This window comes from Oncorhynchus nerka, linkage group LG10, assembly GCF_034236695.1.
Source record: "Oncorhynchus nerka isolate Pitt River linkage group LG10, Oner_Uvic_2.0, whole genome shotgun sequence".
Taxonomy (NCBI): domain Eukaryota; kingdom Metazoa; phylum Chordata; class Actinopteri; order Salmoniformes; family Salmonidae; genus Oncorhynchus; species Oncorhynchus nerka.
This window is the reverse complement of record NC_088405.1, coordinates 66,096,170-66,158,700: the sequence shown is the minus strand read 5'-3', so window position 1 is coordinate 66,158,700 and position 62,531 is coordinate 66,096,170. Positions and strand designations below refer to the sequence as shown.

General features: G+C 43.3%; 1 protein-coding gene and 1 long non-coding RNA gene across 4 annotated transcripts; both read left to right on the top strand.

Moving 5' to 3' along the window:
* Positions 1–28,808: 28,808 nt before the first annotated feature.
* LOC115135870 (transmembrane protease serine 2-like) lies at positions 28,809–47,427 on the top strand. 3 transcript variants are annotated; one of them, XM_029671025.2, is made up of 14 exons: positions 28,809–28,989; positions 29,114–29,186; positions 29,424–29,619; positions 29,857–29,949; positions 30,247–30,363; positions 34,175–34,304; positions 37,413–37,526; positions 37,680–37,720; positions 38,986–39,154; positions 39,484–39,656; positions 40,084–40,179; positions 40,346–40,488; positions 46,981–47,133; positions 47,339–47,427. In XM_029671025.2, the coding sequence occupies exons 2-14, from the start codon at positions 29,172–29,174 to the stop codon at positions 47,345–47,347; spliced, it is 1,449 nt and encodes a 482-aa protein (XP_029526885.1). In that variant the 5' UTR covers positions 28,809–28,989; positions 29,114–29,171; the 3' UTR covers positions 47,348–47,427. The 3 variants fall into 3 exon arrangements, with proteins under 3 accessions (XP_029526885.1, XP_029526884.1, XP_029526886.1); XM_029671024.2 differs by having other exon boundaries at positions 28,810–28,989; positions 29,136–29,186; XM_029671026.2 differs by lacking the exons at positions 34,175–34,304; positions 37,413–37,526; positions 37,680–37,720 and having other exon boundaries at positions 28,815–28,989; positions 29,136–29,186.
* Positions 47,428–49,186: 1,759 nt separating this feature from the next.
* On the top strand, positions 49,187–52,769 carry LOC115136475 (uncharacterized). The gene is made up of 2 exons (XR_003864631.2): positions 49,187–50,639; positions 51,067–52,769. It is a non-coding gene; the product is annotated as an uncharacterized LOC115136475 (long non-coding RNA).
* The last annotated feature ends 9,762 nt before the right edge of the window (positions 52,770–62,531 follow it).

The window sequence follows — 62,531 nt, the reverse complement described above, 5'->3', positions numbered from 1 at the left end:
ATACCCTATAATGGCAAAGCAAAAACAAGCTTACACATTTTTGCAAATGTACTAAATATAAACGATCACATTTACATAAGTATTCAGACCCTTTAATCAGTACTTTGTTGATTCATCTTTGGCAGCGATTTCAGCCTTGATTCTTCTTGGGGATGACGCAACAATCTTAGCACACCTGTATTTTGGGAGTTTCTCCCATTCTTTGCAGATCCTCTCAAGCTCTGTCAGGTTGGATGTAGAGCATCACTGCACAGTTATTTTCGGGTCTCTCCAGAGATGTTCTAGGTTGGGCCTCTCAAGGACATTCAGAGACTTGTCCCGAAGCCACACATGCGTTGTCTTGTGCTTAGGGTTGTCCTGTTGGAAGGTGAACCGTTGCCCCAGTCTGAGGTCCTGAGTGCTCTGCAGCTGATTGGTGGAGTGCTGCAGAGATGGTTGTCCTTCTGGAAGGTTTTCCCCATCTCCACAGAGGAGCTCTGACAGTCACCATCGGGTTCTTGGTCACCTCCCTCCCTTCTCTCCCGATTGCTCAGTTTAACTGGGTGGCCAGCTCTAGGAAGAGTCTTGGTTCCAAACGTCTTCCATTTAAGAATGATGGGGGCCACTGTTCTTGGAGACATTCAATGCTGCAGGAAGTTTTTGGTACCCTTCCCCAGATCTGCGCTTTTACACAATCCTCTCTCGGTGCTCTATTGATAATTCCTTTGACCTCATGGCTTGGTTTTTGCTCTGACACGCACTGTCAACTGTGGGACATTATATAGACAGGTGTGTGCCTTTCCAAATCATGTTTAATTCAATCGAATTTACCACAGGTGGACTCCAATCAAGTCTGTAAATAGTCTGTTTGGTTTTAAAAAATATATATTTTAATTTCACATTCCATCTACGAACTAAATATTACTTCCTGCAACCAATGTGATACGGATATGCTTTTTTTTAATATACCTTATAACTGGAAACTCCATCAGAAGCTAGCCAGCAAACTAGCTACTAGGTCATTGTTTGCCACTACTAGTGGTCTTCACCTTTTAGCTTGGACACTAGCTAGCTTTAGCTCGGACAATTACCTGCCAGTCTGCACAGCATGATATCTACTCAGAGCATATCAGACTGCTTTTCTCCACCACATCACCGGATTCCTGCCGCAAGCTCTGGACCATTACACCGGATCATTGCAGCTAGCTAGCTGCAACCGAGTGGCTACTGTTGGCTAACGCCTCTGTCCCGAAGCAAGCACCAGTTAGCCTTGAGCTAGCCTCGAGCTAGGCCCGTCTCCCGGCCGGCCGACGGAGTATACCAGCTAATTCTTGGGCTACAATACCTCTTTTGCCAATTGGCCTGGAACCTTTATTGTTGGCACGGAGCCCCGCTGATCCATCATGACTGGTCTGCAGATGTAATTGTCCAATGCGGTTTCAACAGGCCTTTCTGTTGCGATGTCGCCAAAGACCCATCTGCTAGCCCCGGCCCATTAGCTTTCTGAACGCCGTGACTCCCGCTCGCCCAGCACAGTAGCGACTACCGAACAGCTCCCTGACTCACCTATTGCTGCTCATTGGACCCTATGATCACTCGGCTACACAGCTGATGCCTGCTGGTCTGTTCATTAACGCTGTACCTCATTTTGTTTATCTGTCTGCCCCAGCCTCAAACTCAGGTCCTGTATGTACCTAACTGACCCTCTCTGCCAATTCATCGCCATTTACGAGTTGTTGTCTTAGCTCTCCCGACCAACACCCATGATTTGCTTTATGCCTATTTCTAATGTTGATATGCCTTGTCTACTGCTGTTTTGGTTAGTTGTTTTATTTCACTGTAGATCCCCCAGTCCTGCTCAACATGCCCACCCCCCACGCATGCGGAGACCTCACCTGGCTTAATTGGTGCCTCCAGAGACGTAACCTCTCTTCGTCACTCAATGCCTAGATTTACCTCCACTGTACTTACATCCTACCATACCCTTGTCTGTACATTATGCCCTGAATCTATTCTACCACGCCCAGAAATCGGCTCCTTTTATTCTCTGTTCCCAATGCGCTAGACGACCAGTTCTTAACCCAGGCCCTGTAGCCCCCAGTTCTACACCTATTCCCCAGGCGCTCTCATTTGTTGACTTCTGTAACCGTAAAAGCCTTGGTTTCATGCATGTTAACATCAGAAGCTTCATCCCTATGTTTGTTTTATTCACTGCTTTAGCACACTCCACCAACCCTGATGTCCTAGCCTTGTCTGAATCCTGGCTTAGGAAGGCCACCAGAAATGCTGAAATTTCCATCCCCAACTACAACATTTTCCGTCAAGATAGAACTGCCAAAGGGGCGGTGTTGCAATCCACGGCAGAGCGAGCCTGCAGAGTTCTGTCTTTACTATCCAGGTCTGTGCCCAAACAGTTAGAGCTTCTACTTTTTAAAAACCTTTCCAGAAATAAGTCTCACTGTTGCCGCTTGTTATAGACCCCCTCAGCCCTCAGCTGTGCCCTGGACACCAAATGTGAATTGATTGCCCCCCATCTATCTTCAGAGTTTGTACTGTTAGGTGACCTAAACTAGGACATACTTAACACCCTATTGACCTCATCCCGTCAGTAGAGGTTTCCTGGTTGTTCTTTAAAAGTGCTTTCCTCACCATATTTGGGGCGGCAGGGTAGCCTAGTGGTTAGAGCGTTGGACTAGTAACCGAAAGGTTGCAAGTTCATATCCCCGAGCTGACAAATCTGTCGTTCTGCCCCTGAACAGGCAGTTAACCCACTGTTCCTAGGCAGTCATTGAAAATAAGAATTTGTTCTTAACTGACTTGCCTAGTTAAATAAGGGTTTAAAAATAATCTTAAATAAGCAAGCCCCTTTCAAAAAATGTTGAACTAAGAACAGATGTAGCCCCTGGTTCACTCCTGACTTGACTGCCCTTGACCAGCTCAAAAACATCCTGTGGCATACTGCATTAGCATTGAATAGCCCCTGAGATATGCCACTCTTCAGGGAAGTGAGGAACCAGTATACACAGTCGGTTAGGAAAGCAAAGGCTAGCTTTTTCAAACAAATGTTCATCCTTTAGCACTAATTCCAAAAACTTCTGGCACACTGTAAAGTCCAAGTCCATTTCCAGCTGCCTACTGCATTGAGGCTAGGAAACACTGTCACCACCGATAAATCTACGATAATCGAATTTCAATAAGCATTTTTCTGCAGCCGGCCATGCTTTCCACCTGGCTATCCCTTCCCTGGCCACCAGCTCTGCACCCCTTGCAGCAACTGGCCCAAGCGCCTCTCCCTGCTTCTCCTTCACCCAAATCCAGATAGCAGGTGTTCTGAAAGAGCTGCAAAATCTGGACCCCTACAAATCAGCTGGGCTAGACAATCTGGACCCTCTCTTTCTAAAATGATCTGCCGCAATTGTTGAAACCCCTATTACTAGCATGCTCAACCCCTCTTTCGTATCTGAGATCCCTAAAGATTGGAAAGCTGCCGCGGTCATCCCCCTCTTCAAAGGAGGAGATACTCTAGACCCAAACTGCTTTAGACCTACAGTGCCTTGCGAAAGTATTCGGCCCCCTTGAACTTTGCGACCTTTTGCCACATTTCAGGCTTCAAACATAAAGATATAAAACTGTATTTTTTTTGTGAAGAATCAACAACAAGTGGGACACAATCATGAAGTGGAAGGACATTTATTGGATATTTCAAACTTTTTTAACAAATCAAAAACTGAAAAATTGGGCGTGCAAAATTATTCAGCCCCCTTAAGTTAATACTTTGTAGCGCCACCTTTTGCTGCGATTACAGCTGTATGTCGCTTGGGGTATGTCTCTATCAGTTTTGCACATCGAGAGACTGAATTTTTTTCCCATTCCTCCTTGCAAAACAGCTCGAGCTCAGTGAGGTTGGATGGAGAGCATTTGTGAACAGCAGTTTTCAGTTCTTTCCACAGATTCTCGATTGGATTCACGTCTGGACTTTGACTTGGCCATTCTAACACCTGGATATGTTTATTTTTGAACCATTCCATTGTAGATTTTGCTTTATGTTTTGGATCATTGTCTTGTTGGAAGACAAATCTCCATCCCAGTCTCAGGTCTTTTGCTGACTCCATCAGGTTTTCTTCCAGAATGGTCCTGTATTTGGCTCCATCCATCTTCCCATCAATTTTAACCATCTTCCCTGTCCCTGCTGAAGAAAAGCAGGCCCAAACCATGATGCTGCCACCACCATGTTTGACAGTGGGGATGGTGTGTTCAGGGTGATGAGCTGTGTTGCTTTTACGCCAAACATAACATTTTGCATTGTTGCCAAAAAGTTCAATTTTGGTTTCATCTGACCAGAGCACCTTCTTCCACATGTTTGGTGTGGCTTGTGGCAAACTTTAAACAACACTTTTTATGGATATCTTTAAGAAATGGCTTTCTTCTTGCCACTCTTCCATAAAGGCCAGATTTGTGCAATATATGACTGATTGTTGTCCTATGGACAGAGTCTCCCACCTCAGCTGTAGATCTCTGCAGTTCATCCAGAGTGATCATGGGCCTCTTGGCTGCATCTCTGATCAGTCTTCTCCTTGTATGAGCTGAAAGTTTAGAGGGACGGCCAGGTCTTGGTAGATTTGCAGTGGTCTGATACTCCTTCCATTTCAATATTATCGCTTGCACAGTGCTCCTTGGGATGTTTAAAGCTTGGGAAATCTTTTTGTATCCAAATCCGGCTTTAAACTTCTTCACAACAGTATCTCGGACCTGCCTGGTGTGTTCCTTGTTCTTCATGATGCTCTCTGCGCTTTTAACGGACCTCTGAGACTATCACAGTGCAGGTGCATTTATACGGAGACTTGATTACACACAGGTGGATTGTATTTATCATCATTAGTCATTTAGGTCAACATTGGATCATTCAGAGATCCTCACTGAACTTCTGGAGAGAGTTTGCTGCACTGAAAGTAAAGGGGCTGAATAAGTTTGCACGCCCAATTTTTCAGTTTTTGATTTGTTAAAAAAGTTTGAAATATCCAATAAATGTCGTTCCACTTCATGATTGTGTCCCACTTGTTGTTGATTCTTCACAAAAAAATACAGTTTTATATCTTTATGTTTGAAGCCTGAAATGTGGCAAAAGGTTTCAAAGTTCAAGGGGGCCGAATACTTTCGCAAGGCACTGTATATCCATCCTTTCCCTGCCTTTCTAAACTCTTCAAAAGCCAAGTTAACAAACAGATCACCGACCATTTTGAATCGCAACGTACCTTCTCCGCTGTGCAATCTGGTTTCTGAGCTGATCATGGGTGCACCACAGCCACGCTCAAGGTCCTAAACGATATCCTAACCGCCATCAATAAAAGACAGTACTGTTCAGCCGTCTTCATCGACCTGACCACAGCTTTCGAATCTGTCAATCACAGCATTCTTATCGACAGACTCAACAGCCTTGGTTTCTCAAATGACTGCCTCGCATGGTTCACCAACTACTTCTCCGACAGAGTTCAGTGTGTCAAATCGGCAGTCCCAAACCTCTGGCAGTCTCTATGGGCGTGCCACAAGGTTCAATTCTCGGGCTGACTCTTTTCTCTGTATATATCAATGATGTCACTCTTGCTGCTGGTGATTCTCTGATCCACCACTATGCAGACGACAGCATTCTGTATACCTCTGGCCCTTCTTTGGACACTGTGTTAACAAACCTCCAAATGAGCTTCAATGCCATACAACACTCCTTCCATGGCCTCCAACTGCTCTTTAAATGCTAATAAAACTAAATGCATGCTCTTCAACCGAACGCTGTCCTCACCTGCCCACCCAACTAGCATCACTACTCTGGACGGTTCTGACTTAGAATATGTGGACAACTACAAATACTTAGGTGTCTGGTTAGACTGTAAACTCTCCTTCTAGACTCACAATAACCAGTTAGAGCTAGGCAGAATACTGCCCCCTTTGGAGGAATTGCGTGCCCATAGTAAACAGAAAAAAAATCTGTCCAAAATTGCTAATATATGCATATAATAATTATTATTGAATAGAAAACACTCTAAAGCGTCTAAAACCGTTCAAATTATGTCTGTATGTAAAGCAGAACTCTCAGGGCAGCCATTCTCCCAAACTCTCTCTGTCAGCAGTGAAGTTGGGCCAACTTTGACGTCATCGCCCCCACCCTTCCCAACCAGCTACGGATGTGGGAACAGTTTGTATGTCTTCAGCGAGGTGTCTCCTTTCAATAGGGCATTTCATTGTGAAAATCGCGCGCTCTCTCACCCTTTGGCGGGCTAAAACATTCGGGTCACGCGAAAATACATGCACTCTCATGCGCACGTCGCGTCTGGAGATCCCTTTGTTCCAGGAATCGTTACACGAGGTGAGTTTTTCTGTTCGAGTTGAGAATTGTTTTGCACGTTTAGAACATCCTAAAGCTTGATTCTGCACTTAGTTTGACCAGTTTAGTCAACATATAATATGTAATTTTGAAGTTTTGATGCGCAACTCCTGGAATTTTGGCTACATTTCAGCCGGAATTTGTCGCGTTTGATAACCCAAAGACGCAGACTTGAAAGCCAAACGCTGTTTTTGGTAAGTATGACTCCTTGCACGACTTCTGATCGAAGACCATCAAAGGTAAGGGAATATTTATGTGGTAATTTTGTGTTTCTGTTGACTCCAACATAGCGGAGAAATATTGCTAATGTCTGAGCGCCATCTCAGATTATTGCCTAGTGAACGAATTCTGTAACTTTAAAAATAAATGTAACACAGCGGTTGCATTAAGAAGCAGTGTATCTTTCTAACTATATGTAGAACATGTATATTTAGTCAAAGTTTATGATGTGTATTGCTGTTATCTGGTGGAGTTATCATAATTTCTCCGGACATTTTAGTAGCATTTTTTGAACATGTCGTCATTGTAAACAGATTTATGGATATAAATGGCATATTATTGAAAAAAACATAAATGTACTGTGTAACATGTCCTATTACTGTCATCTGATGAAGATTTTCAAAAGGTTAGTGAATTATTTTTTCTTTTAATCCTGCGTTTGTGATTACATATTTTGTTCGACAAAATGGCTATTTAAATTAGCTGTGTCTTTGGTGGTGGTTTGACATAAATATGTGCTATGTTTTCGCCGTAAAACATTTTAGAAATCTGACTTGCTGGGTAGATGAACAAGGTGTTTATCTTTCATTTGAGCTATTGGACTTGTTAATATGTGGAGGTTAAATATTTCTAAGAATATTTTTGCATTCTGTGCGCCACCTTTTGAGTTGAGTGTGGGGGGGGTGCCCTTGGGGAACGTGGTAGCGTGATATCGCTAAGCATCTCCAATCCAAGATTAAATCTAGAATCGGCTTCCTATTTTGCAACAAAGCCTCCTTCACTCATGCCGTCAAACATACCCTCGTAAAACTGACTATCCCACCGATCCTTGACTTCGGCGACGTCATTTACTGTTAGAGGAATTTAACTACTATATGTTCATTAACCAATTCAATTAAAACACTGTCCGTTTCTAAGAATTTGTAAGATACTTATTTGCATAAAATGGACAGAGACCAGTCTCAAAATGAATCAGTAGCGTTTATTTTCCGAGAGCTCTCCCATAATAACATGTACATTAGTTTATATACCTCATATTTCATCATAAATGTCTCTCCTCCTCTCAGATACAATGGCAGTATATTTCACAAGCCTTCCCACATTGTCTGTCACCTGTTAAACAATCTACTACTAGCCCAAGGTCTCTCCCCTCCCTGGGTAGAGACAGAATGTCCTGTAAGGAGCACAGCATTCCAGCCGGTCTGGTCTGGCGATTGCTCCATTCGTTTCTAACAAGGAACAGCAAGTCCTTGTTCTAATTCTTAACGAAAACTACACACATTACATTCAGTATTATGATTATAATAAGATTCATACATCCATACAGTAACATAGTAGTATTCTGTTAAGTTATAATTCTAATTGAAATGTATACATCATTTAGTCATTATTCATAAAAATCCCCTAACATATCCACTTTATGACTAAATCTTATACATCCAATCACACCTCTATTTTTATTAGAATATTAAAAAGCACACATCTATCTTTATTCGAAATATTTCTTGTTATCCAAATACAACCTAATAGAAATCAATACATGCATTTACACTGACTTTTCTAGGCCTACATCAGAATCATAACTCTTCTTATCAGGATTTTCGTTAAAATCTTCAAAGAAACAGTTTAACATCAAAACAAGAAACAACCTAAAATCTCTAAACATCAAAAATGGTCTCATCTAACATAGGCTCCTCGTATGTGAAGGATCCGGATTAATTTACTAGGTCTGGGGCCATGTATTCATCATTCCATCGATTTCTCCAGAGTCCTGTAAATGAGTCCTCGTACGCACAGAATCAGACAACAGCCGCACAAAACTAACACAGCCACACAGGTGAAGGTAGCCCACAATACAGTGATCATGACATTTTTCCATTTTCCAAACATACTGTCAACCCAATTAGTCAGAGAAGTATCCACCCCAGAGTTTTCTGCCAACACGTGAGCTAGGGTGGTTAAACCAGCCAGGGCTTTGGTCACTGATCCACCTGGAGCAGTGTTATTTGGGATGTATGTACAGCACATTGTCCCGAATAGCATGTAGACCCCTCCCTTTTCTGCCAATAACATATCTAATACGATTCTATTCTGCCAAGCCATCAGGCTGGTCGCTTCGGTCTGTTCTGCCAATCCTTTTATTACATCTCTGGTATAATTGATGAAGCGCTGTTGATTATAATAAATATAATTGATCCAGTCCACATTCTTATTGAGAGTGGACCACCAGAAAATACCTGACTCCAATCCTGCTAGGATCTGATTTCTTGCTTTGAACTCGTCTGGTACCCCCCGTGGAACCCCCATGTTATCAATATATACTCTCTCGTCAAAAGACCCAGATGGAGTACTTATTTTCTCCCGTTTGGCCAACTCCATGGCATGGTGTTGAATGAGTGCGAAAGGCATTCGTAAATGCACGAGAGCGCATCGGCCTGTCCAATCCGTAGGTAAATTTGGCCATAACATCATTCCCCCACACAACCACCAGATGTCAGCCCTGGGCCACATTATCTTACTGAAATGTATGTGTGTGTATACCCACGCTACGTCATTTCCGGTCACAACTTGCAGGCTTGTTTTCGAGTTGCTGTGCGTTTTGTTGCCAACCTATTTTGCTACCTGACAACTTTACGGTTTTCACTTTTTAATTACCGTTCATATATTTATTTATTTTTTCCTCAACTTTTTCACTCCGGATGCTTTATCTGGACATGATTCGTCAGGACCTCCAACAGCCGAAGCTAAGTAGTAACATTAACATGATGCCTTCTAATTGCAGCCGCTGTGCTCGCCTTACGGCGAGGATAGCTGTACTGCAAGCCCAGCTTCAGACGCAATCGTTAGGCAAGGGTAATTTCAGTGTAGGAAAGGATGAAACAGCGTCTGTGCCACCAGTAAGTACAGATAGTAGTATAAATCCCCTGGCACAATCCCCGCAGCCGGACAATTTTCTCACGGTTTCTGGAAGGAAATGCTGTAGGAACGCTCAACCGGTGTCGCTCATTCAGCCGACAGAAACTTTCAACCGGTTTTCCCCATTAAGCAGCAGGTCGGTGTCACGGGGTCTGAGACTCCGAAGCTTCCCACCATTAGCTCTGACAAATTGAAAACTCTAGTCATTGGCGACTCCATTACCCGCAGTATTAGACTTAAAGCGAATCATCCAGCGATCATACACTGTTTACCCGGGGGCAGGGCTACCGACGTTAAGGCTAATCTGAAGATGGTGCTGGCTAAAGCTAAAACTGGCGAGTGTAGAGAGTATAGAGATATTGTTATCCACGTCGGCACCAACGATGTTAGGATGAAACAGTCAGAGATCACCAAGCGCAACATAGCTTCTGCGTGCATATCAGCTAGAAAGATGTGTCGGCATCGAGTAATTGTCTCTGGCCCCCTCCCAGTTAGGGGGAGTGATGAGCTCTACAGCAGTCTCACAACTCAATCGCTGGTTGAAAACTGTTTTCTGCCCCTCCCAAAAGATAGAATTTGTAGATAATTGGCCCTCTTTCTGGGACTCACCCACAAACAGGACCAAGCCTGACCTGCTGAGGAGTGACGGACTCCATCCTAGCTGGAGGGGTGCTCTCATCTTATCTACCAACATAGACAGGGCTCTAACTCCTCTTTCTCCACAATGAAATAGGGTGCAGGCCAGGCAGCAGGCTATTAGCCAGCCTGCCAGTATAGTGGAGTCTGCCACTAGCATAGTCAGTGTAGTCAGCTCAGCTATCACCATTGAGACCGTGTCTGTGCCTCGACCTAGGTTGGGCAAAACTAAACATGTCGGTGTTCGCCTTAGCAATCTCACTAGGATAAAGACCACCTCCATTCCTGTCATTACTGAAAGAGATCATGATACCTCACATCTCAAAATAGGGCTACTTAATGTTAGATCCCTTACTTCAAAGGCAATTATAGTCAATGAACTAATCACTGATCATAATCTTGATGTGATTGGCCTGACTGAAACATGGCTTAAGCCTGATGAATTTACTGTGTTAAATGAGGCCTCACCTCCTGGCTACACTAGTGACCATATCCCCCGTGCATCCCGCAAAGGCGGAGGTGTTGCTAACATTTACGATAGCAAATTTCAATTTACAAAAAAAAAAAAAAAAAAATACGTTTTCGTCTTTTGAGCTTCTAGTCATGAAATCTATGCAGCCTACTCAATCACTTTTTATAGCTACTGTTTACAGGCCTCCTGGGCCATATACAGCGTTTCTCACTGAGTTCCCTGAATTCCTATCGGACCTTGTAGTCATTGCAGATAATATTCTAATCTTTGGTGACTATAATATTCACATGGAAAAGTCCACAGACCCACTCCAAAAGGCTTTCGGAGCCATCATCGACTCAGTGGGTTTTGTCCAACATGTCTCTGGACCCACTCACTGTCACAGTCATACGCTGGACCTAGTTTTGTCCCATGGAATAAATGTTGTGGATCTTAATTTTTTCCTCATAATCCTGGACTATCGGACCACCATTTTATTACGTTTGCAATTGCAACAAATAATCTGCTCAGACCCCAACCAAGGAACATCAAAAGTCGTGCTATAAATTCACAGACAACACAAAGATTCCTTGATGCCCTTCCAGACTCCCTCTGCCTACCCAAGGACGCCAGAGGACAAAAATCCGTTAACCACCTAACTGAGGATCTCATTTTAACCTTGCGCAATACCCTAGATGCAGTTGCACCCCTAAAAACTAAAAAAATGTCTCATAAGAAACTAGCTCCCTGGTACACAGAAAATACCCGAGCTCTGAAGCAAGCTTCCAGAAAATTGGAACGGAAATGGCGCCACACCAAACTGGAAGTCTTCCGACTAGCTTGGAAGGACGGTACCGTGCAGTACCGAAGAGCCCTTACTGCTGCTCGATCATCCTATTTTTCTAACTTAATTGAGGAAAATAAGAACAATCCGAAATTCCTTTTTGATACTGTCGCAAAGCTAACTAAAAAGCAGCATTCCCCAAGAGAGGATGACTTTCACTTTAGCAGTGATAAATTCATGAACTTCTTTGAGGAAAAGATTATGATTATTAGAAAGCAAATTACGGACTCCTCTTTAAACCTGCGTATTCCTCCAAACCTCAGTTGTCCTGAGTCTGCACAACTCTGCCAGGACCTAGGATCAAGAGAGACGCTCAAGTCTTTTAGTACTATATCTCTTGACACAATGATGAAAATAATCATGGCCTCTAAACCTTCAAGCTGCATACTGGACCCTATTCCAACTAAACTACTGAAAGAGCTGCTTCCTGTGCTTGGCCCTCCTATGTTGAACATAATAAACGGCTCTCTATCCACTGGATGTGTACCAAACTCACTAAAAGTGGCAGTAATAAAGCCTCTCTTGAAAAAGCCAAACCTTGACCCAGAAAATATAAAAACTATCGGCCTATATCGAATCTTCCATTCCTCTCAAAATTTTAGAGAAGGCTGTTGCGCAGCAACTCAATGCCTTCCTGAAGACAAACAATGTATACGAAATGCTTCAGTCTGGTTTTAGACCCCATCATAGCACTGAGACGGCACTTGTGAAGGTGGTAAATGACATTTTAATGGCATCGGACCGAGGCTCTGCATCTGTCCTCGTGCTCCTAGACCTTAGTGCTGCTTTTGATACCATCGATCACCACATTCTTTTGGAGAGATTGGAAACCCAAATTGGTCTACACGGACATGTTCTGGCCTGGTTTAGATCTTATCTGTCGGAAAGATATCAGTTTGTCTCTGTGAATGGTTTGTCCTCTGACAAATCAACTGTAAATTTCGGTGTTCCTCAAGGTTCTGTTTTAGGACCACTATTGTTTTCACTATATATTTTACCTCTTGGGGATGTTATTCGAAAACATAATGTAAACTTTCACTGCTATGCGGATGACACACAGCTGTACATTTCAATGAAACATGGTGAAGCCCCAAAATTGCCCTCGCTAGAAGCATGTGTTTCAGACATAAGGAAGTGGATGGCTGCAAACTTTCTACTATTAAACTCGGACAAAACAGAGATGCTTGTTCTAGGTCCCAAGAAACAAAGAGATCTTCTGTTGAATCTGACAATTAATCTTAATGGTTGTACAGTCGTCTCAAATAAAACTGTGAAGGACCTCGGCATTACTCTGGACCCTGATCTCTCTTTTGAAGAACATATCAAGACCATTTCGAGGACAGCTTTTTTCCCATCTACGTAACATTGCAAAAATCAGAAACTTTCTGTCCAAAAATGATGCAGAAAAATTAATCCATGCTTTTGTCTCTTCTAGGTTAGACTACTGCAATGCTCTATTTTCCGGCTACCCGGATAAAGCACTAAATAAACTTCAGTTAGTGCTAAATACGGCTGCTAGAATCCTGACTAGAACCAAAAAATTTGATCATATTACTCCAGTGCTAGCCTCTCTACACTGGCTTCCTGTCAAAGCAAGGGCTGATTTCAAGGTTTTACTACTAACCTACAAAGCATTACATGGGCTTGCTCTTACCTATCTCTCTGATTTGGTCCTGCCGTACATACCTACACGTACGCTACGGTCACAAGACGCAGGCCTCATAATTGTCCCTAGAATTTCTAAGCAAACAGCTGGAGGCAGGGCTTTCTCCTATAGAGCTCCATTTTTATGGAACGGTCTGCCTACCCATGTCAGAGACGCAAACTCGGTCTCAACCTTTAAGTCTTTACTGAAGACTCATCTCTTCAGTGGGTCATATGATTGAGTGTAGTCTGGCCCAGGAGTGGGAAGGTGAACGGAAAGGCTCTGGAGCAACGAACCGCCCTTGCTGTCTCTGCCTGGCCGGTTCCCCTCTTTCCACTGGGATTCTCTGCCTCTAACCCTGTTACGGGGGCTGAGTCACTGGCTTACTGGGGCTCTCTCATGCCGTCCCTGGGGGGGGTGCGTCACCTGGGTGGGTTGATTCACTGTTGTGGTCAGTCTGTCTGGGTTGGCGCCCCCCCCCTTGGGTTGTGCCGTGGCGGAGATCTTTGTGGGCTATACTCGGCCTTGTCTCAGGATGGTAAGTTGGTGGTTGAAGATATCCCTCTAGTGGTGTGTGGGCTGCTTTGGCAAAGTGGGTGGGGTTATATCCTTCCTGTTTGGCCCTGTCCGGGGGTGTCCTCGGATGGGGCCACAGTGTCTCCTGACCCCTCCTGTCTCAGCCTCCAGTATTTATGCTGCAGTAGTTTATGTGTCGGGGGGCTAGGGTCAGTTTGTTATATCTGGAGTACTTCTTCTGTCCTATTCGGTGTCCTGTGTGAATCTAAGTGTGAGTTCTCTAATTCTCTCCTTCTCTCTCGGAGGACCTGAGCCCTAGGACCATGCCCCAGGACTACCTGACATGATGACTCCTTGCTGTCCCCAGTCCACCTGGCCATGCTGCTGCTCCAGTTTCAACTGGCCTGGGCCCTAGGACCATGTCCCAGGACTACCTGACATGATGACTCCTTGCTGTCCCCAGTTGATAGAGGAATTCTAAATTCCTTTATGCTTTAATTGCCAAAATCAATTCGCACTCATTTCTAATTCATTAATGAATTGTAAGTTCATTAATTATGCATGAAGTAGAATGAGACCAGTCTTAAAAGCCAAAAGTAACAGCGTTTATTACGAGAGAGTACTGACCCAAAATACAAAGAACATTACATTTTATAGAAAGATAACATAAAATGACGTCATCAGTTTCACACCCCCTCCCAGCCTTACAATGGCGTAGTATTCAGTCCTGGAGATAGTTTCACTCCCCTCATAAACTACATTCCAACCTGTCTAAAGGATATACTTCTCTCCACTAATGGAATCCAACCAAAACATTCTTATCTGTTTGAAAAACTATCTTATCCCTCCTTCTTAAACCGCCCAGGAGACACAGACAATTAATTCATTTCTGCTTACATTTTCAGTAACAGCTCAACTAAAAACTCATACTTTTCAAATCATAACATAATAGTATTAAAATAAATGGTTCTAATCAATAATGTATACATGATTAATCATCTAAACTATAATTTCCTCTAACACCAGTCCACCTGGCCATGCTGCTGCTCCAGTTTCAACTGTTCTGCCTTACTATTATTCAACCATGCTGGTCATTTATGAACATTTGAACATCTTGGCCACGTTCTGTTATAATCTCCACCCGGCACAGCCAGAAGAGGACTGGCCACCCCACATATGCTCTCTCTAATTCTCTCTTTCTTTCTCTCTCTCGAATGACCTGAGCCCTAGGACCGTGCCCCAGGACTACCTGACATGATGACTCCTTGCTGTCCCCAGTCCACCTGACTGTACTGCTGCTCCAGTTTCAACTGTTCTGCCTTATTATTATTCGACCATGCTGGTCATTTATGAACATTTGAACATCTTGGTCATGTTCTGTTATAATCTCTACCCGGCACAGCCAGAAGAGGACTGGCCACCCCACATAGCCTGGTTCCTCTCTAGGTTTCTTCCTAGGTTTTGTCCTTTCTAGGGAGTTTTTCCTAACCACCGTGCTTTTACACCTGCATTGTTTGCTGTTTGGGGTTTTAGGCTGGGTTTCTGTACAGCACTTTGAGATATCAGCTGATGTACGAAGGGCTATATAAATACATTTGATTTGATTCGATTTGAAATCCCCAGGGCTCAACCAGCCTGTCAGATCACTCCGTCTCATCAGTAGTAACATTCTCTGTCCTATTGCAGGTACTAACTTCCCCTACGTATTTCCCATAAGTACTGTACCGGGCCAAACAGTAATAGTCTCCTCCTGCCACTGAAGGGAGGAAGCCTAGACTTAAGGGGAACCTGTGGGTATAAATAGTGCAAATCAGTGCAACTGTCATTATCTGGCATTCCTGCTTTAATGAACAGCTTTACCATACAAGCCATACCCCTAGGTGAATTAATTCCATTGAGTGGAAAAGGGATGGTTGTTAACTGAGGTTTAGCTGTGGCACAGGCATAGCATTCTTCTTTAGCTACTGATCTGGCCGTATATTGAATCCATTCTAACCAGAGGTTGGAATCCCCAAACCCAGTCTCCACCTCAATCACTTCCTTAAAGTTTTTTGTCTGAACTATTTGCACCGGTCCTTGGCCCTGGATGATTACACTAGGAATACCCGTTGTGTTAGGGAGACTGATTGAACTCTGGCTGACCATAGTACCCTTAAGCTCTTACCTCTGCCACCTGGAATGGTACCATAGTATCGGTTGAAAATTGATCAAAACCAACATACCATAACCCAAGATCCTGGATCTTTATAGTTTTAATGGTAATTCTTACCTTTATACAATACCTCCCCTGCTCAGGAACACAATCAGAAACTCCCACCTTTACTAAACTCCATCTGTTCCAATATTGAGTGTGTGGGTTTACATAGCCACCCTCTGTGTGAGCTATGACTTGATTCCATGAATTACACAGTGATTTACACAAATACCTTCCCTAGAGACACATTGTTCTAGACTGCCAAGGAGTCATAAGGTGAACGCACCAATTTGTAAGTCGCTCTGGATAAGAGCGTCTGCTAAATGACTTAAATGTAAATGTATGTAAAATGAGTGAAGGACCCCAGTTGGTTTACATAGAACTCAACTGAGATATCCTTCCCCAACTCCACTCACTTCCTTACTAGCCAGTTTCAGTGACCTCTTGAGATGCTTTGGTAATATCAATTTCCCCTAGTCCACCATATGAGTCCAGTTACCCTCTGGCCTTCTCGGGGGGTTCATGGTGTATCAGGAATATGGCTCCCACAATCAGACAGCTCAGGACGGCCAGCACACCTGTGAAGCCCCACCCTCTCCCAGAGAACATATCACCAGCCAGAGGCCAAGCCATACTTTCACTTCTATGAACGCTCACAGCAGGGAAAGGTCGGGTATAAGGGTATCTTCAGTAGAGTTAACCCCCGAACCCTGTTGGTTACGGTTCTGCTCCTACCCCTTTGATTGTTCGACAGGGTCAATGTGTCTTACCCTCTTACAATGTGTGATATGCACCCAGGTAGCTCGTTCAGTTATCCTCACCGCGAAGGCAGTCACCAGGCGTACTTGGTATGGCCCCTCCCACCGTGGCTGTTTCCAGTCTTTTTTCTTTAGTGATTGGACCCAGACCCAGTCTCCCGGTTGAATCTTGTGTGTAACCTCCTTCTGTAGTTATCCTGTTGGGCATAGAACCTTTGACATACGGGTTTGGTTAATGAACAACCTCATGTGTTTCACCATACTGCTTTCTACTTCTACATCTGCTTGTTCCAATCGTCCTAATTGGAGCATTCTATAGGGTTTACCAAAAACCTTCTCAAATGGAGACAGTCCCTCCCTATCAGGGGTTATCCTAATAGTCATTAACACCATGGGCAAGCATTTTACCCAGTTAATTCCGGTACTTAGGTGTGTTTTCCTTAATCTATTATTTTCCGATTGATTCATGTGCTCGATAAGACCCACGCTCTGCGGATGATAAGAACAGTGTTTCTTCATATTTATATTCAATTTCTGACCTATATTATCAATTACCTGATTAGAAAAATGGGAACCGTTGTTGCTATAAATAGTTTTTGGCAGTCCAAATCGCGGGATAATCTCCTGACATAATGCTCTAGCCACTGTCTCTGCATCTGCTGAGGATGTAGGAAACGCCCCTATCCATTTAGTGTATTTATCAATCATTGTTAAACACCACTTCTTACTTTCGCTTTTAGTTAATTCAATGAAGTCCATTTCCAACTGTTGGAATGGGTACTTAGCCGCAGGGTATTCACCCTATGGTGCCCTCACTTTACCTTGGTGATTACTCTGTGCCCATATAGCACAACGTGAACAAAAGTTTTTAAAATAGTTAGTTATTCCATATGCTACGAAGTGTTGTCTAATTAAACCTATCATACCCCCTGTTGATACATGGCTTTGCCCATGTAACAATATAGCAACATATTTAAATAGTGACTTAGGTAAAATAGGTAGTTTCCCTTTGTGCCAGATTCCTCCTTTATCAACGGCTCCTATTTTGACCCATCTAGCAATTTCCTTAATGGGGGCTCTAAGCTGACTTTCCCTCAGTATCTCTGTGTCAATATTAACTTCCTCCTTTAAGTGCGAGTCTGTGTGTGAGTGTGGTTTTCCCCCGCTCTCTTCGCTTCCTCATCTGCCCGTCTATTACCAATACTGACGCTGTCCATGCCTTTAGTATGTGCCTCACATTTACAAATGGCTACTTTGTTTTGGTAGTAAAACTGCCTCTAGTAAATTCAAGATTAGCTGCGCATGGGTAATGGGTTTACCCGCTGTGGTAACCATACCCCTGTTTCTCCACTGAGCTGCAAATACATGAAGAGTATTAAAAGAATAAGCACTATCAGTATGTATCGTAATGCATTTACCCTTTCCCAATCCACAAGCCCTGGCAAGGGCAACAATTTCAGCTTGTTGAGCAGAGAAATTCTTTGGTAAAGCTTCAGCTTCAAGCACCTCAGTGAGAGTCACTACTGCATAACCCGTAGCATTTGAGCGATCTGGGTTCTTTCTGGAAGAACCATCAACAAACATAGTTATTTCAGCATCTGGCAAAGGCAGATCAGTTAGATCTGGTCTGGGGAGAACTACTTTGTCCGTCTCCGCTACACAGTCATGGGGACACCCATCGGTGGCTATAGGAATTAGAGTGGAGGGGTTCAAGGTAGTACATCGCTCAATTGTGAGATTTGGCATATTTAACAGAATGATCATACAAGAGTGTCTAGCTGGCGAAATGTATGCCATTTTATGTTCCAATAAGATTGAGACAGCATGTGGTACCCTCAAAGTCAAATCATGGTAAAGTACTACAGAGGCTGAGTCCTCCACAGCCCGTGCTGCAGCCACCACTGACTGTAAACACAGGGACATTGCTTGCGCCACCTCATCAAGACGGGAGGAATAATAGGCCACTGGCTTATTCTTCCCTCCGTGTCTCTGAGTCAACACTGATGTCACTGATTCACGGTCATACCTAGAGAATGCCAGAACAGTGTCAGATATCAATAGCTGTTTAATAGCCACAAACTGTTTATCTGCCTTACCATAGATCAAATCACTAAGTAACCCAGTATGCAATGCAAAGTGTGGGACCCACACCCTACAATAGTTAATCATTCCCAAGAAACATCATTTGCTTCTTATTAAGTGGTTTGGGTGCTTCTAGAATGGCTGTCTTTCTGGTTGAATTTAGTGTTCTCCCTTCCTGAGTTATGATGTGTCCTAAATAGATAACTTGTTCCTGCCAGAGTTGTAACTTCCTTTTATTAACTTTGTGACCTTGGTCTGCTAGGAAGAGGAACAGAGCAAGAGTATCTGCTTTACAAGCCTCCTGTGAGGAATTTGACAACAGAATATCATCAACATATATCAATATTTGGCTCTCCTGGGGAGGGTCTAATTTTCCAAGATTCCTAGTAATTGCCTGACTATAGATAGTAGGACTTTATAAATAACCTTGAGGTAAACGGCTATACGTCAATTTTTCGCTTAAAAAGGTGAACCCGAACCACCCCTGGCTGTCTGGGTGTATCAGAATACTAAAGAAGGCATTGGCAAGGTCTATCACCGTAAAGTAAGCATTCTCAGACTTCAGTTGGTTTAACAGAGTGTGCGGATCTGGTACACAAGGTGTTCTGGGTATCACACTGTTATTGACCCCCTGTAGGTCCATTACCATTCTCCAGTCAGTGCCTTCTTTACTGGAAAAAGAGGTGAGTTAAAGAACGCTTCATCCCCTGGTATGATAAATTCATGCTATAAATTCACAGACAACACAAAGATTCCTTGATGTCCTTCCAGACTCCCTCTGTCTACTCAAGGACGCCAGAGGACAAAAATCCGTTCACCACCTAACTGAGGAACTCAATTTAACCGTGCGCAATACCCTAGATGCAGTTGCACCACTAAAAACTAAAAACATTTCTCATAAGAAACTAGCTCCCTGGTACACAGAAAATACCCGAGCTCTGAAGCAAGCTTCCAGAAAATTGGAACGGAAATGGCGTCACACCAAACTGGAAGTCTTCCGATTAGCTTGGAAAGACAGTAAATAGAAAATAAGAACAATCCCGAAATTCCTTTTTGATACTGTCGCAAAGCTAACTAAAAAGCAGCATTCCCCAAGAGAGGATGGCTTTCACTTCAGCAGTAATAAATTCATGAACTTCTTTGAGGAAAAGATCATGATTATTAGAAAGCAAATTACGGACTCCGTAAATCTGCGTATTCCTTCAAAGCTCAGTTGTCCTAAGTCTGCACAACTCTGCCAGGACCTAGGATCAAGAGAGACACTATATCTTTTGACACAATTATGAAAATAATCATGGCCTCTAAACCTTCAAGCTGCATACTGAACCCTATTCCAACTAAACTACTGAAAGAGCTGCTTCCTGTGCTTGTCCCTCCTATGTTGAACATAATAAACGGCTCTTGAGTGGGTTGAGTCACTGATGTGATCTTCCTGTCTGGGTTGGCACCCCCCCCTTGGGTTGTGCCGTGGCGGAGATCTTTGTGGGCTATACTCGGCCTTGTCTCAGGATGGTAAGTTGGTGGTTGGAGATATACCTCTAGTGGTGTGGGGGCTGTGCTTTGGCAAAGTGGGTGGGGTTATATCCTTCCTGTTTGGCCCTGTCCGGGGGTGTCCTCGGTTGGGGCCACAGTGTCTCCTGACCCCTCCTGTCTCAGCCTGCAGTATTTATGCTGCAGTAGTTTATGTGTCGGGGGGCTAGGGTCAGTTTTATATCTGGAGTACTTCTCCTGTCCTGTCCTATCCTGTGTGAATTTAAGTATGCTCTCTCTAATTCTCTCTTTCTCTCTTTCTTTCTCTCTGGGAGGACCTGAGCCCTAGGACCATGCCTCAGGACTACCTGGCATGATGACTTCTTGCTGTCCCCAGTCCACCTGGCCGTGCTGCTGCTCCAGTTTCAACTGTTCTGCCTGTGATTATTATTATTTGACCATGCTGGTCATTTATGAACATTTGAACATCTTGGCCATGTTCTGTTATAATCTCCACCCGGCACAGCCAGAAGAGGACTGGCCACCCCACATTGCCTGGTTCCTCTCTAGGTTTCTTCCTAGGTTTTGGCCTTTCTAGGGAGTTTTTCCCTAGCCACCGTGCTTCTACGCCTGCATTGCTTGCTGTTTGGGGTTTTAGGCTGGGTTTCTGTACAGCACTTTGAGATATCAGCTGATGTACGAAGGGCTATATAAAATACATTTGATTTGATAACCCCTCCCTTTCTTAGCTGTTCAAAAGTGGGTGTTATTCCTTTAATCGCTTCCGGCTTTAATTGGTATTGTTTTTGGTAAGGTCTATAATTTGATTTTGGAACGACTTGCACCGGAGTTATTCCTTTAATTAATCCTACATCCGCGGGACCCTGAGACCACAGATACTCGGGTATTCCCTTTAAATCTTCTTCCTGTTCTTCTGTACTCTGCTTCTCAGAAATCCCCTCCACTCTCACTCATGGACACTGTGGGTGTACAGTTAGCTCTCCAGTTCAGTTTGCGTCTGTATCTGTCTGTGGATGGGCTATGTTGTAACCCTTCCTTCCCCGTTACCCAGTCTGTTAGCCTTTTCCCCTTTGTCACCCAATATCCCATATCCTTCCACTGCCCAGAGGGCTCTTTAGCTAGGGACACATTTTCTCTGTAAAGAGCCTGGATATGAGTAGGCAGTTCCACTTGCACCACTGCATGAGTAGTCATAGTGAAGCCATTTCAGACCAATGGTTCGTTCAGTGGTTTTTAGAAGTGCCTCCTCATATACCAGGTCGGGGCCGGGGTGTCTGTTATACCACAGTGTACTAGTAATACGGCTCCCCTTCCCCACAGATTACCATGTTATTTTTAACAACCTGGGCTTTCATACCTTTGTCTGTCGGTGTTATGACAATATTCAAGAGTTTCATTACAATTTTGATATGAGTACTGGGACCGTCGCCTCCCCCTCAGTCATTTCATGTCTGAGGGTTATGGGAGTCGAGAGTCTTTCTAAACAATGGTGGCCAGACGCAGAACGAACAAAAACAAATTCCCCCGAAGATTGAATCCTTTTTGGTGCATCCTCACTGCATATAGCAGTCCTACATGCCCCCGTATAACACAACATTTTTATTATTTTTCCCATGACTGTAAGTGTCAAAAATGGTTTCTCTTGAGCGAGAGCAAGGTCTACTGTTGCTAATTCAAACACCTCAGTCTCAGAGTCCATCTTATCCAACATATCAAGGTCTAAATTGTCACTACAGTCACTGTCATTTTCGCTGTCCAGTCCACTAACTCCTTCCTGACTATCTTAGCGGTATCAGTCTCTAGTCAGGATTCATCATCGTCGCTGCCTGAGTCAGGTTTCGGGCGCCTCTCTCCCTTTTCCTTTCGACCCCCCCCCCCCCCCCTTTCCTGTTGTTTCTGTTTACAATCGCTGTGATTATGTCCCTTTTTATCGCAATGTACACAAGGTGCTTTATATTCTCTGGCGAGATGTCCTTTTTTGTTACAATTAAAACATACTCCCTCTCCCTTTCTCCCTTCCCCTGACTTCCCCTTTCTGTCTGTCCAAGTCCTGTTCTCTCTGTCCTTATCTCCAGTAGCTCTGTCTTCTAGTACTGCCTTTAAGAACTCATCCTTCCTATTCTTCCTATTTCTTTTTTCTGTCTGTCTGTGCTGTTCATGATGGACAGCATATCTTTTTACCTCCGCTAGGGTCTCCAACCCCCATCCCACTAAGTTATTTTTTACCTCCTTACTGTTTTCTATGCGCATTCCAGTTAAAAAGGCAATTTTTAATTGCTGATGACAAGGGGTATTTTGATCACCCCCAGGGTCTGGTTCTGGCGTACCACTGTTTGCATTAAATACATCTTTTAAACGTTCTAGGTACAGACTGACTGTCTCACTTTCTCCCTGTCTACATTCAGTTACCTTAGAGAGAGCGCATAATTATGTAACTTTTGCTCTGAATGGTTTCCCAAGTCCAGCGCTCCACTGTATAACGTTCCCATCATTCCCCGTTGGTACCCAGGCCCCGCACGCAGCAAACCAATCTTTCCCACAATGGTTCTAACTGCTCTTTCCATTCAAATCTCTCTCAAAGCCTGCCATCCCTGTCTTTGGGTGGGGGATTCCTTCTACTGCTTTTCTACGTCTCTCTGCGTCCAGGGCCTGTAGACCCGAACAATAGGTTCATGATCACCCTCCCCAGCCTGGGGGTTGGGTAATTCTATTAGGGGATACTGATCCTCTCTCTCTGCACTGACTTCTTCCCCATTATAATACTGGAAATCTCTCCTAGGCATTGTTCTCTTTTTCTCTCCTATATCAGAGGTTTTTCTGATTCGCCCTGATCGGTTCTGATTTGGTGAATGTTTATGATATTTTCCCCTCCCCGATCTATCTATCTCCTTCACGGTTTTTCGGATGACTGCCTTGCCTGGTTCACCAATTACTTTGCAGACAGAGTTCAGTGTGTCAAATCGGAGGGCAAGCTGTCCGGTCCTCTGGCAGTCTCTATGGTGGTGCCACAGGGTTCAATTCTCGGGCCGACTCTTTTCTCTGTATACATCAATGATGTTGCTCTTGCTGCGGGCGATTCCCTGACCCACCTCTACGCAGATGACACCATTCTATATACTTTCGGTCCCGTCATTGGACACTGTGCTATCTAACCTCCAAACGAGCTTCAATGCCATACAACACTCCTTCCGTGGCCTCCAACTGCTCTTAAACGCTAGTAAAACCAAATGCATGCTTTTCAACCGATCGCTGCCTGCACCCGCATGCCCGACTAGCATCACCACCCTGGATGGTTCCGACCTTGAATATGTGGACATCTATAAGTACCTAGGTGTCTGGCTAGACTGCAAACTCTCCTTCCAGACTCATATCAAACATCTCCAATCGAAAATCAAATCAAGAGTCGGCTTTCTATTCCGCAACAAAGCCTCCTTTACTCACGCCGCCAAGCTTACCCTAATAAAACTGACTATCCTACCGATCCTCGACTTCGGCGATGTCATCTACAAAATGGCTTCCAACACTCTACTCAGCAAACTGGATGCAGTCTATCACAGTGCCATCCGTTTTGTCACTAAAGCACCTTATACCACCCACCACTGCGACTTGTATCCTCTAGTCGGCTGGCCCTCGCTACATATTCGTCGCCAGACCCACTGGCTCCAGGTCATCTACAAGTCCATGCTAGGTAAAGCTCCGCCTTATCTCAGTTCACTGGTCACGATGGCAACACCCATCCGTAGCACGCGCTCCAGCAGGTGTATCTCATTGATCATCCCTAAAGCCAACACCTCATTCGGCCTCCTTTCGTTCCAGTACACTGCTGCCTGTGACTGGAACGAATTGCAAAAATCGCTGAAGTTGGAGACTTTTATCTCCCTCACCAACTTCAAACATCAGCTAACCGATCGCTGCAGCTGTACATAGTCTATTGGTAAATAGCCCACCCATTTTCACCTACCTCATCCCCATACTGTTTTATTTATTTACTTTTCTGCTCTTTTGCACACCAATATCTCTACCTGTACATGACCATCTGATCACTTATCACTCCAGTGTTAATCTGCAAAATTGTAATTATTCGCCTACCTCATGCCTTTTGCACACATTGTATATAGACTCCCCCTTTTTTTCTACTGTGTTATTGACTTGTTAATTGTTTACTCCATGTGTAACTCTGTGTTGTCTGTTCACACTGCTATGCTTTATCTTGGCCAGGTCGCAGTTGCAAATGAGAACTTGTTCTCAACTAGCCTACCTGGTTAAATAAAGGTGAAATAAAAAAAATAAAACAATTAACTGCCTGAGCCTCTATCCATGCCCTTTCCAACTCCACCTTTCTCAATGATGCCCTAACCAGTTCCTGCTCCCTCTCCATGTTTCACTGTCCCTCTGTCCTCACACAATCCACTCCCAAATCATAAGCTGGGGGAGGCCCAGCTCGGAGTGGTAATTGCACTCTTCTTTGAGCCACCACCACCTCATCGTCGGGATTACCTCGGTATGATTGGTCTACTAGTGAAGGATATAGTTTTTGACCCCCCCCCCCCAATTGGTTAACTTTTTAAGCTGTGGGAGCGGAGGGCAGCATTTCTTGGTTCTCTGAGTCTTTTCTTTTTCATATCCCCTTCTACTCTTTTCCTGGCTTCCGAAAGCCAGACTCTAGCTGTGTACAACTCTGTTTATTCAGCTTTTTCACATCCTTACCACACTCCATATGTATTTGTTTTATAAGTAATTCTAGCTTTTTCACATCCAGACGCCCATCGAATCCATACTTCTTTCTCCATTTTGGACAGAATTCAATTTTCCTTTTATCTTTAAGTTCCATATAGCGCTGATCTCCCGTTAATTCCGGGACCTCCTTTGAGGATTTACTACCCATGTTTGATAAATCCTTGCCATTGCTAGTAGTTATGGTATTTATCACTATTTATGTGTATGTATTTATATGATCTATGCAGGTGTTGTTTATTGTTACCTGGTTACTATAGTTATGTTCTCCTGTCTGACTATGCGTGTCTCTTTAATGTTTACCATCTATGTGTGTGGATCTCTATATATGTTTCTCCTTTCTGGAACCTTTTGTCTATAGATTTGGCTTTTATCCCACCTCTAGATTAGGTCTGTTGTCCAGACCTCTGGCAGTCTCTATGGGGGTGCCACAGGGTTCTATTCTTGGAACGACTCTCTTCTTTGTATACATCAATGATGTCGCTCTTGCTGCTGGTGAGTCTCTCATCCACCTCTACGCAGACGACACCATTCTGTATACTTCCGTCCCTTCTTTGGACACTGTGTTAACAACCCTCCAGGCAAGCTTTAATGCCATACAACTCTCCTTCCATAGCCTCCAATTGCTCTTAAATACAAGTAAAACTAAATGCATGCTCTTCAACCGATCGCTGCCTGCACCTGCCCGCCTGTCCAACATCACTACTCTGGACGGCTCTGACTTAGAATATGTGGACAACTACAAATACCTAGGTGTCTGGTTAGACTGTAAACTCTCGTTCCAGAACCACATCAAAAATCTCCAATCCAAAGTTAAATCTAGAATTGGCTTCCTATTTCGCAACAAAGCATCCTTCACTCATGCTGCCAAACATACCCTTGTAAAACTCCATTTCTAGTCTCATAGCAAAGGGTCTGAATACTTATGTCATTAAGGTATTTCTGTTTTTTATTTGTAATTTTAAAAAATGTCTAAACCTGTTTTCACTTTGTCATTATGGGATATTGTGTGTAGATTGAGGAAAAATATGATTCCACTTTAGAATAAGGTTAACGTAACAAAATGTTGAAAAAGTGAAGGGTTCTGAATACTTTCTGAATGGACTGTAAGTATTGTAGTCTCTTTGGCTTAGCCTTCTGAACACAGGCAGTGATTGGCGAGGGTATAGGCCTATGGCTTTTTAAATGTGCAATTTGAAAGAACATTTCTGTTGTCAGTATTACACTGTTTGTTGTGACAAAGATGATTTTATCGTAGACAACTGTCAACACCTGTATGGATGTATGGATGGATGGATGGATGTATGGATGGATGATGACAACTATTATAAGCTTTCCCTCCAAGTAATCGTAGGAAAATCTGCCTGTTGGTATCAAGATTGCCATGAAAGCCCATCTTCTCGCATTCCAACAGTTGAGTTAGAGACTAGATTTGGTAGGATGGAAGTGAGACGTAGCCCAGTGTTTCTTTTTGAGGTTTTCATGCATAGCCATCATATCATAAGGAACTTAGGAACTGACTTGTCAGTAAAAACATGTTTTTCCTTCATTACCTCAGTCCCTCTCATCTATGGTTATATTACATAAAAAAACCAGTTGACTTACCTGAGAGAAGAAAGCTAAATTTCAGCCCACCAATGGCAAAGAACAGTCAAGTGGTTCTGTCCCATTAGGCCCATAGTAAATCATCTTCTATCCAGGCAGTGAACAGTCATATGACATGTTAAATATTGCCTTTGAACTTAGTGTGTCAAAGTCCTGAGGCCATAAAGTTTGTGTGAAGACATTTCAAGGGCCTGTTGTGTGTCAATATCCTCTCGAAGACATGGTCATAATGCATTGCCTGTTGATTAACTGCAAAGAAGAAAGACGACATGGGCAGAGAACCAGGGGTTCTTGTTTACACATTAATAACAATTTGCCATCTTCACTTCATTCTATTGATTGCATTTAAGTCATCTAAGGAGTACATTATATTATATACACAAAAGTAAGTGGACACCCCTTCAAATTAGTGGCTTTGGCTATTTCAGCCACACCTGTTGCTGGCAGGTGTATAAAATCAAGCACACAGCCATGCAATCTCCATAGACAAACATTAGCAGTAGAATGGCCTTACTGAAAAACTCAGTGACTTTCAACGTGGCACTGTCATAGGATGCCACCTTTCCAACAAGTCAGTTCGTCAAAGTTCTGCCCTACTAGAGCTGCCCCGGCCAACTGTAACTGCTGTTATGGTGAAGTGGAAACATCTAGGAGCAACAACGGCTCAGCCGCGAAGTGATAGGCCACACAACTCACAGAACAGAACCGCCAAGTGCTTTAGCGTGTAAAAATCGCCTGTCCTCTGTTGCAACACTCACTACAGAGTTCCGAACTGCCTCTGAAAGCAATGTCAGCACAATAACTGTTCGTCGGGAGCTTCATGAAATGGGTTTCCATGGCCAAGCACCTGTACACAAGCCTAAGATCACCATGCGCAATGCCAAGCGTCGGCTGGAGTGGTGTAAAGCTCGCCTCCATTGGAAACGCGTTCTCTGCAAAAGCTTCAGCATCTGGCAGTCCGATTGACAAATCTGGGTTTGGCGGATGCCAGGAGAATGCTACCTGCCCAAATGCATAGCACCAACCGTAAAATTTGGTGGATGAGGAATAATGGTCTGGGGCTGTTATCATGATTCAGGCTAGGCCCCTTAGTCCCAGTGAAGGGAAATATTAACATTACAACCTACAATGACATTGTAGACGATTCTGTACTTGCAACAGTTTAGGGAAGGCCCTTTCCTGGTCCATACAGAAATGGTTTGTCGAGATCGGTGTGGAAGAACTTTACTGCACAGAGCCCTGACCTCAACCCCATCGAACACCTTTGGGATGAATTGGAACAATGTAATGTAATAAACTTACTTGTAGATTAAAAATCTATATATACTAAACATGTATGCCTGTGATTAAACATTTTGTATAACCTTTCTTCTTCCCTGGCCATTTACAATGATATACAGTATTGTAAGTGAATTGGAGCAGGTGTGTGGGTGGAAGATTCTGGCTATTCAACCGACAAAATCTACAAAAGCAAACAATATACAGTAGGCTACTGCCCAGTTAAATATTTTTGCGTACCGTACATTATCCTCCACAATGCTGTTTATTTTTAAAGGTTGGTCATTGTGTCTTCAAGTGTGCAGGTTTTTTGGATGGTTGACTAGTTATTCTTCCCGCATGACCTGGCAGAGATGGTCACTAGGGTGTTAGGGAGATTGCCATGCAATAACAGTCCAAACAGAAAAACTTTTAATTAAAACATTGTTTTAAAATGTATCCGTTTTCACAGACATTTTATACTTCCTTCCCTTTTGTTAGCCACATTACCGTATACTGTGTTTCAATCTCACAGAATTGATCATAATGCAAATTCTACTCCTAAAAGCAGATGTGCATAAACATTACATTTTAGTATTGTAGTCGCAACAAAATTCCTTGTAAAGATGTTTAAGCTGTTTTTTTAGGAAGGTAAAGTGCCATGTAGGCTAATCATTGCATGTAAAGTAATGATTACACTTTTTGCAATTCAGTATTTTAACTCCTATTCTCAGCAAAATTGTTGTCAACATGTATTTATTTCCTGAGTTTTCATATAGATCTCCTCATTTAGCAAGTACATTTACACACCCATAATTTGCCTTGGTGGGAAGATGCTGCCAGCAATGGACAATATAAAAACAGGATACATAGACATCATATAGAATATACAATATCAGAACAGTAACCATTAAACTCTGGAGTATAGGCTGATCGCAGTGGGAATATACAGAGGGGATATATCTGTAAGCTGAGGGAGGGATACTGCCATGGCAAATATATTCAGTGTTGTGCAAGTGCAGTATAGTGTAGATTAGTATCTGAAGTCCTTGATGACAAGGTACAGTATTCGGTCTAGGCCTAGACCAGGAAATCACAATGTTATTTATGTTAGTGTTACAGCTTAAATAATTGAACCACCCTTCAAGTCATGCTGTGCGCACCACAAGGTGTGGTCATGGCTGTTCATTACCAGGAGCAAAGGGAGAAATGGCCTGAGTTAGAGGGAGAGAAAAAAGAAAGGACACCGAATCAGTGTTTGAAAGCAACAGTCGAACTAATCCAAGGTAAGTCTGGAAAACAGTACCTGAAATGAATCTGCTGTCAAAAAAACAGTCATACAAGGCTTTGCTGTACATTTGTATAACTTTTTTGTTAATAAATATTAAACTGTGGCTAAAATGTTTTTAGAAGTTACTTCAAACTTTTTCAGATTTGATCTTATCAGTACGCTGAACGTGGTGTCGACATGAACAATAACCAGGTAACTTCAGTTGTATATCTCTGATTTGATTTTTGTTTTCCCTATGGGAAATGGGCAGCCACGTACATTGTTCATACCAGTCATTGATGTTTTGTGGCGATTACAATACTGGTGTCATGTACCATGGACTATGTTCAACATACCATGGAAAAACCGCTCCAATTTATCAAATACTTTATGGATTTCCATCATTGTAGTTAAACGGAAAACCATTATCCTTCTCTCCGCTTTCTCCAGACACCGGGTCCCCAGTATGTGAACCGTGGGTTTCAACAAGGGGAGGGAAGACCCCCTCCTTACGCCTCGGCCCCAAAGATGCACAATGTCCCCCCCTCTATTTGTCCTCAGTACACTCCCCAGTACGCTCCCAAGACCATCAATACCCACCACACGGTCACCCCTGGACTACCACACCCAGTCCCAGAACAAAAAGGTACAGTATTTACCTTTCTAATGATATTCCTCTGATGATAAACATCACACTTAAATGCAAAACAAGCCTTGCCATGATTACATGCTTCCAGGGTGACACAGATGTTAAGAGGGGCTAATGGTCAAATTCTATGTGAATATCTAGGTCTAGGGTTGAAAGTCCTTTCATGGTAAAAAGTAGAGCAAAAAGTGTTATTGTTCGTATGTTGAGTGTTATTCTGTTTCTGCTCTCTTTCAGTGGTGAAGAAAAGTCACTGTAAATGTATTGTGGCCTCTATCCTCAGTGTCTTAGTTTTCCTTGGGGCAACAGGAGCGTTGGTTTGGTATTTCCGTACGTACAGTACACAGAATCTTCATACAGTAACTGCTTCTTAATTGATGCTTTGGTTGACATAAGCTGACATTAATATTAATAATGTTGAAATGATCTATGCTTTCTATGCCACTGCTTGCTACACAGTGGAAAAAGACTAGTTGACATTGTAATTAGAGGCTAAGGAAAATTACCATGTAGTTCTTATTCAGTAATTTAAAAGGACAGCAAGTGTAACCTTATAGTCATGGTCTCGTGTGTGTGTGTGTGTGTGTGTGTGTGTGTGTGTGTGTGTGTGTGTGTGTCCAAGTCCAGTGTCCAACCAGTGTGTGTTGGGGAGGTCCTGTAGGCAGGGTTGTGTGTATCTGAGTGCATCCAAGTGGTGTGATGGCATCAGAGACTGTCCAGGAGGAGAGGACGAGACACAGTGCCGTAAGTCTCCACTCAATCATTTTTGGTTTATCATTACAGTAGACTGTTGATCCCTCAGATCTTAAGGCATTATTCTTTTAGTTGTTCCAAATGTCAGAAACGTTTGGTTCTAAATTTGACAGGAACTATATATAGCATCTCTATGCTTCCATAGCCAACCCCAAAGTCCTGAGTCAAGATGGAGATCACAGTAGAATACCAGTCTAAAGCCTGTGTGGCTCAGTTGGTAGAGCATGGTGCTTGCAACGCCAGGGTTGTGGGTTTCATTTCTCTCTTAATTGCACATTTTTATTCATGTTTGTCTTGATTTTATATTTGCATAGAAGTGAGTTGTTTTTAATCTTTCTCACCTTTTATTGTTTTATTTGTTAACCCTCATATTACCAACATATTTTACATACATGGATTACCAACCAACATATCAACTTAACTATTATTAAAACATAATTAGACATGTAAATAATGATATCTGAAATAAGAAATAAATACAACAAACTGTTATTTTAGCAAAATGAAAGTTAATTAGCATATTCTATGAAACAAAAGTATAAATGTTCCCATTAAATAAGTACAATTCTTATATAGTACCAAAGAGCTGATTTGCCATCATTTGATTGTAGTATCATTTTGTGTTTAGAATTTTGAAGTAAATATTCAAGTCACATTTATGTGGTAAAAAATGAACCAAATCAAATCAAAGTTTATTTGTCACGTGCGCCGAATACAACAGGTGTAAACCTTACAGTGAAATGCTGAATACAACAGGTGTAAACCTTACAGTGAAATGCTTACTTACAGGCTCTAACCAGTGGTGCCAAAAAAAGGTATGGGTAAGTAAAGAAATAAAACAACAGTAGAAAGACATTTGAAAAAAGAGTAGCAAGGCTACAGACAGACATCTGTTAGTCAGGCTTATTGAGGTAGTATGTACATGTAGGTATCGTTAAAGTGACTGTGCATATATGATGAACAGAGAGTAGCAAAGAGGGGTTGGCGGGTGGAGGGACACAATGCAGATAGCACGGTTAGCCAATGTGCGGGAGCACTGGTTGGTCGGGACAATTTAGGTTGTATGTACATGAATGTGTAGTTAAAGTGACTAAGCATATAAGATAAACAGAGAGCAGCAGCAGCGTAAAAGAGGGGTTGGGGGGGTGGGGACAATGCAAATAGTCCGGGTAAGCATTGGTTACCTGTTCAGGAGTCTTATGGCTTGGGGGTAAAAACTGTTGAGAAGCCTTTTTGTCCTAGACTTGGCACTCCAGTACTGCTTGCCATGCGGTAGTAGAGAGAACAGTCTATGACTGGGGTGGCTGGGGTCAATTTTAGGGCCTTCCTCTGACACCGCCTGGTGTAGAGGATGGCAGGCAGCTTTGCCCCAGTGATGTACTGGGCCGTACGCACTACCCTCTGAAGTGCCTTGCGGTCGGAGGCCGAGCAAAGTCTTGGTTACATTGAGGGATAGGTTGTTATTCTGGCACCACCCGGCCAGGTCTCTGACCTCCTCCCTGTAGGCTGTCTCGTCGTTGTCGGTGATCAGGCCTACCACTATTGTGTCGCCAGCAAACTTAATGATGGTGTTGGAGTCGTGTCTGGCCATGCAGTCGTGGGTGAACAGGGAGTACAGGAGGGGACTGAGCACGCACCCCTGGAGAGCTCCAGTGTTGAGGATCAGCGTGGCAGATGTGTTGCTACCTACCCTCACCACCTGGGGGCGGCCTGTCAGGAAGTCCAGGATCCTGTTGCAGAGGGAGGTGTTTAGATATGTACTTAATTTTATTGACAAAAAGTGAGTCATCCATTGATCCTGAGAGACAATGACCAAAAATATGATTTTCTTTATTTACACCACAGCTTGGATTAGCATAGTGAAACAATGGGAGTGGTAGGGCCTATAGCAGGATCCAAAAAGCATGCTCAAATCCTAAATGTCACTTCAAACCAAATGTTATAGCAACCCAAATACCATAACACGTTGCGCTTATAGAGTACTGGAGGAAATGATAGGAATTCTGGTATTTATATAACATTTTCCATAGATATATATATATATATATACACACTACCGTTCAAACGTAGACATGTCCTTGTTTTTGAAAGAAAAGCTTTTTTTTTTGTCTATTAAAATAACATAAAATGGATCAGAAATACAGTGTAGACGTTGTTAATGTTGTAAATGACTATTGTAGCTGGAAAAAACTGATTTTTAATAGAATATCTACATAGGCGTACAGAGGCCCATTATCAGCAAGCATCACTCCTGTGTTCCAATGGCACGTTGTGTTAGCTAATCCAAGATTAGCATTTTAAAAGGCTAATTGAGCATTAGAAAGTCCTTTTGTAATTATGTTAGCACAGCTGAAACCTGTTGTTCTGATTAAAGAAGCAATAAAACCGGCCTTCTTTAGACTAATTGAGTATCTGGAACATCAGCATTTGTGGGTTCGATTACAGGCTCAAAATGGCCAGAATCAAATAAATTTCTTCTGAAACTTGTCAGTCTATTCTTGTTCTGAGAAATGAAGGCTATTCCATTTGAGAAATTGCCAAGAAACTGAAGATCTCGTACAATGCTGTGTACTACTCCCTTCACAGAACAGCGCAAACAGGCTCTAACCAGAATAGAAAGAGGAGTGGGAGGCCCAACTGAGCAAGAGGACAAGTACATTAGAGTGTCTAGTTTGAGAAACAGACGCCTCCCAAGTCCTCAACTGGCAGCTTCATTAAATAGTACCTGCAAAACACCAGTCTCAACATCAACAGTGAAGAGGAGACTCCAGGATGCTGTCCTTCCAGGCAGAGTTGCAAAGAAAAAGCCATATCTCAGACTGGCCAATAAAAAGAAAAGATTAAGATGGGCAAAAGAGCACAGATACTGGACAGAGATATGACTTTTTCTTTGCAACTCTGCCTGGAAGGCCAGCATCCCGGAGTCGCCTCTTCACTGTTGACGTTGAGACTGATGTTTTGTGTGTACTATTTACTGAAGCTGCCAGTTGAGGACTTGTGAGGCATCTGTCCTGTTAATATTATGTCTCCAGAGAAACCTGGATTCAAATATATATATACAGTGGGGCAAAAAAGTATTTAGTCAACCACCAATTGTGCATATTCTCCCACTTAAAAAGATGAGAGAGGCCTGTAATTTTCATCATAGGTACATAACAAAGTATTGAGATAAACTTTTGTTATTGACCAAATACTTATTTTCCACCATAATTTGCAAATAAAATTAATTAAAAATCCTACAATGTGATGTTCTGGAATTTCTTTTCTCATTTTGTCTGTCATAGTTGAAGTGTACTTATGATGAAAATTACAGGCCTCTCTCATCTTTTTAAGTGGGAGAACTTTGGTGGCTGATTAAATACTTTTTTGCCCCACTGTATATATATTTTTAACGTTTATTTTTCGTAGAATACACACCAGCACAGCTCTCTATGTAGATTCAGAGCCTATCGGAGTTCTGTATTGCAGTTCTGTCAAGTATTTATACTATTGGCAGACTTTGTATACTATTGGAAGATTTTTGTATTTATTGTAGGCGGAATTGGGTGTTTTTTTCTGTAGTCAAAAACTACCCCAGTTGGTAGAATGAGGGTTATGCACCTTGAAATGCATTTTTTTTTAAAGAAATGTGCTTAAGTTTGATTTGATGCTGTGTCTAGGAACACTCTGTTAGAATTCATGTAGCTATGGGGGCTGTTCACTTTTTCACTCTGATTTTTTATATGATTTGTGCTCAAACCCCATCCCACCAAATTTGAACACTATTCGTCAATCAATTGTAATATCTACTTTCTTCTACCAGTGCGCCTCTATGGGTCTGGTTCTGTGCTGCAGAGTTACTCATCAGACAGTCAGACGTGGAAGCCAGTGTGTGCTGATGACTGGAATGACAACTTTGGCAGGGCCACCTGTAAAAGGATGGGATACAGCAGGTGGGTCACCATGACAAATGGGATCACATACGTGTCATAGAGTATCTGTAATTGTAACTGTAATCACAGTTCCCACTGTGACTATTAAAACCTACCCAAACCAGAAACCGTGGATAGATGACAGCGTTCACCCAAAACTGAAAGTGCAAGCCACCGCATTTAACCATGGTAAGGTGACTGGAAATATGGTTGAATACAAACAGAGAGGTTATTCCCTCCGCAAGGCAATCAAACAGGCAAAATGTCAGTACAGAGACAAAGTGGAGTCGAAATTCAATGGCTCAGACAAAAGACGTATGTGGCAGGGTCTACAGACAATCACAGACAACAAAGGGAAAACCAGCTACGTCGCGCCGTAGCACTCACTTCTGTCCTCATGAAGTGCTTTGAGAGGCTAGTTGAGGATCATATTACTTCTACCTTACCTGACACCCTAGACCCACTTCAATAGATCCACAGACAATCGCTATCACACTGCACACTGCCCTATCCCGTCTGGACAAGAGGAAAACCTCTAAGAATCCTGTTCATTGACTACAGCTCAGCCTTCAACCCCATAGTACCCTCCAATCTCATCGTTAAGCCCTGGGGCCCTGGGTCTGAACCCAGCAAAAGTGCCTCTTCAAACTCAGGAGGCTGAAGAAATTTGGCTTAGCTCGTAAGACCCTAACAAACTTTTACAGATGCACAATTGAGAGCATCCTGTCCGGCTGTATCACCACCTGGTATGGCAACTGCACCGCCCGCAACCGCAGGGCTCTCCAGAGGGTGGTGCGGTCTGCTCGCTAGGACACCTACAGCACCCGATGTCACAGGAAGGCCAAAAAGATCATCAAGGAAATCCACCACCTGAGCCACTGCCTGTTCACCCCGCTATCATCCAGAAGGCGAGGTCAGTACAGGTGCATCAAAGCTACGACCAAGAGACTGAAAAACAACTACTATCTCAAGGCCATCAGACTGTTAACTAGCCATCACTAGCCAGCTACAACCTTGTTACTCAACCCTGCACCTTAGAGGCTACCACCCTATATACATAGACAAGGAATCACTGACTACTTTAATAATGGAACACTGGTCACTTTAATAATGTTTACATACTGCTTTATTCGTCTCATATGTATATACTGTATTCTATTCTACTGTATTTTACTCAATGCCACTCTGACATTACTCATCCTAATATCAAATCAAATCAAATTTATTTATATAGCCCTTCGTACATCAGCTGATATCTCAAAGTGCTGTACAGAAACCCAGCCTAAAACCCCAAACAGCAAGCAATGCAGGTGTAAAAGCACGGTGGCTAGGAAAAACTCCCTAGAAAGGACAAAACCTAGGAAGAAACCTAGAGAGGAACCAGGCTATGTGGGGTGGCCAGTCCTCTTCTGGCTGTGCCGGGTAGAGATTATAACAGAACATGGCCAAGATGTTCAAATGTTCATAAATGACCAGCATGGTCGAATAATAATAAGGCAGAACAGTTGAAACTGGAGCAGCAGCACAGTCAGGTGGACTGGGGACAGCAAGGAGTCATCATGTCAGGTAGTCCTGGGGCACGGTCCTAGGGCTCAGGTCCTCCGAGAGAGAGAAAGAAAGAGAGAATTAGAGAGAGCATATGTGGGGTGGCCAGTCCTCTTCTGGCTGTGCCGGGTGGAGATTATAACAGAACGTGGCCAAGATGTTCAAATGTTCATAAATGACCAGCATGGTCGAATAATAGTAAGGCAGAACAGTTGAAACTGGAGCAGCAGCATGGCCAGGTGGACTGGGGACAGCAAGGAGTCATCATGTCAGGTAGTCCTGGGACATGGTCCTAGGGCCCAGGCCAGTTGAAACTGGAGCAGCAGCATGGCCAGGTGGACTGGGGACAGCAAGGAGTCATCATGTCAGGTAGTCCTGGGGCATGGTCCTAGGGCTCAGGTCCTCCGAGAGAGAAGGAGAGAATTAGAGAACTCACACTTAGATTCACACAGGACACCGAATAGGACAGAAGAAGTACTCCAGATATAACAAACTGACCCTAGCCCCCCGACACATAAACTACTGCAGCATAAATACTGGAGGCTGAGACAGGAGGGGTCAGGAGACACTGTGGCCCCATCCGAGGACACCCCCGGACAGGGCCAAACAGGAAGGATATAACCCCACCCACTTTGCCAAAGCACAGCCCCCACACCACTAGAGGGATATCTTCAACCACCAACTTACCATTCTGAGACAAGGCCGAGTATAGCCCACAAAGATCTCCGCCACGGCACAACCCAAGGGGGGGGGGCGCCAACCCAGACAGGCTGACCACAACAGTGAATCAACCCACTCAGGTGACGCACCCCCCCCAGGGACGGCATGAGAGAGCCCCAGTAAGCCAGTGACTCAGCCCCTGTAACAGGGTTAGAGGCAGAGAATCCCAGTGGAAAGAGGGGAACTGGCCAGGCAGAGACAGCAAGGGCGGTTCGTTGCTCCAGAGCCTTTCCGTTCACCTTCCCACTCCTGGGCCAGACTACACTCAATCATATGACCCACTGAAGAGATGAGTCTTCAGTAAAGACTTAAAGGTTGAGACCGAGTTTGCGTCTCTGACATGGGTAGGCAGACCGTTCCATAAAAATGGAGCTCTATAGGAGAAAGCCCTGCCTCCAGCTGTTTGCTTAGAAATTCTAGGGACAATTAGGAGGCCTGCGTCTTGTGACCATAGCGTACGTGTAGGTATGTACGGCAGGACCAAATCAGAGAGATGGGTAGGAGCAAGCCCATGTAATGCTTTGTAGGTTAGCAGTAAAACCTTGAAATCAGCCCTTGCTTTGACAGGAAGCCAGTGTAGAGAGGCTAGCACTGGAGTAATATGATCAAATATTTATGTATTTCTTAACTTCATTCTTTTACTTTTAGATTTGTGTGTATTGTTGTGTATTGTTAGATACTACTTCACTGTTGGAGCTAGGAACACAAGCATTTTGCTACACCCGCAATAACATCTGCTAAATATGTGTCGGTGACCAATATGATTTGATTTGGTAAACTCTGTACCGTACACACAGTATAATGTGCATAACATAAGGGCTATTTAAGGGGCATGTACTGACCAGGTCTATCTCTGCTTCCAAGTGGGTCCTACGTTCGGTCCTCACAAAGAAACCCAGGCTCCTTGGCTTCCGAGGGCTATTTGAAGCTGTCCAGCTTTGACCCCCAATCCCTTCTACAGAGGCAGCTAACTGGAAGGTGAGTTTAACATGAATGCACTCTCTTATTCTATCAAAACAAACAAAATGTTGTCTATACAGATTTTTGTTGAGTGGTGAACAATACATACAAAATGGAGTTCAAGTACAGAATTGCTTCCATAAACTTTTGTGACGTCACTTCTGCCTGCAGTCCCTACTGCTCAGCACAAGCAGTCTCCCTGCAGTGTATTGGTAAGCCATTACTTTACCCTTCCACTAATTCTCAGTACAGGCTCAGATTACCTTCAGGTTAGAGATTATAGAAACACATTCAGGGGAACAAATCTCAAATCACATGATCACTGTTACATTTACATCTGTTATTGCTAGGCAGGAAATTAAGTGATGCGGGGGCCATAAACTGTTCCTTCTCCATTAATGTGACCTGACCTTCCTCACTAAACCACATCTCTCCACCCTTATCAATGCCTGGTACGTGATTGCCCTTCCTTTACTCAAAACATTCCCCGTACAGATAACTATTAACTTCTGGTGTACAAACTAGACTATGGCACTCAATATTTCAAGATGATAATTTACAACATTAGAACTCATCATCGTTTAGCAGACTCTCCAGAGTCACTTACAGTAGTGAGTGCAAACATTTTCATACTCCCCAGTCAGTAAGTAGTTACTACGGCTGACCCCGGTGGCAATAAATGAGTAATACCAAAAGCTTACCTTGACTTAGAAGAGTTCCAGTTTTGTGTTGGAAAGTCATAGCCAGCTAGCTAACATAGCATACCTCTGTTTGAGCAGGGTGTTTCAGTAGGCTAAACTAGTTAGCTGCATTTGCTAGCTAAGTAAGTGAAACTAAACATCTCTCTCGCTCTATTTCTCTCTTGCTTCTCCTTCATTTTGGAAGAAAATAATTTGTTCAAAACTATTAAACTATTGTCTTATCGCTCTTTGAGTCAACTACTCACTTATCTGATCCTTTGATTGGGGGACAACATATCAGTTTATGCTGCAAGAGCTCTGATTGGCTGGCGGACATCCTCCAGAAGTTGTCATAATTGCTGTATAAATCTATGGAAGGGGGGTGAGAACCATGAGCCTCCTAAGTTTTGTACTGAATTCAATGTACCCAGAGGAGATGGTGCTACCCTACAGAGTGCTGTTGAGGCTACTGTAGACCTTCTTTGAAAAATAGTATGTTTAAATCATTTATTTGGTGACGTGATTATATTTAGTGTAGTTTTATCCAAAAAGCATACATTTTTAAATGTTTTACAATTAAACAATTTATGAAATTCACTGAAAAGGATGGTCCTCCTCTGAGGAGCCTCCACCAGACTTTGGGGTTGGCTATGGAAACATAGGGATGCTATATCATTTCTACATAATACATAGCCAGATGTAAACCCTGTTGTGTTCATCTTGAGCCAGACTGGTCATGCAGCTCTCTTTGTCCGATAAAGTTAGTATTTGAAATGTGTGTGTTGGATTGCTTCCAGACTGTGGTGTCAGTATGGCAGCTCCTTGGAGCCGAATCGTAGGGGGGGATATAGCAGTGAGCGGTGCCTGGCCATGGCAGGTCAGTCTGCACGCCAGGGGCCAGCACCTGTGTGGAGGCTCCATCATCAGCCCTGAGTGGATCCTCACTGCCGCCCACTGCGTAGAAACGTGAGTTTAACTGTAACTTATTTAAAGGGAATAAAAACATGTTTAATTAGCCATTTCAATTTTAAAAGCATACGTTTCACACCAAACATCATCTGTTCCTCTCAAAGAAGTCTTCGGCAATGAAGCAGAGGAGGATGGATCTCCTAAAAATGTTACAATATAATAATAACAAACAAAAGAAAAAACATAAAACTATTCAAAGCATCCTTGTGAATAAAACAACACTATACGATAGCATGATTGTGTGGTGGCAGCATGACAACCATGAAAAAGCAAAGATCACCTGAGGACATACTGTTGTCTGTTTTCTCTCTCATTGTGTATGGTAGGCTATCAGGGCCCAGTCAGTGGACGGTGTATGCTGGCTATCTGGCCTTGACCCAGATGGATTTTGCCACTGGGAATTCAGTGGGACACATAATCTCTCATGAAAAGTACGACAAGCAGACTAGTGATAATGACATCGCTCTCATGAAACTCAGCACACCCCTCACTATGTCAAGTAAGTCCGTGTTCCATTTCAGACATTTGAAAAAGCATGATCCAATAGAAAATCCCTTTTAGGGTTTGGAAAAAGAAGAGTATCATAAAGTGACTAGGCATAAAGTGACTAGGCAACGGGATAGATTATCAATAGTAACAGCAGTGTATGTGATGAGTCAAAAGAGTTAGTGCAAAAGGGGTCAGTGCAGATAGTCTGGGTAGCTATTAGTTAAATCTTTAACTAAATATGTAGCAGTCTTATGGTTTGGGGGTAGAAGCTGTACAGGGTCCCTGGTGGTTCCAGACTTTGTGCATCGGTGCCATGAGGTAGAAGACAGTACAGTCTATGACTTGGGTGGCTGGAGTCTTTGACCATTTTTGGGCCTTCCTATGACACCACCTGGTGTCGCAACCTTCTGATTGCCAACTATGGTGTTATGGTGTAGACACGGTGAGACCAGTCTGTCTGCCCAATGTCGGTGTGAATCTGACTCCCCAGCGAGAAGCCTGGATCTCTGGATGGGGGTCCATTAGGAGTGGTGGTAAGACAACTCTTATTACAGGACCAATGACTGTCATTATTAAACACAAGTCAAAGGTTTTATGACTAAAAGTGATTGATCTTATAAGATTTAAAGAATTCAATTAATTTGTTGTAATGAAGCCGTATGATTGACTTATGATTGCTGATCATTTTTATGGCTCCAGGGTCGTCGTCGGGAAACCTGCGTCAGGCCCAGATCACCATGTACAGCAGAGAGACATGTAATGCATCGTTGGTGTATAATGGACTTTTAACCGCCTCTATGATCTGTGCTGGGACACTGGCAGGAGGAGTGGACTCATGTCAGGTCAGATTCACACATAGAACCAACATACATGTGCAGCACATACTGTAGGCTATCTGATCCTTATTTAGGGGAAGGTTTTTGTGGGTTTTTACTTACTGCATGTATTCTTTATTATTTGATTGAATATGACAATGTTTTGTTGGATTAGTTGTTTTCTGATTGTGTTATTGTAACCGGTGTGAAATGGCTAGCTAGTTAGTGGGGTGCGTGCTAATAGCGTTTCAATCGGTAACGTCACTTGCTCTGAGACCTTGAAGTAGTATATATGAAGTATAGTTTTTGAAGGTACAATGCAATCGGAAAGTATTCAGACCCCTTCACTTTTTCCACATTTTGTTACGTTACAGCCTTATTCTAAAATGAATTCAATTGTTTTTTCCCTTCATCAATCTACACACAATACCCCAAAATGAGAAAACAAAAACGAGTTTTTAGATATTTTAGCAAATTTATATAAAGAAATATAATCATAATCAAATTTACATATGTTTTCAGACCGTTTACATTGCTGAAGCACCTTTGGCAGCGATTACAGCCTCGAATCTTCTTGGGTATGACACTACAAGCTTGGCACACCTCTATTTGAGCAGTTCCTCAAACGCTGTCAGGTTAGATGGGGAGCGTCGCTGCACAGCTATTTTCAGGTCTCTCCAGAGTCCGGTCTCTGGCTGGGCCACTCAAGGACATCCAGATACTTGTACCGAAGCCACTCCTGCGTTGTCTTGGCTGTGTGGTTAGGGTCATTGTCCTGTTGGAAGGTGAACCGTCGCCCCAGGCTGAGGTCCTGAGCATTCTGGATCAGGTTTTCATCAAGGATCTCTCTGTACTTTGCTCCATTCATCTTTCCCTCGATCCTGACTAGTATCCCAGTCCCTACTGCTGAAAAATATCCCCACAGCATGATGCTGCCACCACCATGCTTCACAGTACATATGATGTCAGGTTTCCTCCAGGCGTGACACTTGGCATTCAGGCCTTTAGGTCCTTTAGGTGCTTTTTTGGCAAACTCCAAGCAGGCTGTCATGTGCCTTTTCCTGAGGAGTGACTTCCGTCTGGCCACTCTACCATGAAAGCCTGATTTGGTGGAGTGCTGCAGAGATGATTGTCCTTCTGGAAGGTTTTCCAATCTCCACAGAGGTACTCTGGAGCTCTGTCAGAGTGACCATCGGGTTCTTGGTCACCGCCCTGACCAAGGCCCTTCTCCCTCGATTGCTCAGTTTGGCAGGGCGGCCAGCTCTCGGAAGAGTCTTCTTCCATTTAAGAATGATGGAGGCCACTGTGTTCTTGGGGACCTTCAATGCTGCTGAAATGTTTTGGTACCCTTCACCAGATCTGAGCCTCGACACAATCCTGTCACGGAGCTCTACGGACAATTCCTTCGACCTCATGGCTTGGTTTTTTCTCTGACATGCACTGTCAACCGTGGGACCTTATAAAGACAGGTGTTTGCCTTTCGAAATCATGTCAAATCAATTGAATTTACCACAGACTCCAATCAAGTTGTAGAAACATCTCAAGGATGATCAATGGAAACAGGAAACAGGAGTCTCATATTAAAGGGTCATATGTAAATAATACTTATGTAAATAAGGCTTCTGTTTCTAAAAACCTGTTTTCTCTTTGCCATTATGGGGTATTGTGTGTAGATTGATGAGGATGTTTTGCATTTTTTATACATTTTAGAATAAGGCTGTCATGTAACAAAATGTGGAAAAAGTGAAGTGATCTGAATACTTTTGTTTTATTTTGTATTTATTTATTTAACCTTTTATTCAAAAAGGCAAGTCAGTTAAGAACACATTTTTATATACAATGATGGCCTACCAAAAGGCCTCCTGCGGGGACGGGGGCTAGAATAAAAAATAAAAATATAGGACATAACACACATCACGACAAGAGAGACACCACAACACTACATAAAGGGAGACCTAAGAATGGCAGCAACACATGACAACATAGTATGGTAGCAACACCACATGACAACAACATGGTAGCAACACAATATGGTAGCAGCACAAAACATGGTACAAACACTATTGGGCACAGACAACAGCACAAAGGCAGGAAGGTAGCGACAACATCACGCAACATTTACATTTTACATTTAAGTCATTTAGCAGACGCTCTTATCCAGAGCGACTTACAAATTGGTGCATTCACCTTATGACCTCCAGTGGAACAGTAGTGCATCTAAATCTTTTCAGGGGAGGGGGTGAGAGGGATTACTTTATCCTATCCTAGGTATTCCTTAAAGAGGTGGGGTTTCAGGTGTCTCCGGAAGGTGGTGATTGACTCCGCTGTCCTGGCGTCGTGAGGGAGTTTGTTCCACCATTGGGGGGCCAGAGCAGCGAACAGTTTTGACTGGGCTGAGCGGGAACTGTACTTCCTCAGTGGTAGGGAGGCGAGCAGGCCAGAGGTGGATGAACGCAGTGCCCTTGTTTGGGTGTAGGGCCTGATCAGAGCCTGGAGGTACTGAGGTGCCGTTCCCCTTGGGAAGTTGAACACCAGACGGGCTGCGGCGTTCTGGATGAGTTGTAGGGGTTTAATGGCACAGGCAGGGAGCCCAGCCAACAGCGAGTTGCAGTAATCCAGACGGGAGATGACAAGTGCCTGGATTAGGACCTGCGCCGCTTCCTGTGTGAGGCAGGGTCGTACTCTGCGGATGTTGTAGAGCATGAACCTACAGGAACGGGCCACCGCCTTGATGTTAGTTGAGAACGACAGGGTGTTGTCCAGGATCACGCCAAGGTTCTTAGCGCTCTGGGAGGAGGACACAATGGAGTTGTCAACCGTGATGGCGAGATCATGGAACGGGCAGTCCTTCCCCGGGAGGAAGAGCAGCTCCGTCTTGCCGAGGTTCAGCTTGAGGTGGTGATCCGTCATCCACACGGATATGTCAGCCAGACATGCAGAGATGCGATTCGCCACCTGGTCATCAGAAGGGGAAAGGAGAAGATTAATTGTGTGTCGTCTGCATAGCAATGATAGGAGAGACCATGTGAGGTTATGACAGAGCCAAGTGACTTGGTGTATAGCGAGAATAGGAGAGGGCCTAGAACAGAGCCCTGGGGGACACCAGTGGTGAGAGCACGTGGTGTCGAGACGGATTCTCGCCACGCCACCTGGTAGGAGCGACCTGTCAGGTAGGACGCAATCCAAGCGTGGGCCGCGCCGGAGATGCCCAACTCGGAGAGGGTGGAGAGGAGGATCTGATGGTTCACAGTATCGAAGGCAGCCGATAGGTCTAGAAGGATGAGAGCAGAGGAGAGAGAGTTAGCTTTAGCAGTGCGGAGCGCCTCCGTGATACAGAGAAGAGCAGTCTCAGTTGAATGACTAGTCTTGAAACCTGACTGATTTGGATCAAGAAGGTCATTCTGAGAGAGATAGCGGGAGAGCTGGCCAAGGACGGCACGTTCAAGAGTTTTGGAGAGAAAAGAAAGAAGGGATACTGGTCTGTAGTTGTTGACATCGGAGGGATGGAGTGTAGGTTTTTTCAGAAGGGGTGCAACTCTCGCTCTCTTGAAGACGGAAGGGACGTAGCCAGCGGTCAGGGATGAGTTGATGAGCGAGGTGAGGTAAGGGAGAAGGTCTCCGGAAATGGTCTGGAGAAGAGAGGAGGGGATAGGGTCAAGCGGGCAGGTTGTAGGGCGGCCGGCCGTCACAAGACGCGAGATTTCATCTGGAGAGAGAGGGGAGAAAGAGGTCAGAGCACAGGGTAGGGCAGTGTGAGCAGAACCAGCGGTGTCGTTTGACTTAGCAAACGAGGATCGGATGTCGTCAACCTTCTTTTCAAAATGGTTGACGAAGTCATCTGCAGAGAGGGAGGAGGGGGGGGAGGATTCAGGAGGGAGGAGAAGGTTGCAAAGAGCTTCCTAGGGTTAGAGGCAGATGCTTGGAATTTAGAGTGGTAGAAAGTGGCTTTAGCAGCAGAGAGAGAAGAGGAAAATGTAGAGAGGAGGGAGTGAAAGGATGTCAGGTCCGCAGGGAGGCGGAGTTTTCCTCCATTTCCGCTCGGCTGCCCGGAGCCTGTTCTGTGAGCTCGCAATGAGTCGTCGAGCCACGGAGCGGGAGGGGAGGACCGAGCCGGCCTGGAGGATAGGGGACATAGAGAGTCAAAGGATGCAGAAAGGGAGGAGAGGAGGGTTGAGGAGGCAGAATCAGGAGATAGGTTGGAGAAGGTTTGAGCAGAGGGAAGAGATGATAGGATGGAAGAGGAGAGAGTAGCGGGGGAGAGAGAGCGAAGGTTGGGACGGCGCGATACCATCCGAGTAGGGGCAGTGTGGGAAGTGTTGGATGAGAGCGAGAGGGAAAAGGATACAAGGTAGTGGTCGGAGACTTGGAGGGGAGTTGCAACGAGGTTAGTGGAAGAACAGCATCTAGTAAAGATGAGGTCGAGCGTATTTCCTGCCTTGTGAGTAGGGGGAAGGTGAGAGGGTGAGGTCAAAAGAGGAGAGGAGTGGAAAGAAGGAGGCAGAGAGGAATGAGTCAAAGGTAGGCGTGGGGAGGTTAAAGTCGCCCAGAACTGTGAGAGGTGAGCCGTCCTCAGGAAAGGAGCTTATCAAGGCATCAAGCTCATTGATGAACTCTCCGAGGGAACCTGGAGGGCGATAAATGATAAGGATGTTAAGCTTGAAAGGGCTGGTAACTGTGACAGCATGGAATTCAAAGGAGGCGATAGACAGATGGGTAAGGGGAGAAAGAGAGAATGACCACTTGGGAGAGATGAGGATCCCGGTGCCACCACCCCGCTGACCAGAAGCTCTCGGGGTGTGCGAGAACACGTGGGCAGACGAAGAGAGAGCAGTAGGAGTAGCAGTGTTGTCTGTGGTGATCCATGTTTCCGTCAGTGCCAAGAAGTCGAGGGACTGGAGGGAGACATAGGCGGAGATGAACTCTGCCTTGTTGGCCGCAGATCGGCAGTTCCAGAGGCTACCGGAGACCTGGAACTCCACGTGGGTCGTGCGCGCTGGGACCACCAGATTAGGGTGGCCGCGGCCACGCGGTGTGGAGCGTTTGTATGGTCTGTGCAGAGAGGAGAGAACAGGGATAGACAGACACATAGTTGACAGGCTACACAAGAGGCTACGCTAATGCAAAGGAGATTGGAATGACAAGTGGACTACACGTCACGAGTGTTCAGAAAGTTAAGCTTACGTAGCAAGAATCTTATTGACTAAAATGATTAAAATGATACAGTACTGCTGAAGTAGGCTAGCTGGCAGAGGCTGCGTTGTTGACTATGTAGGCTAGCTGGCATTGGCTGCGTTGTTGACACTACACTAATCAAGTCGTTCCGTTGAGTGTAATAGTTTCTACTGTGCTGCTATTCGGGGCTAGCTGGCTAGCTAGCAGTGTTGATTACGTTACGTTGCGTTAAAAGAACGACAATAGCTGGCTAGCTAACCTAGGAAATCGCTCTAGACTACACAATTATCTTTGATACAAAGACGGCTATGTAGCTAGCTATGTAGCTAGCTACGATCAAACAAATCAAGCCGTTGTACTGTAATGAAATGAAATGAAAAATGTGATACTACCTGTGGAGCGAGCGAAATGCGACCGGATTGTTGAGTGCAGAAGTTCTGTTCGGTAGACGTTGGCTAGCTGTTGGCTAGCTAGCAGAGTCTCCTATGTTAAGGACGACATAAAACTACACACTCTAAACTACACAATTATCTTGGGTACGAAGACAGCAAAGACAACTATGTAGCTAGCTAACACTACACTAATCAAGTCGTTCAGTTGAGTGTAATAGTTGTGCTGCTAATCGGTAGACGGTGGACTAGCTAACGGTGGACGTTAGCTAGCTGGCTAGCTGCAGGGCAGTGTAGACTGCGTTAGGACGACGAAATACGATAATTACGCAATTATCTATGATACAAAGACGGCTATGTAGCTAGCTAAGAAGAAATTGCTAAGATTAGACAAATCAAACCGTTGTACTATAATGAAATGTAATGAAATGTAATACTACCTGCGGACCGAGTGCAGATGCGACCGCTCGCTCCAACCCGGAAGTGTTCAACGCAGCCACAACTGTAAGCAAGAGTGTCCATGATTGAGTCTTTGAATGAAGAGATGGAGATAAAACTGTCCAGTTTGAGTGGTTTTTTGCAGCTCGTTCCAGTCGCTAGCTGCAGTGAACTGAAAACAAGAGCGACCCAGGGATGTGTGTGCTTTGGGGACCTTTAACAGAATGTGACTGGCAGAACGGTTGTTGTATGTGGTGGATGAGGGCTGCAGTAGGATTATCAGTTAGTGAGCGCTAAGAGGGTTTTATAAATAAGCATCAACCAGTGGGTCTTGCGACTGGTATACAGAGATGACCAGTTTAGAGAGTAGTATAGAGTGCAGTGATGTGTCCTATAAGGAGTATTGGTGGCAAATCTGATGAAGTTGACTATACTTTCCAAATGCACAGTATTAAAGTTATGGTCCCATTTTGTAATGCTAACATAGGAGGGGGGGCGGGTAACTTCTTGTGTCTTGCAGGGGGACAGTGGAGGACCAATGGTGGCCAAGGAGGGTTCAGTATGGTGGCTGGTAGGGGACACTAGCTGGGGTATAGGTTGTGCCCTGAGGAACAAACCAGGAGTCTACGGCAATGTCACCCACTTCCTCCCCTGGATATATGAACAAATGCAGGTAGGTACTAACAGTAGGACAATGATAACAGAAAGTGAATTATTGTAAGAAAAGATAGGCAAAGAGGATATATACATTTCTTTATTTTTTTTACATAAAAAAAATATAAATCATTGAGTCACCAATCAGTGCAGCATATATAGGACCAATAAAATTAAGATTATTACTTTAAAACATGTTTTATACATTTTGAATTTCCTTGCAGAAGAATTGATGGAGATGCCAAGGAAGACGCACCCTGTTGCTTATCAAATTCACCTGTCTGAAATAAAGCTTTTGAATACATTACATGTACACTGCTTTCAGATATTTTTTGTGCCTGTTGACTTCTAATATTTAAGTTTTCAGGGAATATCTATTTGACATTTTTTTATGAAGATATTTTTATCATGTTGAGGAAAGGTATGCAGGAATTGTCATTTTGAAAGGGAGTATTGTACTCTGCATACTTGCACACACATAAATCCATGTTTTGGTCATACCTTTTTTGTTTTACATGATCAGAGCCTTTTCTAATTTTTATGAACCTGTGTATGATAATATCAATTATTAATTGACACAAAATAAAGTGTTATGTTTTTATGTACATAAAATAATTTTGCAGTGTTTATTAATTAAAACAAATGTGTTAGAGTGAGTCAGACACTGATACATGTACACTTGCACATTGAATACAGCCAGCCCAGGTGAAAACAATGAATACATACAGTACCAGTCAAACGTTTGGACACAACTACTCATTCAAGGGTTTTTCTTTATTTTGACTATTTTCTACATTGTAGAATAATAGTGAAGACATCCAAACTATAATATAACACACATGGAATCACGTAGTAACCAAAAAAATGTCCACCCTTTGCCTTGATGACAGCTTTGCACACTCTTGGCATTCTCTCAACCAGCTTCATGTCACCTGGAATGCATTTAAATTAACAGGTGTGCCTTGTTAATTTGTGGAATTTCTTTCCTTCTCAATGCTTTTGAGCCAGTGTTGTGACAAGGTAGGGATGGTATACAGAAGACAGCCCTATTTGGTAAAAGGGTATATTATGGCAAGAACAGCTCAAATAAGCAAAGAGAAATGACAGTCCATCATTACTTTCAGACATGAAGGTCAGTCAATCTGTAAAATTTCAAGAACTTTGAAAGTTTCTTCAAGTGCAGTCACAAAAACCATCAAGCGCTATGATGAAACTGGCTCTCATGAGGCCCGCCACAGGAAAGGAAGACCCAGAGTTACCTCTGGTGCAGAGGATAAGTTTATTAGAGTTAACTGCACCTCAGATTGCAGCCCAAATAAATGCTTCATGGTTGAAGTAACAGACACATCTCAATATAAACTGTTCAGAGGAGACTGCGTGAATCAGGCCTTCGTGATCGAATTGCTGCAAAGAAACCACTACTAAAGGACACCAATAATAAGAAGAGACTTGTTTGCCAGGAAACACGAGCAATGGACATTAGCCCAGTGGAAATCTGTCCTTTGGTCTGATGAGTCCAAATTTGAGATTTTTGGTGGTGACACTGTCAGGGATTTATTTAGAATTCAAGTTACACCTAACCAGCATGGCTACCACAGCATTCTGCAGCGATACGCCATCCCATCTGGTTCACGCTTAGAGGGACTATCATTTGTTTTTCAACACGACAATGACCCAAAACACACCTGCAGGCTGTGTAAATGCAATTTGGCCAATAAGGAGATTGATTGAGTGCTGCATCAGATGAGCTGACCTCCACAATCACCTGATTGGTTTAGGATGAGTTGGACCGCAGAGTGAAGGAAAAGCAGTCAACAAGGGCTAAGCATATGTGGGAACTCCTTTATGACTGTTGAAAAAGCATTCCTCATGAAGCTGGTTGAGAGAATGCCAAGAGTGTGCAAAGCTGTCATCAAGGTAAAGGGTGGCTACTTTGAATAATCTAAAATAAACAATATATTTTGATTTGTTTAACACTTTTTTGGTTACTACATGATTTCATATGTGTTATTTCATAGTTTTGATGTCTTCACTACTATTTTACAATGTAGAAAATAGTAAAAAAATAAATAAAAACCCTTGAATGAGAAAGTGTGTCCAAACTTTTGACTGGTGCTCTGTATCATGGCCATTAATTTCAAATAATCATGAAAATGCTTTCCAACACTTCTGTCTACAGGATCTGCCCCTCTTCTGGCAAGGCTCCGAATTTGTCATTATGAAATATTCTTGGGTCATCCTGCATAATCTGGAACAACCCAACAGCAAAACGTGATCTTAATCTGATCACCCTGTTGTTGCAGGACCAACAATGAGTTAAATCATGGCTTTACCTTCTCCCTATTGATGTTGTCAGGAAAAGTGACACCTTTGTCACCCAAGAAGTGTAGTAGGCGCTACCTCTATTTCCTTCTTTGCCTCTGGACTAAACCTTTCAAATAGGAAAAATAAAAACGTCTTGGAGTTAGATACTGTAAGTATATAAGTAAATGATCTGCTGTAAACATGGTGTATATGTGGTGTCACTGTAAAGCATCAGACATAATATAAGGCACCATGTGATTTTCAAATACCTTAGATGACATACAATACCTACCTGGAGGTCGACATACTTAGTTCCATGCAACTTAAGTTCATACAGTTGTGGTCTTCATGTTCACAAAATGTTCTGTCAACATATTGTAATGCTCACCTACTTCTCATTTGTAAAATACGTCAATGAATGTTGCCATCAGCACAAAGGAGACGTTTGGAATATTGTGGATGAAGTTGACCAATGCCGCTGAGTTATCCAGGCCTATATGTTCCAGACAGAGGCAGGACAAGCAGTGTTGACAAGTATGTTGGTTATTAATGATCAACACCCAAACACTGACCCTGCCCCCCTCATGTGTGCTACACAAGCTGTCCTCATCATAATGTGTTCCACATCCCACAAGGGGGCCGTCGTAAGCCAACAGGGCTCCGTAGTTAATGTGTGGTGAACCATAATGGAGGACGGTTCATGCTTGGTAACGTAAATGCTTCAGATCAGGAAGTCTGGCCTGCCCCTTTCCATTCTTAGATCTGTTGTTTTTACATCCTTTATCCCCTCTTAAGTTACAATGCAGTAGGGGCTGTGTGTTTATTGTGTCACACACACTTTTTATGGCGGTATTGGAGCAGTGGCTTCTTCCTTGCTGAGCGGCCTTTCAGGTTATGTCGATATAGGACTCATTTTACTGTGGAAATAGATACTTTTGTACCTGTTTCCTCCAGCATCTTCACAAGGTCCTTTGCTGTTGTTGTTCTGGGATTGATTTGCACTTTTCGCACCAAAGTATGTTCATCTCTAAGAGACAGAACACGTCTCCTTCCTGAGCAGTAGGAAGGCTGCGTGGTCCCATGATGTTTATAGTTGTGTGCTACTGTTTGTACAGATGAACGTGGTACCTTCAGGCATTTGGAAATTGCTCCCAAGGATGAACCAGACTTGTGGAGGTCTGCAATTTTTTTCTGAGGTCCTGAGAGGCCCTGAGTTTGAAGGTATGCATTGAAATACATCCACAGGTGCACCTCAAATTGACTCAAATTATGTAAATGAGCCTATCAGAAGCTTCTAAAGCCAAGACATAATTTTCTGGAATTTTCCAAGCTGTTTAAAGGCACAGTCAACTTAGTGTATGTAAACTTCTGACCCACTGGAATTGTGATACAGTGAATTATAAGTGAAATAATCTGTCTGTAAACAATTGTTGGAAAAATTACTTAAAAGTCCTAACCAACTTGCCAAAACTATAGTTTGTTTACAAGAGATTTGTGGAGTGGTTGAAAAACGAGTTTTAATGACTTCAACCTAAGTGTATGTAAACTTCCGTCTTCAGCTGTATAACTACATACACTACATTCATCTGATGTCTTCCAGGGCCGGCAATGCTTTGACCTGGCTTGTTCTGTTCTCTTTCTATTCTAGGGAAAAGGTGGCACCAAAGTACCAGGCAAGACCACAGAAGATTTGCGGACTGTACACTGACACAAACCAGGCAACTGCCATAAATGACAATCATGGTTATGCTAGAGTAAGAAAGTTAATTTAAAAAACGAAATACATTTGATGTTCAGATGGTCTTATAAAATGTGGTCTCGTTACACTCTTCAAAAATGCAGATAAACATCAGATGAACATTCAGAAAATACAATGTCTCATAGTAATGTTGTGTGCAGATCTATGATCAGGTCCCCCCTGTCCATATAATCATTTTCATTATGATCTGCACCTACCCTGAGACGCTTTATGAGGGCCCTGGAGGATAGGATAAAATGTCAATAGATACTGTATAGGCCTATTAGCCCATCTTACCTCAGGGTGGTGCTCCAACATCTATACTAAGAAACATTTGATTTTGCTGTGCATACCACCTAGTCAACCCTCAAGCCCTATATTGTGTTCTGCTGACCTAAATATTTCTAGCTCTCCCTTCTCTCTTTTCCACTCCGCTCTCTCCGTCTTCTCCTTTCTCTCCCCTTTTCCTCTCCTCTCCCTCCTCCCTCTCCTCTCTCCCCTCTCTCTGCTGATTCACAGCTCATTGAGCCTGGCTTGCTAATTGGCAGATGCTCAGTCACAGAGGCTGCATCTGCTACCTGTTTGTACCAATTAACAGGCCCATGACACAGCAATGACACCTCTTCAATGGCTTAACAGATGCTGCAATTAGGCACTAATTTGAATGGCCGCCTGTTTAGCATGAGGACCCTCGTTGGCGCTGCATCATCCAAGCCAGGGGACCACCCGCTTGCCTTTCATCTATGTGCTGTTTTTGATGCCTCTCTCTCTTAAACGAGGCATGGGAAGGCATGGAAGGGAAACCCTGGTGTGTTGACAAACAAACGCTCAGCGATGGGCTAGATTAGCCCTCTACATATTTCATAATCGTCAGTGGTCAGTGGTTAAGATAGATGGGTATACAGTACATTCGGATGGGTAGAGAAATGGAAAAGGTCAAAGTAGTTATGTGCCATCTGTTTTCTTTGGTCCCCATTGGCCTCGATACAGTGCATTACTGTAACATGGCCATCTATGGGAAGGTCACAGGACCAGTCTTCCATGGCCTGCATTCTCACCAGTCTTCCATGGCCATGCATTCTCACCAGTCTTCCATGGCCTGCATTCTCACCAGTCTTCCATGGCCTGCATTCTCACCAGTCTTCCATGGCCATGCATTCTCACCAGTCTTCCATGGCCTGCATTCTCACCAGTCTTCCATGGCCTCCATTCTCACCAGTCTTCCATGGCCTGCATTCTCACCAGTCTTCCATGGCCTGCATTCTCACCAGTCTTCCATGGCCATGCATTCTCACCAGTCTTCCATGGCCTGCATTCTCACCAGTCTTCCATGGCCTGCATTCTCACCAGTCTTCCATGGCCTGCATTCTCACCAGTCTTCCATGGCCATGCATTCTCACCAGTCTTCCATGGCCTGCATTCTAACCAATGCATTTATTTCAATTGACTGATTTCCTTATATGAACTTTAACTCAGTAACATCTTTGAAATTGTTGCATTTTGCATTTATATTTCTGTTCAGTATAGATGTATGCAGACTTGCAGTTCAATGAAGGTTTAAGAAAGAAATACAAATGCAAGGGAAATGTAAATAAAAGTTCAAGAAATTGTCTCATCAGTCAAACATATTATTATTATGAATATTATTTATTATTCATTAAATTAACCATGTTTATTTATCCATTAAATTCAAGTTCTCAAACAATCATATAAAACAGATTATAATTTGTGATGACAGCACATTTTCACTTTCTATCATTTATAACAAAAAGTTATATAAGATAATGGTTGCCTGTTTTGAAACCACCTCAGTAGAAAGAGAATAATGTTGACATTGAGTATGAAACACCCTGGCTGAGATGAGTACTAACAAAATTACAACACTGTACACAGGGCTATATGCTAATCTTGAGTAAATCATTCAGAGGAGATTTAAGTAAAGAGTGGCTCATGGTTGTGATTCTGCCCCATTTCTCAACAGCACTTCGTGTGTGTGTGTCATTTAGTCTAGAGGGTATGGTCAAACCAACGTACATTCCTCCGCAGCCAATGAGGAGACAGCGCTTGTTACTGGGCAGTTATGGGTTTATTTTTTTCTCCTGTTCTTTTATGAGGTCGATGTCACGCGTCAAGCCTCATAGAGTCCCAGAGCAGCGTGAGTCTTTACCACACACAAGAGTCCTGCAGTTGTGATGAACATCAGCACTCACTGGTTTTGCAGGTCAACCAGTATTGAGCTATGGGTGCAGCTCAGCTACCACCACACAGCCTTGTATGCAGTAGTTTAAGACAACGTACACATCTCTAAGGTCACACTATACCTGTGTATGGGTAAGGTGGTCATCACTGGAGTTTTTATTCAAAAGGAATTATTGTTTTATTTTACACAATTGTATGGGCTATTGATATATGCTTTAGTGACTTTGTCCAATGAAAAGTGGCTGAATTTGAAAAAGAAGACAAAAAAGCAAAAAGACCATGTCTGTCTTTGCTGTCTTCACTGCAGTATATTTGGAGAAAAGAAAAGGCATCCCTGCTTCCCTCATTTGATTTAGTCTCTTCGTTTCCTTTTCTTTTGCAGTCCCACTCGTGACCAGGGGAGGGCACTTTTCTGCATTGACATACAGTAGAAGGGCTCTACTTTACATTAGAGAGCACACACACTGTCATGATTGGGACTTTGCTTACCGAATATTCTATGGTTCCAAATCCTCTTTACTGGGCCAGTGAATCTTAATCTTCAGGAGCTCCATACATTGTTAGATGACGTGTTACTCTGTCTAAGAACAATATCAACAATAAAAACAACTGTCATCGCATAAGAAAATGTAAACAACAATGGAATTAGACGTTAATGGCCCCCCACTTCCCAAGCAAATCAACACATGAAGCTTTCCCCTTTCTGAAGAAACTTCAGATTTTTTATTGAGATGAAGGAATAGTGAATTCAAAACATTTGGAGACCTTGGTTAATATTTGACTACTGGTATTTATTTAGCTGGTCAATGTGATGCTATCCACAGTTTTAATATTTAGGTCAGTGTGCCCCCCTCAGGCCCTGACAAACCACTTTCTCCTAGAGTCACAGTGATTGACACATTCTCTGATGGCAAGTGAAGTCCTTGGCTTCTCAGGCTTTGAATTCTTGATGAGTAACATGGTATAAAATGCTACACAGGAGACCGTTGTTGCTACTTTTCAATCATATTGTGTTTTACGTAAAGGGCAATTCCACCACTTTTCAACCTCATATTCATCATTTCCAGCATCAAACCAGCCTCTACATATGTGAAAACAGCGCATTTCTATGATCTATGTGTTAAAAAGATAAGGTAAAGGTAAGAAAAAGAATAGAATTCTCTGTGACATCACAGGGTAGGTCTAAAAGGGAAAAAATGGTGACCTTCAAAACCTGGAACAAGTTTCTAGCCCAAGGGAGGGTCTTTTCTTGCTCCCCATGTCATGTCACCGTGAATCTCATAGCATTTGAAAATCGCAATTAAAAAAAAATGTTTTAACTTTTGATGAAGTCATTGGGTAGAACTTTATATTTGTTTTTACAAAATATAGAAATGCGCCGTTTTCACATATGTTGCCACTGGTATTGTGCTGGAGATAATGACAATGAGGTTGAAAAGAGTTGCCCTATAAGATTTTTTAAAGATTCCATCAGTTGAAGCGTTTCAGCCCTCAACCACAAAATGAATACGCGGAACTTGACCGTGAACAGAAATTATTTTCCCTCTAATATCTTTCGAATCTTTCCTCCACAAACATTAATCCGTCAGTTCCTCCAATCCCGCAAACACACAGATGTCCCAGTCAGGCAGTTTTAACTGTCTGCAGCATTGAGCCGTGATGTTGTCCACCTGTTGTCCCCTGCCTGCCTCGCGCCACTGCACAGCGTTTCACCATCACCACACCATGCAATGTAGTCATAATCAACAGCCTGGCAAAAACCAGCATTACCAGGACATCCACTAAGCATATAATACCTGTCTTAGACGCTGGGCATCTGTTGGCATTTCCACACGATATTGGATGCAGAGTAATTACAGGCTAGGGGAAGAGGAGGAGGAGAGGGACAGGCTGGGATTAAGGAGGAGAGAGGGAGGAGGAGAGGTATGGACTGACCACACGCTCCTCCTGTCGTAAAGCTTGTGTCCTCTGGCCCTTTGCTCTGTTGGACTCTAGATGGCCATTCCAGGTCAGACCTCCCTCGGTGGTGATCCTCCGACCTCTTTGGTGCGGTCTACATGCAGTCATCATCACCATGGTCTCTCTCTCTCGCTGCGTATGAGTGGTAAGGCAAAAGCAAACTGACTGCAAAAGCAACTGACTGCAGACGAAAGTCAAGGAGTGAAGTCGGGGAGGTGCATCTGTGACAGCCGAAAGTCGGCCATGAATGTGGTATTCCAACAGCAAGGGTCAGATCAACATAGCAGTGTTGCCATTATAACCCATATCACACACACTCAAAAACTGAAATCAAATGTGTGTACATTGTATAGTGAGAGAGACTTAAATATCACATTCATTTGTATCCACTGTATGAATTGCGGCAAAGTTGGTTTCTGTTTCAGTCATCTTCTTCGAATATGTGAATATGTGGACAGCTATAAATACCTAGCTGTCTGGCTAGACTGTAAACTCTCCTTCCAGACTCACATTTAACATCTCCAATCCAAAATGTAATCTAGAATGTAATCTAGAATCGGCTTTCTAGAGAAAGAAAGAGAATATTAGAGAGAGCATACTTAAATTCACACAGGACACCGGATAAGACAGGAGAAGTACTCCAGATATAACAAACTGATCCTAGCCCCCTGACACAAACTACTGCAGCATAAATACTGGAGGCTGAGACAGGAGGGGTCAGGAGACACTGTGGCCCCATCCGATGACACCCCCATACAAGGCCAAACAGGAAGGATATAACCCCACCCACTTTGCCAAAGCACAGCCCCCACACCACTAGAGGGATATCTTCAACCACCAACTTACCATCCTGAGACAAGGTGTCTACTCAGCAAACTTGATGCAGTCTATTACAGTGCCATCCGTTTTGTCACCAAAGCCCCTTATACCACCCACCACTGCGACCTGTATGCTCTAGTCGGCTGTCCCTCGTTACATATTCGTCACCAGACCCACTGGCTCCAGGTCATCTATAAGTCTATGCTAGGTAAAGCTCCACCTTATCTCAGCTCACTGGTCATGATAACAACACCCACCCGTAGCACTCGCTCCAGCAGGTATATCTCACTGGTCATCCCCAAAGCCAACACCTCCTTTGGCTGCCTTTCCTAACAGTTCTCTGCTGCCGATGACGTAAAAATAAATTGCAAAGATCGCTGAAGCTGGAGACGTATATTTCCCTCACTAACTTTAAACATCAGCTATCTGAGCAGCTAACCGATCGCTGCAGCTGTACATAGTCCATCTGTAAATAGCCCACCCAATCTACCTACCTCATTCCCATATTGTTTTTATTTACTTTCTGCTCTTTTGCACACAAGTATTTCTACTTGCACATCACCATCTGCTCATCTATCACTCCAGTGTTAATTGTCTAAATTGTAATTACTTCGCTACTATGGCCATTTGCACACACTGTATATAGACTTTCTTTTTTATCTATTGTGTTATTGACTATAACTTTGTTTATTCCATGTGTAACTCTGTGTTGTTGTTTGTGTCACACTGCTTTGCTTTATCTTGGCCAGGTCGCAGTTGTAAATGAGAACTTGTTCTTAACTAGCCTACCTGGTTAAATAAAGGTGAAATAAAATTAAAATAAAAATATCTTTGGTCACGTTTGTGTTGGTCAAACAAAAACACCCTTATGATTGATTGACAATAGAGCCTCCCACAATGCAGGCAATGGCTGTAGGATGAAGTTGGTGAAGAGCAACTACAGAAAAAACTTGTAGTCGATTGCAGTCAAGTTCATGACCTTTGATCACCAGATTTTTGTCAAGTTCATGCAGTCGACATGTAGGCGCAAGTTCGACATTTTTATCCCCATAATGCAACACACCTTGAAAAGGTGGTGACCAACGATGGTCACCGACTTCAAAAAATAGATCTGCTTGAACGCTCTCTCTCTTTCGCTCTCTCTGCAGGCCTTAAAGTTATTTATAAGAGATCATACAAAATGTTTTTTTCAGGACTCTTCTTGAATTATTTTGTTCTGATGTACAGTATATACGGAGGAGAATCCAGATGCCGTACTTGGAGTATTTGTAAAATTATTCTAGCCAATTGTTGACAAACATTCACCTGTTAAGAAACTAACTGTGACAACTGTTAGACGAATTGAACATTTGTATGGTTCAAAGAAATTATGCAAAAAAGGTGGAAACAAGTCTATAAGCTGTTCAGCTTATTGGTGACATACTCTCAATTGAGACATTTGGTGACTAAACTTAATTTATATTACCAAAACAAGATTACATGAAAAGAAAACATTGGAAAAAGACTTGGAGCACCTTAAATGATATTATGGGCAGAAAACCCATTTAAATCCCATCGTTCATTGAAGTTGAGGAGTCATTTATAACCACACTTTGATATAGCCAATCATTTCAGTGACTATTTCACTGGTGAAGTGGACAAACTGAGAAGTGAAATGACAACATTGAACAGTGAACCATCATAATTGTGTATTGAAAATCTAAAAATGAAAGAGAAGAATTGCTGTTTTGAATTTGGTCAAGTTGGTGTTGAAGAGGTGGAAAAATTATTGTTTTCGATCAATAATGATAAGCCACCAGGTATAAACCTAGATATTAAACTTCTGAGAATGGTAGCAGACTGTATTGCCACCCCTATTTGCCATGTCTTTAACCAAACCCTAAGGGTGTGTGTGTGTCCACAGGCGTGGAAGGAAGTAATTCCACTACCTAAAAATAGTAAAGCATGCTTTGCTGGCCGACCAATCAGTTTGCTGCCAGTTGTATTGGTCGCGTACTCACATTTTGCATGTTATCGCAGGTGCAGCGAAATGCTTATTTTTCTAGCTCCAACAGTGCCATAATACCGAACAATACACACAAATTCCCCAAAGTAAAATGAAAGAAATCAAGACATTTCAGAATGAGCAATGTCAGAGTCTGGAATATAAATATATACTGAGTGTACAAAACATAAGGAACACCTTCCTAATATTGAGTTGCACCCATTTTCTCCACAGAACAGCCTCAATTAATCTGGGCATGGACTCTACAAGGTGTCAAAAACATTCCACAGGGATGCTGGCCCATGTTGACTCCAATGCTTCCCACAGTTGTGTCAAGTTGGCTGGATGTTCTTTGGGTGGTGGACCATTCTTGATACACAAAGGAAACTGTTGGGCATTTAAAAAATCCAGCAGCATTGCAGTTCTTAACACATTCAAACACCTACTAGCATACCCCGTTCAAAGGCACTTAAACATTTTGTCTTGCCCATGTACCCTCTGAATGGCATACATACACAATCCACGTCTCAGTTGTCTTAAGGCTTAAAAATCCTTCTTTAACCTGTCTTCTCCCCTTCATCTACACCAGTGGTACTCATTACGAGGCCCACAGGCCATATTTGCGGCTCACTGTGATTTTCCTATTTTCCTTTCATAATACATAATACATAATACATAGCAATGATACAATTTCAATTCAATGTGTTTAATGCAGGCCTGAATCACTTCATTGAATATAAATATTGTGCCCTGGACGACAGATAGATGGCAGTATACTTATTTTCCACCATTATTTGCAAATAAATTAATTAAAAACCCTACATGTGATTTTCTGGATTTTTTTTCTAATTTTGTCTGTCATAGTTGAAGTGTACCTATGATGAAAATTACAGGCCTCTCTCATCTTTTTAAGTGGGAGAACATGCACAATTGGTGGCTGACTAAATAATTTTTTGCCCCACTGTATCTGTAGCGCTGTGTTTTAGCATCGTGCTTGACGAAAGCACTGATGTAAGTGACATTGTCTAATGATGTGTTTGGGTCCACTTCCCTCAAAACGAGTTGTTCAGAGAGGAACTTTTATGTTTACTGCCCCTTCAGAGACAAACATGAGGAGAGGATATTCTGAAAGCCCTTGTTACATTTTTTGCTGATAATAATATTGACTAGTTAAATCTGGCATCTCTGTGCACTGACGCGACCCCAAACACGCGAGGGAAGGAGAAGATACTTATAGGCCTGATGAGAAAGAGAGCATATTCCCGAATTTGTTACGTTTCAATTTATCATTCATCAGGAAGCACTTGTGGCTAGACTTACAGAATGTGATGCAGCAAGTCATGTGCGTGGTGAGCATTATTATTGCGAGGGCACTGAATCACCGACAATTCTGCAAGTTGCTGAAGGAATACCAGACAGAATACGGCGACTTGATATTTCACAATGAGGTGAGATGGCTGTCTCGTGGCAGAGTTTTGTAAAAATGTCTCTCTCTCCTCCCTCAAATCTGTGAATGTGTTGCAAACAAAGGGAGATAGGAGCCAGAGATGGATGATCCACAGTGGATATTAAAGCTGGCATTTTTTAACTGACATCACCTGCCACCTGAACACGGTGAATCTCCAGCTCATAGGGAGAGCTAAAACTCCAGGAAAAATGCTGCGTGTGGTCACAGCATTTCAAAACTAAATCACCACACTGTTCATACCTGACAGACAGTTTGTCCATTTCCCAAAACTCAGAGCAGTCACCACATCCAACCCAGACATACTGCAACATTTTAGCTATGATGCATTTGTGTGTGTGTTGGGAGAGTTGGAGTTTGAGTCAAGATTCAAGGATATCATGGAGTACAAGGAGTTTTTCAACTTAATTGAGAATCCACTTTCATGTGCCAGTGTCATCTCTGACCCCAGTCATCACAGCCCTCTGTCCTGACCGTGCTGGAACAGAGAGTGAGATAGTGTCATCTCTGACCCCAGTCATCACAGCCCTCTGTCCTGACCGTGCTGGAACAGTGAGTGAGATAGTGTCATCTCTGACCCCAGTCATCACAGCCCTCTGTCCTGACCGTGCTGGAACAGAGAGTGAGATAGTGTCATCTCTGACCCCAGTCATCACAGCCCTCTGTCCTGACCGTGCTGGAACAGAGAGTGAGATAGTGTCATCTCTGACCCCAGTCATCACAGCCATCTGTCCTGACCGTGCTGAAACAGAGAGTGAGATAGTGTCATCACAGCCCGGTGTCCTGACCGTGCTGGAACAGAGAGTGAGATAGTGTCATCTCTGACCCCAGTCATCACAGCCCAGTGTCCTGACCGTGCTGGAACAAAGAGTGAGATAGTGTCATCTCTGACCCCAGTCATCACAGCCCTCTGTTTTAAAAACTTCAGAGTGTTTTCTATCCAATAGTAATAATAATATGCATATATTAGCAATCTAGGACAGAGTAGGATGCAGTTCACTATGGGCACGCAATTCATCCAAAGTGAAAATACTGCCCCCTATCCCCAACAAGTTAGTACTTGAAAGTATTTTTACTCAAGTACTTTACATCACTGTGTGCAAGCCGAGGAACTTGAAGCTTTTCACCCTCTCTACTGCGGCCCGTTGATGTAGATGTGGGCGTGCTACCTCTGCTGTCTCCTGAAGTCCATGATCAGCTCCTTTGTTTAGTTGACATTAAGGGAGAGGTTATTTTCCTGGCACCACTTTGCCAAGGCCCCCCGTGTCGTCTCGTCGTTGTTGGTAATCAGGCCTACCATTGTTGTGTCGTCTGCAAACTTATTGATTGAGTTGGAGACGTGTGTGGCCACGCAGTCATGTTGAACAGGGAGTACTTATCCAATAGAATCCAGAGAGTGTTCTTCAATGGAAGCCTCTAACATCAGATATGTACAGTGCGGTATCCCTCAGGGCAGTTGCCTTGGACTGTTAATCTTCTCTATTTTTACAAATGATTTGCCACTTGTCCGCTGTAGGCAGATGATTGCACACTATACACATCCGCACCTACAGCCAGTGTGCTCACTGAGACTCTTAGCAAGGAGTTGCAGTCAGTGTCAGAATGGGGAACTAACAATAAATCGGTCTTAAATACATCTAAAAAAAAGGCTTTTTATTTGGTTCAAAGCATTCTCTTAGACCTAAACCTCAACTGGAGTTGTGCATATATGGTGTGACTATTGCACAAGTTGAAGAAGCTGAACTCGTAGGAGTAATATTGGATGGTCAGTTACAGTCCCTTCAGAAAGTATTCACACCCTTTGACATTTTCCTAGTTTTGTTTTGTCACAGCCTGAATTAAAAATGTATTAAATTAAGATTGTGACACTGCCCTACACACAATACCCCATAATGTCATAGTGGAATTATGTTTTAGCCATTTTTACAAGTTAATAAAAAATTAACACACTCTGTGTGTAATAATAGTGTTTAACATGATTTTTGAATGACTACCTCATCTCTGTACCCGACATATACAACTATCTGTAAGGTCCCTCAGCTGAGCAGTGAGCAGGGAGATTTTCCAATGCCTCACAAAGAAACGTTTCATGTAAAAATCTTTCCAGCGTGAAATAGTGCTCAATCATTCTGATCGTGTTCTGATTGTGACGTCATGCTGTAAAATGTCTCCAAGCATGAAAATGTTCCCAGTTCAATAATTGCACTCACATCTCTTTATGTGGATGGCTGAGCTCATGCGGATGCCTCCCTCTCACACCAGCTAAGGCAAGGCTTCCATGCCTTACCTGGCTCCCATCCCACGTCATGCCTCAGCCGGCTCGTCGGGCTCCCACGCCTCAGCCGGCTCATCAGGATCCCATCCCACGTCATGCCTCAGCCGGCTCGTCAGGCTCCCACGCCTCAGCCAACTCGTCAGGCTTCCACTCTTCAGCTGGCTCTTCGGGCTTCAGTTGGAGGTAGGAAACCGCTGAGGGATTTCACCATGAGGCCAATGGTGACTTTAAAACAGTTACAGAGTTTAATGGCTGTGATAGGAGAAAACTGAGAATAGTTACTCCACAATACTAACCTAAATAACAGAGTGAAAAGGAAATATTCCAAAACACGTATCCTGTTTGCAATAAGGCGCTAAAATAAAACTAAAAAAGAAAAATGCTAAGAAATGTACTTTATGTCTTGGAATTACAAGCCATTATGTTTGGGGCAAATCCAACACAACACCTCACTGAGTACCACGCTTCATATTTTCAAGCATGGTGGTGGCTGCATCATGTGATGGGTATGCTTGGCAAGGACTAGGGAGTTTTTTGAGGATAAAAATAAACAGAAAAGAGCTAAGCACAGGCATAATCCTAGATGAAAACGTGGTTCAGTCTGCTTTCCAACAGACACTGAGAGACAAATTCACCTTGCAGCAGGGCAATAACCTAAAACACAAGTACCAAGA

What these genes read in the sequence shown, in the direction of transcription:
- LOC115135870 (XM_029671025.2), top strand. An exon ending in AGAGGACGAGACACAGTGCC is followed by an intron (nt 30,364 to 34,174) that starts GTAAGTCTCCAC and finishes TTCTTCTACCAG; the next exon opens with TGCGCCTCTATGGGTCTGGT. An exon ending in GGGGTCCATTAGGAGTGGTG is followed by an intron (nt 40,180 to 40,345) that starts GTAAGACAACTC and finishes TTATGGCTCCAG; the next exon opens with GGTCGTCGTCGGGAAACCTG.